The following is a 70,630-nucleotide window of genomic DNA, read 5'->3' as shown; positions in this document are numbered from 1 at the left end:
AGCCCTGTCTCTCCAACCTTCTGGTTCACAAGAAACAAACCATGGCCATGCCACAATAATGCTTATTTTTAAGTTATTAACATCTATGAGTTATTGCATCTGTGAGAAGCAAGAGAACTAGCAGTACCTTGTTTCCAGGAAAGGATGAAGTAACTCACCAGCCCTTAGCAAAGGGCAGCGCTGCTGATCAAACAGCCTTGTTTGTTTAAGGCACTGCCTGTCTATTTTTACGTAGTGATGCTTAGCACCTCTCATCCACAGCAAACTGAGTAGGCTTGGAAAAATCTATGGGCTTACACCATTGTTGTCATCTGTCAAAATACCAAATTCACACAGACAAGATGATGAAGAAAAAGAGTATTAAGGTTGCGTTTTTTCACCCTTCACCATAGGAAAAGCACATAAACTAATGAGAGTGGAAAAGCAACATACACACAGTTCAGCAGGTGTTAATCCACTGTATGAGACAGAACTAATTGTTATTTGCTTTAAAATAAAAACTGCACAGTAGAGTCACTTAGTTTCCAGGCAAATAAAGCATACATGCAGCCTTTCAAACCACAGAGGTTCAGAAAGCAAAGTTATCCTCTCCCAGGATTTCTGATTTTCATTTCCCTATTAAACATGCTAAAAGGACAGCTGAACCTGCCAACATGCTTGAAAGCTAACATACCTACCAGAAAAGTCTTCCAGCTTTTATTCGTGTAACAACTTATCACCATTACCAGCAACAACACTGGTTAATGAACATGCCATTTTGCTTATGAGTGCTTACAGATGATGAAGGCAAGTTAACTTCCTACAGCAGATGCAGACAGCTTGCTCAGCCCTGTGCCTAATGTTTCCTACGGGATTACACAATCAGAAACAACTCTTTTACGATTTGTCTTTTGAAATTAACATCATTGACACTCGCCATTTCTGTAACTTACCAGTTAGCTTTTCTCAGCAAGATCAATTCTTAAGCCCTCAGCTTGAGTTACAAGTTAGTACTGTCTGCAGTCTTGTATTTTGCATGTATTCACTCATTTACCACATTTGCACACACTTGTGCTTCACAGTATTTATATAGTCTCACAGCCAGCACCTCGAGTGTGACATTACGCCTTTACTAGAGGAAGGGCAGATCTCTCAAGATTTAGTCTTTTTGTGTGGCAGCCAGTCACCTGAACCAACTATAAGAAAACTAAAGGCCAACTGCTATCAACAGTCCAGTTCACCTTTATTAACCAAGAGAACAGGTTACTATTTTGTAATATAATTTACTCTCAGAAGTATGAAGATCTGACCGTGGAAAAGAAAACATGTTCTTGTATGCTCGTGCAGAAGCACTGCATGAAATTGAGGAGTAAAACTTTGGGTATCCTGTTTGCTCTGCCACCCTTACCAATACATTAAGAGGTTTCTGTTGTAATGGCTCTTAGTCTTCACAGATGCCCAAGTTTTTAATCTGGTCCCCAAATGGATTTTATTTTAAATCACTGGAGGCACTCCTGCTCCTCCAGTGAAAGTCTAATGACTAGTACTATAGAAGTAAGATCACCACATTTGAATATGTTTTGTCAAAGAAAGAGTGAGGTCTTCACTAAAGCCAGGATTAATAGGAAAAAAGACATAATCTAGAAAGAACAGCAAGAGCCAGATTTAGACATGTAGCAAGTAAACTCTACTAATGGCTCTGACATACAATAGTGACCAGCTGCAGAACACAGATAGCAAAGACGAATAAAAGGTAAAGCAGGAACACTGTTTCTCTACACTGTTGAAAATGAGCTAGGAAATACACACTCAGTGGAAGCTGGAAAGCAGAATCTGCTTCTCTGTTACTCACATAAATCTAAATAAAGAGAAGGGACAGAATTTAGATGTAATCTTCCTTACAACACTATAAATTTAAGCTATGGGAAGTACAAAAATACAAATACAATCAGGTGTCATGGAAGCAAAGTGACAACACCCAGAAAGGAGATCAGATGTCCAGCATATTTAATTATGTGCTAAATGTGTATGTTCTCTGATACATAGTAACTAAAAAGATCAAGAAAACAGTTTGTTCTTAAGGGTGAATTATCAATCAGGGTTCAAAAAGAAAAAACAATACCTAACTGCTGACTGTTGAAACTGCAGTTTCCAAAAGCATTCCTTAAAACCAAAGGAATCAGGGTTCCTTAAACCAAACTCATGCCACTTAGCTGCCTTCTCCTCCAATGCCACCACAGAGGACAGACTGCTGAAGGGCAGGTGAGGCCATCATCCCTCACCATACCAAAAAAATCTTCCAGCAACCTGACTGCACTCAAAAACGTGCAGTGGCAATTAAGAGCAAGGCACCACTCTAATCACCAACCTCTGAGAGGGGTGGGCAGCACTCAAGGCAGCTTAGTTTCGTGACCAACCACATAACCCCCATGTTCTCACTTACAGCAAGTCAGGATTGAGTCAAGCACTTTAAACACTAAAGATCTCCTGCAGTGTACTTTGCAACTTTACAGTCTCCAGCCTTCACTATATTTCATAACTTGTGAATATATCCATTACATAATATTTTGTGTTCCTGTATGGAAAATTAAAATGCCATCATAATGAATTGCTTTTTCTCCTGCCTACCCAAGGCAGGTACTCAAGCAGACAAACTCATAAGGCTGATTTTAAAGCCTGTAGCTGTACTAACATTTACTACCTTGGTTTGTCTTTGTCACTCTTCTGGATGCACAGCCTGGCAACATTTCCACATACTGGCAAGGGTTGTGAGCTCAGCTGGGGCCAACTAAAGACAGGTGCCTGTTGCAACACACCTTGTTTCCACCCCCGTGTTTGTACAACCACCACTACAGAGCTTTCTACTTGAGAAACCTATTATGCGAAGATGGGACTTACAGTTATTATAACGGTCTCTTATCTTCTGCCTGTTGGGACGTAAACTTGAACACACATCCCACAAATTGCTGCTTTAACCCCTGCCTATCCAGATAGTTCTACATAAGGAGATGAATAAGCTGCAAAATAAACCTCAGAAAACAAGTCAGGGCTGCTTTTTGTTTGGATTTGGGTTTTTTTGGTTGTTTTTTTTTTGATTTTACAAGCCAGTTCCTGGACTTGTTCATAGTCTGACTATTGTATTAGTAGAACCAAGTGAACAGCCCATCAGGATGCTGCAGCAGAGGCAAACAGCAGGAGCTGCAGTCCCACAGCCAGCCTTGTTCCCAAAGATTTTAGTTATTGTCTCTAGGTTTCATGATGCATTTAAAACTCTCCTGAGTGGAAGTTACTTCCGTATCAACTCTCCCAACCAACTGCGCATCCACTAGTTGTTTTGCTAGCTGCTGTGGACTTAGCCTTTATCTACAGCTCTTCCTTCTCTTTGGCTAGTAAGAGTGGGAAGACTGAAAGCTATGTATAGCTTAAGATGAGATGAGTAGCTGGAAAGTAAAAGGATCCCCCACCTGACAGAGGAAGGGATGTTAAGACCACAGCTTCATTTTATTTGCTAGAAAGTAAAGAAAAAAGCAGTCCAAGAATACAGCACCCAGCAGTGACACTTTCTGCTCTTGGATAAAATACAGCTCTCCCCCAGGTATGGGTATTCAGGGGAGAGGACTATCCAGAACTACTCTACTTAATGAAATGTACATGAGAGGTTGGGACAGACTATTTGGGTCCCAGAGAATCCATGCTGGAGGAGGAAAAAAGCTATTAAAAAACCTTAAGGGAATGTGTGGCTCTGCCCACAAAGCTGACAGCAAGATAAGAGAGGACTTAAGATGAGCAGCCACCTCATCCAGGTTCAGCACAGAAATTCATGCTCAGAAACTATCACTAAAAAATCATTCTGCTAGAGAGTGGCAGGATGAGAGACCTCCCATGTTTTACAGTAGTAAATACAATCCCCAAATGAGGAAAGTTATCCCCAGCAGACAAAAGATTATTCTGCAAGACCCTATGAAACCTCATCTCAAAACACACCGTGCAGCTGGACTAAAGGAAGAGGGGAAAGAGGATGGCCACTGCAGCCCAGAGCCTATTTCCAGATGTGAACCTAAAAACCTGGTTTGTTCAGAAAGGCAAAACAAAGATCAAGGCAGAAATGCTGTTCCTGGGGGAAACCCAGATATGACATTGGCACGTGAGTATAAGCTGGCCATGAATAAGTTAATGCTGAAAGTTATGTGCAGTCTGATTTCAGAAAAGCCAACAGTTGAGAAGCGAAAAAGAAACTAAGCACAAAAGCCAGCCTTTAAGTTGAAGCACAGTACACTTACGAAAAGGACTCTGACGTGTTAGCAGAAGCTCCCCAAGGCCGGCCATCAGCACAGTTCAGATGTTTCATTCAGCTGCCAACACCCTGATGCAGTTCTGGGGCACTCAGTACACCAGTGCTGCACTCCAGAGAGCATAACCCCATCAGCTCCTTCCTGATTCCCATTCAAAGGTCCTTGCTGACAGTGTTTGCATAGCTATGCGCTAACAGGAACTTGCCTTTTACTGTAAGAGGTAGCAGAAGGGGGAATTCCCAAGCCCTTTTTTAGTGTTTGTACCCAGTACAGTCCTTAGTGGAAAAGCTGAGGAGATGAAAATTGATGTAAAAACTAAGTTTTCAAGCAGGATTTACCCTGCACTGGAACCAAGAGACAACTTTGGAGCTGCTGGTGATAAGGAGAACAAATCCCACCCAGCTCCTCTCCTCCTGCCCTCAGGGAGGGCCTGCAGCCAGCAAGCAAGTAAGACACTCACCTGGGGCAAGGATGCAAACCCGGGGTACTTCTGTACACCCATGTTTGCAGGGATAGGAACCCGGGGTACCTCCCTACACCCATGTTTGCCGCTGGGACCCTGAGACAGGGCAGGGATCTCCCCAACCTCCTCCTTTCTCTTTACCTCACTTCCTCAAGTTTCATTCCCACCTTTGAAAAACCTCACCTGATAAACCCATCATCAGAATGGGACCTTTACCCAGGAAATTCAAGCCACCTCTGTCTGCTAATAGAAGTAAACGTTCCCACCCCTTCTGAACACAGCCAAGCTCGGCTGGGGACGGAGGAAGGTATGATCAACAAGTTTCTATGGCAGAGCTTTAAAAGTTTACACCAGAAAAGGGAAAGCAAAAGCACTTGCTCTGTCCACAGAAGTTTATGACAGAACATGAACTTTAACAGTACAGAGTTTTAAATAAATAAACTGGGGGAAGGAGGGAAGAGAGAGATCCCAAGGTACAGGTGTTTTTGGCACATACTGCTGATGATTTACTGCCAAGGGGCATCAGAGGGAAGGTACGGTGGCAGGGCAGTAGCAAAGGCCATTTTAAGAAATAAAATCGGAACCAGGGCTGGTGCCAAAGGCTCCAGCCCCGCCACCCCCGGCCCGGCGCCCTCCCCGGAGTGACAGCCGCCCTCCCGCCCCGGGGCAGCCGCTCCCTACCCGAGATGGTTTCCTGGTAGCCTTTGGTGAAGAACTGCATGGCGGTGGCCGCCCTCCAGGGTGTCTTCAGCAGCCCCTGCCGCTCGGGATCCTCACCCAGAGAGCGCAGGATGGTGGTGTAGGCGGCCGCCAGGCTGGGCAGGCTCAGCTCGTTGTCCTCCTCGCTGCGGGGCCGCTCGCCCCACCAGCCCTCCCCGCTACCACCGCCGCCGCCGGGGGGGACGCGCGGCTTCTCGGCGCCCACCGACGGGGAGGCGGAGGGCGGCGGTGGCCTCTCCTGCCGCGCGTACCCGTTACAGCTCCGAGCCGCCTCCATGGGTCCCGGTCGGGCCCGGCCGGCCCGACGCCGAGCGGGCAGCGCGCTGTGGCGGAGCCCGCCGCCGCCCTCAGCGCCGCCGCCGCCCTCAGCGCCGCTGCCGGAGCCGCGCGCAGCCGGAGCCCGCCGCTGCCTCAGCACTGCCGCTCCAGCTCGCCGCCGCCTCAGCCGCCCGCTTTATACCGCCCGCGCCGCCGCCATTGGCCGTCGCCGCCGCTACGTCACCCGCGGTGTGGCGAGCCAGCCAGTCTCAGCCCGCCGCGGCGATGGCGGGTCCCGTCCGTCCCCGTCTGCCCCTCGTCCGCTCGGGCCGCCGGAGCTTGGCCTGTTCCCGGCGGGGTGAGGCCGGGGCATCCCGCTCGGGAGCTCCCCGGTGCTGCTGGAACGCTGCCATAACCGTGCCGGGGTGCTTCGGGTTACCGGCAGCAGGACGGAAAGATCCCACGCGTGGATTTATCCTCCTCCACGACGATCCCAGATGCTTCATAGAGTCACGGATGGTTTGGGTTGGAAGGGACCTTAAAGATCATCCACTTCCAACCCCTTGCCCTAGGCAGAGACACCTCCCACCAGCCCAGGTTGCTCCAAACCCCGTCCAGCCTGGCCTTGAACCCCTCCAGGGATGGGGCAGCCACAGCTTCTCTGGGCAACCTGGGCCAGGGGCTCACCACCCTCACAGCCAAGAATTTCTTCCTTGTATTTAATCTAAATCTCCCCTCTTTCACTTTAAAACCGCTACTCCTCATCCTGTCACTTCACAGAGTCACAGAATCCCAGACTAGCAGGGGCTGGAAGGGACCTCTGGAGATCATCTCGTCCAACCCCCTGTCAGAGCAGGGCCACCCAGAGCAGGTGGGACAGGAACTGTCCAGGCGGGTTTGGAACGTCTCCAGAGCAGGAGACTCCACAGCCTCTCTGGGCAGCCTCTTCTAGTGCTCTGGCATCCTCAAAGGAAAGAAGTTTTTCCTCATGTTGAGATGGAATTTCCAGTGTTCCAGTCTGTGCCCGTTGCCCCTTGTCCTGTCGCTGGGCACCAAGAAGAGTCTGGCGCCATCCTCTTGCCACCCGCCCTTTAGATATTGATAAGCATCAATGAGATCGATTGGACCAGAACTGCACCAAAAACCTTGGTCCCTTCAAACCTACGAGCTCTGCAGACACCTTCCTGCTGGTGGGCTCATGTGCCCCGATGTTTTCATTCCCAGCTGTGGCTCTGGAAATGCGCCCAAGACTAAATATTTTGGGAGTTCTGCAGGGACCTGGCTAGGATATTGCCCCTGCCACTGGTCTCAGCATCCTCCAAACACGCACTTTTGGCGCAAATGTGGGAGTCAGACCGCAGCTCATTTTTGCCAACAGCCCTTTCTGCCCCAGCCCCGCGTAGGGTTCAGATGCTGGTGAACAAATAAATGTCGGAGTGGATGGTTTAGAAGAGAGGTCCCCTCCGGCCGAAGCTATTCTGGGATTTTATGAGTTAGAAACTGAGTCTCAAGGTTCAGCTGAGCATAGGGTGTACGCTCCATCACCCACCACCCCAACCATGAGCATGGTAACAAATATTTTCTGGATTGCCACCGAAATGAATGGCCCAGATGCTAAGGGACGCAGCAAAGTCCTCTCTTGTCACACCCAATCTGTCTGTAAGGCAGCAGGGACAAATTGTACCCCCTCGAGCCGAGGAAATGGTAAATTGCCAGGGGGAGATAAGGAGAGGAAGGAGCTGTGGGAGGGATGGGGCGCGGAGCATGACTCACTGGCTTTCCTCCCTCTCCTCCTGGCACAAGAACTGCATTTAACCAAGACAAGACAGTTAAAAAAAAAAAAAAGGGTGGGGGAAAAGAAATAAAAATCAAGCCGGCAGCAGTAACACGCTGCACATCCATCATTCGGTTTCCGATCACAGGTTTTACTAGAAAGGACCCAGGATGACTCAGGTGAAATCAAGGGGCTGGCGCTGGCCTCCAGCCAGGCTTTACTGCGGTTTTATTGCCCCAGGCTCCAACTTGGAACACAAACTGCTGCACGAGAGGATTTGAAGCCCTGAACTCCATACCCGCTCCTCCCCAGCTGGGTACCTCACACCATTTCCCCACCCTCTGAGGATGCCCAAATCCTCCGTATAAGCTAGGTGGGTTCCCTTACTAGAAACGTGCAAAAATTGTTTGTGAAACTCGGCAGAACGACTGCCGCTTTCACTTAGATCCAGACCAAGCTGACACGGTTCAAAGGGTTGGGTAGCATTTCTGAGGAGCTATGAACCACTGAGACATAATAATCCGTATGAAAATGGGGTTAGTAAAGGGCATTGAAGTATCTTGGCACTCCCTGGTCTTTCCTACCTTTATTTTATCAGAAAAGAAGAAGATAAGTTCCCCCTGGGTGTGGCAACAATCTCCGTATGTTTGTTATTTTTAAGGCCGGCCCTGGCGCAAGTGAGAAAAGGTGGTTTTGAGGCTCAAGGCGCCAGGAAAGCCCAGAGACCCAAGCTCTGTGGGGTGATTAAAGTGGTTCCCAGAGAGCTTTAGAACAAGACACAGTTTCCCCTCCTGGCTCCTGGGGTGTGGGAGCAATCTCTGGACATATAGGAATTTTGGAGGCCAGCCCCGGGGCAAGTGAGAAAGGGTGGTTTTGAGGCTGAAGGCGCCTGGAAAGCCTGGAGCCCCAAGGTGTTTGGGGCCATGCAAACGGTTCCCAGAGAGCTTTAGAACAAGCCATATTTTTCCCTCCTGGCTCTTTGGTCATGGGAGCAATCTCTGGACATATGGAAATTTTTAGGCCGGCCATGGGGTGAATGAGAAAAAGTTTTTTTTAGGCTGAAGACACCAGGAAAGCCCGCAGCCCCAAGTTCTGTGAGGCGATGCAGGTGGTTCCCAGAGAGCTTTAGAAAGAGCCAGTTTTTCCTCCTGTCTCCTTGGGTGTGGGAGCAATCTCCAGACGTTTGCTAATTTTGGTGCAGAGATGAGCTTCCGGGCAGGTAAGTCTGCTCCGGGGAAGCGATCTGAAGCCAAAAGGGACGGCAAAAAGCCCTGTCTGGGGCTTCTTATAAGCCGGGAAAAGCCATGTGCCTGCGCTGGGGGCTGACAGCTTGTAGGGGGGGGCCTACTGAGCTCGTGTGGGCAGACCCATCACCACCCACCGTCTATCAGACTATAAGAAGCCTCCGTGAGGGCAGCAAGTTGCTGCCCACAGGGCAAGCCAACCTATTGCAGGTGCCCCGTGTGGGGTGCCGCAGCTGTTTGCAGCTCGTTGGGCTGTTTCAGCTGCTGTTTGCAGCTCCTTGGGCAGGACACCAGGTGCTGCACCTCACTCAAGGAGTGATTGTTGCTACTCGGAGGAGAAAGACTCTGTTCCCAGCACCCACCTTAATGGATATTGGTATCCAGGCCAGAGGCTGTGAGCAATGCCACAGCCTTTCACTGGCAGCAGGTGGCAATGCTGACCACGGCTGTGTGCGGTGTGAGCAGTTTGATGACCTTCTCAGCCGGGTGGCACAGCTCCAAGGTGAAGTGATGGAGCTCAGAGAAGAGGTGAGTAGGTTGAGGAACATCAGAGAGAGTGAGAGGGAAATTGACCATTTCCACAAACTGCTCTCTACAAAAACAGAATGGCAGGTAACTCTTAGTGGACCAGAGGATTCCGTATCCTTTCACCAGCAAGCCCCGCAGCCGTCCCATAGTAACCCGCATGAGCTGGGTCAATGGGAGCAGGCATCTGTCCGATGGAACAAAAGAAAGAAACAGAGCAAGCAGGTTCCTTTAAGAAGTGCACCACCTATAGTGCCCTTGCAGAACAGGAATGGGGCTCTGCAGGAGGAACTGGTTGCAAGCAAGGAATAGGGCTCTCGAAGGCCAGAAGAGCCACCAAGGCCAACTCGTCTCAGGCTGGCCATCAAAACTGACCCTGAAAAGAAAAATCGAAGGGTCATTGTTGCAGGTGACTCCCTGCTGAGGGGAGCAGAGGGCCCGATATGCAGACCGAACCCGCTTCATAGAGAGGTCTGCTGTCTCCCTGGTGGCTGGGTAAAGGACACCATAGGTAAAGCCCCCACCCTTGTGAGCCCTTCAGATTATTACCCACTTCTGGTCTTTCAGGTGGGAAGTGATGAGGTAGCAATGAGAGGCTCACAATCATTTGAAAAAGATTTCAGGGCCTTAGGGCAACTGGTAAAGGGATGAGGAGCTCAGGTTGTGTTCTCCTCCATCCCTCTGACATCAGCGATGGATGAGGAAATATATAGGAGGAGTCAACAGGTCAATTCATGGCTCCGGGACTGGTGTTGTAGACAGGGCTTTGGGTTTTATGATCATGGCTTGGTATATGAGGCACCAGAGCTGTCAGTAGCTAATGGGATGCACTTATCCCAGAGGGGGAAAAGGATTCTGGGGCAGGAGTTGGTAGGCCTCATTGATAGGGCTTTAAACTAGATTTGAAGGGGAAAGGGGTCGATTTCATGCTTGCCTGTGACAAACAGTGGGGCAACACATCAGGGGCAGAGGGACGGAGTCCTAGTAAGGGCTCTCAACTTGTTGCCCTAAGGCAAGCTGGAGACGATGCACCGGGACACCCCAAGGGAATCAAGGGGGATCCGCGCAAGAGGGTGACATGGCCAGCCCAGCTGAAGTGCCTCTATGCAAATGCACGCAGCTTGGGCAATAACCAGGATGAATTAAGGGCCACTGTGCTGCTGGAAAGCCATGACATAGTGGCCATTACTGAAACTTGGTGGGATCATTCCCATGACTGGAATGTAGGGATAGATGGGTACAAGCTCTTTAGGAAGGACAGGCAGAGTAGGAGTGGAGGAGGTGTTGCCCTCTACGTCAGTGACCAGCTAGAATCGACGGAGCTCCACGTGGGGAAGGATGAGGAGCTGGTTGATAGTGTATGGGTTAAGATTAAAGGGAAGACAGGGGAAGGTGATGTTACAGTAGGGGTCTGCTACAGGCCACCTGACCAGCAGAGCCAAGCAGATGAAGCCCTCCATAGGCAGATAGAAGTGGCTTCACGTTCACAGGCCCTGGTTCTCGTGGGGGATTTCGACCACCCTGACATCTGCTGGAGGGACAACACAGCAAGGCACCAGCAATCCAGGATGTTCCTGGAATGCATCGATGACAACTTTCTCCTCCAAATGGTAGAGGAACCAACAGGAAACGGTGCAATGCTGGACCTTGTTCTCACCAATAGGGAAGGGCTGGTGACCATCGTGAGGCTCAGGGATAACCTTGTCTGCAGTGGCTACGAAGCGATAGAATTTAAGATCCTCAGGGCAACTAGGAGGATATATTCCAAGCTTATGACCCTGGATTTTAGGCAGGCAGACTTTGATCACTTCAGGGATCTGCTGGCCAAAGTGCTGTGGGACAAAGCTCTAGAGGGAAGGGGGGCCCAGGACAGTATTCAAGGATCACCTTCTCCGTGTCCAGGAGCAAACTACACCGACAAAGAGGAAGGCAGGAAAGAATGCTGGGAGACCTGCCTGGATGAACAGGGAGCTCCTGGACACACTGTCACACAAAAAGAAACTTTATAAGGAGTGGAAGAAAGGACAGCTAGAATGGGGGGCATATAAGGAAGCTGTCCGAACAGCAAGAGACCTGGTGAGAAAAGCTAAAGCTCAGTTAGAATTAAATCTAGCCAAGGAGATCAAGTGAAACAGCAAAAATTTCTATAGGTACGTTAATGGTAAGAAGACGACTAGGGAAGGTGTGTGCCCCCTCAGAAAGGAAACGGGGGAGCTGGTGAGAAGTGATATGGAGAAGGCCAAGGTTTTCACGGAATCACGGAATCTTCAGAGTTGGAAGGGACCTCTAGAGATCATCTAGTCCAACTCCCCTGCTAGAGCAGGATTGCCTAAAGCACATCCCTCAGGGCTGCATCTAGGCGGGTCTTGAAAATCTCCAGAGAAGGGGACTCCACAACCTCCCTGGGCAGCCTGTTCCAGTGCTCTGTCACCCTCACTGTAAAGAAGTTTTTCCGTGTATTTGAACGGAACTTCCTATGTTCTAGCTTGTGCCCATTGCCCCTTGTCCTGTCACTGGGAACCATTGAAAAGAGCCTGGCTCCGTCCTCCTTAAACCCACCCTTTAGATACTTGTAAACATTAATCAGGTCCCCCCTCAACCTTCTCTTCTCCAGGCTAAAGAGTCCCAGCTCTTTCAGCCTTTCCTCATAAGGGAGGTGCTCCAGTCCCATAATCATCTTGGTTGCCCTACGCTGGACTTGCTCCAGTAGTTCCCTGTCCCTCTTGAACTGGGGAGCCCAAAACTGGACACAGTACTCCAGTTGTGGCCTCACCAGTGCAGAGTAGAGGGGGAGAATGACCTCCTTCGACCTACTGGCCACAGTCTTCCCTATGCAGCCCAGGATGCCATTGGCCTTCTTGGCGACAAGGGCACACTGCTGGCTCATGGATAATTTGCTGTCTACCAGGATCCCCAGGTCCTTCTCCTCAGAGCTGCTTCCCAGCATGTCTGCCCCTAGCCTATACTGGTGTTTGGCATTCTTCCTTCCCAGGTGCAGGACCCTACACTTGCTTTTGTTGAACCTCATTAGGTTCTTCTCTGCCCAGCTCTCCAGCCTGTCCAGGTCACGCTGGATGGCAGCGCGGCCCTCTGGAGTGTCGGCCACCCCTCCCAGCTTGGTATCATCAGCAAACTTGCTGAGGATACACTCTGTCCCCTCATCTAGGTCATTAATGAGTATATTGAACAAAATTGGTCCAAGTATTGACCCCTGAGGGACACCACTGGTTACAGGCCTCCAACTGGACTCTGTGCCGCTGATCACAACCCTCTGAGTTCTATCACTCAGCCAGCTCTCGATCCACCTCACTGTCACCTCGTCTAGCCCGTACTTCCTCAGCTTCCTAATGAGGATGTTATGGGAGACAGTGTCAAAAGCCTTGCTAAGGTCAAGGTAGATGACATCTACGGCTCTCCCCTCATCCATCCAACCCGTTATAACATCATAGAAAGCTATCAGATTGGTCAGGCATGATTTGCCCTTGGTAAATCCATGCTGACCACTTCCAATAACTTCCTGTTCCTCTACATGTTTGGAGACGACATCCAGAATGAGTTGCTCCATTACCTTCCCAGGGACAGAGGTGAGACTAACCGGCCTGTAGTTCCCTGGGTCCTCCTTCTTGCCTTTTTTGAAGATTGGAGTGATGTCAGCCTTCCTCCAGTCCTCAGGCACCTCTCCTGTTCCCCATGACCTTGCAAAGACAATGGAGAGTGGTCTAGCGATAACATCTGCCAGCTCTCTCAGCACTCGCGGGTGCATCCCGTCAGGGCCCATGGATTTATGAATGTCCAGCTTGGCCAAGTGGTCTCTGACCCGGTCCTCCTCAACTAAGGGAAAATCTTCCTCTCTCCCGACCTTCCCCCTTGCCTCCAGGGTATGGGATTCGTGAGGGACGGCTTTATCAGTGAAGACCGAAGAAAAGAAGGCATTCAGTAACTCTGCCTTCTCTGTGTCTTCCACCACTAGGGCACCCGTCTCATTCATCAGTGGACCTATATTTTCCCTAGTCTTCCTTTTTCTGTTGATATACTGGAAAAATCTCTTCTTGTTGTCTTTAACTGCAGTGGCCAAGCTGAGTTCCGATTGAGCTTTGGCCCTTCTAATCTTCCCCCTGCATAGCTTTGTTATATCTTGATAATCCTCATAAGTTGCTAAGCCCCTTTTCCAGAGAATGTAAGCCTTCCTTTTTTTCCTGAGGTCCAGCCAGAGCTCTCTATTTAGCCAGGCTGGCCTTCTTCCCCGTCGGCTCGTCTTTCGGGACATGGGGATGGCCTTCTCCTGTGCTTCTAAGAGCACCTGCTTGAAGTATGACCAGCCTTCCTGGGCACCTTTGCTCTTCAAAACTGCCTCCCAAGGGACACTCTCAACCATTCTCCTAAACAGGTTAAGGTCTGCCCTTCGGAAATCCAAGGTGGCAGTTCTGCTGGCTCCCCGCCTCGCTTCACCAAGAATTGAAAACTCTATCATTTCATGGTCACTCTGCCCAAGACGACCTCCAACCTTTACATCCCCCACAAGACCTTCTCTGTTAACAAACAGTAGGTCCAGTAGGGCACTTCCCCTAGTAGGTTCCTTCACCAGCTGTGTTAGGAAGTTGTGTTCCACACACTCCAGGAACCTCCGGGACTCTTCCCTCTCTGCTGTGTAGTATTCCCAGCGGACATCTGGGAAGTTGAAATCCCCCACAAGAACAAGGGCAGATGATCGCGAGACCTCTGCCAGACGCTTATAGAATACTTCATCGGTTTCTACATCCTGATTAGGGGGTCTATAACAAACTCCCATCACGATATCTGCCTTGTTGGCCTTCCCCTTGATTTTTATCCATACACACTCAACACTGTCATTCACACTGTTGAGTTCTAGACATTCAAAACCGCCCCTAACATAGAGGGCCACCCCACCACCTCTCTTCCCTTGCCTATCTCTTCTGAAAAGCTGGTAGCCATCAATTACAGCACTCCACTTGTGTGTGTCTTCCCACCACGTTTCCGTGATGGCAACCACATCATAGTTTCCCTGCTGCATGATGGCCTCCAGCTCGTCCTGCTTATTCCCCATGCTGTGTGCATTAGTGTAGATGCACTTCAGTTGGGTTAACTGTCCTGCCACTTTCTTGGGGGGACAGGCCCTGATTTGCACCTGATCATTCTCGGACACTACTGTAGTTACCAAATTATCACTACTCCTTGTGCCTATGCTGCCACACAATTCACTATCCCCCACCATCGCTGAGACAGGCTGCAAGACCTGTTGTTGTTGTTTTCAACAACTTCTTTTCCTCAGTCTTCACTGGCAAGGGCTCCAGCCATACTCCCGGAGTCACAGAAGACAATGGCAGGGGGTGGACAGAACTGCCCATTGCAAGTGAAGATCGGGTTCGTGACCATCTGATGAACCTGAAAGTGAACAAGTCCATGGGACCTGATGGGATACACCCACGGGTACTGAAGGAACTGGCGGATGAGGTTGATAAACTGCTCTCTATTATATTCCAAAAGTCATGGCAGTCTGGTGAAGTCCCCACTAAGTGGAAAAGGGGAAACGTAATCCCCATTTTCAAAAAGGGAAAGAAGGAGGAACCAGGGAACTATAGGCCAGTCAGTCTCACCTCCATGCCTGGTAAGATTATGGAGCAGATCCTCCTGGAGGCACTGCCAAGGCAGAAGAATAATGAAAAGGCAATTGGGTACAATCAACACGTCTTTACCAAGGGCAAATTGTGCCTGACAAACCTGGTGGCCTTCTATGAGAAGGTCACAACATCAATAGACAAGGGGAGAGCAACTGACGTCATTTACCTGGACCTGAGCAAAGCCTTTGACACTGTCCTGCATGACATCCTGGTCTCCAAGCTGATAAAATATGGGTTTGATGGACTGACAATTCAGTGGATAAAGAACTGGCTTGACGGCCGTGCCCAAAGAGTGGCTGTCAGTGGGTCCATGTCCAAGTGGAGGCCAATGACAAGTGGAGTCCCTCAAGGATCAGTACTGGGACCGGTCTTGTTTAACACCTTCGTCAGTGACATGGACAGTGGCATAGAGTGCACCCTCAGCAAGTTTGCTGCCGACACCAAGCTGTGTGGGGAGGCTGACATGCTGGAGGGATGGGATGCCATCGAGAGGGACCATGACAGGCCGGAGAGGTGGGCCCATGCCAACCTCATGAAGTTCAACCAGGCCAAGTGCAAGGCCCTCCATCTGGGTCAGGGCAATCCCAAGCTGGGATTGCCAGGCTGGGCAGCGACTGGCTTGAAAGCAGCACTGAAGAAAAGGACTTGGGGGTGCTGGTGGACGAGAGGCTCCACATGAGCCATCAGTGTGCACTAGCAGCCCAGAAAGCCAATCGTATCCTGGGCTGCATCAGGAGAAGCATGGCCAGCAGGTCAAGGGAGGTGATTCTCCCCCTCTACTCCACTCTTGTGAGACCCCACCTGGAGTACTGCATCCAATTCTGGAGCCATTACTACAAGAGAGATATGGACGTGCTGGAACATATCCAGAGAAGGGCCACAAGGATGATCTGAGGGCTGATCTCCTATCATAGGGCATGGTCTCCTGTGAGGACAGAGTGAGAGACTTGGGGTTGTTCAGTCTGGAGAAAAGAAGGCTCCGAGGAGACCTTATAGTGTCCTACCAGTATCTTAAGGGGGCCTACAAGAAAGCTGGTGAGGGACTTTTTAGGATGTCGGGTAATGGTAGGACTAGAGGTAATGGATTAAAACTAGAGATGGGTTGATTCAGACTGGACGTTAGGAAGAAGTTCTTCACTATGAGGGTGGTGAGACACTGGAACGGGTTACCCAGAGAGGTGGTGGAAGCCCCATCCCTGGAAGTTTTTAAGGCCAGGCTGGATGGGGCTCTGAGCAAGCTGATCTAGTGGGAGATGTCCTTGCTCATGGCAGGGGTCTTGGAACTCTATGATCTCTAAGGTTCCTTCAAACCCTAACAACTCAATGATTCAATGATTCTATGATTTTTAGAGGCCGGCTCTGGGGTGAGTGGGAAAGGGTGGTTTTGAGTCTGAAGGCACCAGGAAAGCCCGCAGCCCCATGGTCTGTGGGGCCATGCAAGTGGTTCCCAAAGAACTTTAGAACAAGCCACAGTTTTCCCTCCTGGCTCTTTGGGCGTGGGAGCAATCTCTTGACATAAGGAAAATTTGGAGGATTCTGCTGCGCCAAGTGAGAAATGGTGGTTTTGAGGCTGAAGGCGCCTGGAAAGCCCTCAGCCCCAAGGTGTGTGGGGCCATGCAAGCGGTTCCCAGAGAGCTGTAGAATAACCCACAGTTTTCCCTGCTGGCTCTTTGGGCGTGGGAGCAATCTCTGGACATCTGGAATTTTTTGAGGCGAAACACGGGGAAGTGAGAAAGAGTGGTTTTGAGGCTGAAGGTGCATGGAAAGGCTGGAGCCCCAAGGTCTGTGGGGCTATGAAAGCGGTTCCCAGAGAGCTTTAGAACAAGCCACAGTTTTGCCTCCTGGCTCTTTGGGCGTGGGAGCAATCTCTAGACTTACAGAAACTTTTGAGGCCAACCCAGGTCGTCGTGAGGAAGGGTGGTTTACAGTCTGAAGGTGCCAGGAAAGCCTGGAGCCCGAAGGTGTGTGGGGCCATGCAAGCAGTTCCCAGAGAGCTCTAGAACAAGCCACAGATTTCCCTCCTGACTCTTTGGGTGTGGGAGCAATCTCTGCACATATAGAAATTTCTGAAGCTGGGGAAGCGCCAAATGAGAAAGGGTGGTTTTGAGGGTAAAGGCGCCAGGCAATCCTGGAGCCCCAAGGTGTGTGGGGCCATGCAAGCGGTTCCCAGAGAGCTCTAGAACAAGTTACAGTTTTCCCTCCTGGCGCTTAGGGCATGGCAGCAGTCTTCGGACAAATGGAAATTTTGGAGGATTGTGCTCCGCCTGGTGAGAAAAGGTTCTTTTGAGGCTAAAGGTGCCAGGAAACCCACAGCCCAAAGGTGTGTGGGGCCATGCAAGCGGTTCCCAGAGAGCTCTAGAACGAGCCTCCGTTTTCCCTGCTGGCTCTTTGAGTGTGGAAGGAATCTCTGGACATATGGAAATTTTTGACGCCGAGCCTGGGGGAAGTGAGAAAGAATGGTTTCGAGTGGGAAGGCGCCAGGAAAGGCTGGAACCCCAAGGTGTCTGGGGCCATGCAAGCAGTTCCCAGAGAGCTGTAGAACATGATACAGTTTTCCCTCCTGGCTCTATGGGTGTGGAGGAATCTCTGGACATATAGAAATTTTTGAGGCTGGGGCTGCACCAAATGAGAAAGGGAGGTTTTGATTCTGAAGGCGCCAGGAAAGCCCGCAGCCCCAAGGTCTGTGGGGCCATGCAAGCGGTTCCCAGAGAGCTGTAGATCCAGCCACAGTTTTCCCTCTTGGCTCCTTAGATGTGGGAGCAATCTCCGGACATATAGAAATTTTGGAGGATTGTGCTGCGTCAAGTGAGAAAAGGTGATTTTGAAGGCAGAAGGCGCCAGGCAATCCTGGAGCCCCAAGGTGTGGGGGGCCATGCAAGCGGTTCCCAGAGAGCTGTAGATCAAGCCACAGTTTTCCCTCTTGGCTCCTTAGATGTGGGAGCAATCTCCGGACATATAGAAATTTTGGAGGATTGTGCTGCGTCAAGTGAGAAAAGGTGATTTTGAAGGCAGAAGGCGCCAGGCAATCCTGGAGCCCCAAGGTGTGGGGGGCCATGCAAGCAGTTCCCAGAGAGCTGTAGAACAAGCTATAGTTTTCCCTCCTGGCTCTATGGGCATTGGAGTAATCTCCAGATATATGGAAATTCTTAAGGCTGGATATGGGGCTAGTGAGTAAGGATTGTTTAGAGGCTGAAGGTGCCAGGAAAGCCTGGAGCCCCAAGGTATGTGGGGCCATGCAAGTGGTTCCCAGAGAGCTTTAAAACAAGCCACAGTTTTCCCTCCTGGCTCTTTGATTGTGAAAAGGGTTAATTTTTCCTGGTATTCCATGCCATGTGAGCCATGCCCACCCCGAGATTCCGGGGGAGGGGGCAGGAAGTCATCCTTCAAGAGCGGGCTGGGGCGTCCTGGGTCTGGTCGGGGAGCGGCGAGGAGCGGCGGTTCTGTAATCATGTTTGTATATGCCTCTATCCGTGTTATTGTTGTTTTTTTCTTGTTCCCTTTGCTGTTCTGTTAAACTGCCTTTGTCTCAACCCAAGAGTCTTGCCTTTTTCTTCTGATTCTTCCTGTATCGGGAAGGCCCGAGCGAGCGGCACATGGTTCTTTGTTGCCGTCTGAGGCTAAACCACGACAGTCCTTTTTGGCGCCCAACGTGGGGCTCGAAGGGTTGAGATAACGACAGAATCCAACTAGAGCTTGGAAAAACGAATTTTTTTATATGCATTTATTTTATTAGGTAAATAGTCGCTGGTCATCATGTTGCTTGGTTTGTTCTCATGGCTGTGTTATGTGAATTCCTATATGGTTTATGTACTCCCTGCAATGCTGTTTATCGGCTCTGGAAGAGGGATGAGGATTATCATTCTGCTGTCCTGTGCGATATCTGTTTATGATATGATAACATCACTGTTCAGACAGCTATCTTGGGGTGTTTATGTGGTTTTGCTGTCCTGTCCGTACCTTGGGCACCATCTCTCAGAATTTATTAATAATTACACCCAGTCTGTGGGGGAAACAGGGGGGGACACTTTCCCCAGCTCTTTCGCCTCCCTTTTCTCCTTCAGGTCAGGTATGACAGCTTTTGAGAATTTTGAATATCCTTGGGATACTCAAACCAGCCGGGTCCTATTGTTATGTCTGCTGAATGTGTTCCAGGTCCTGTTTAAGGTTAAACAGCTATTTAAGACTACTACCCGGATATCTGCTCCGAGGCTGGATAGTCAGGGGTGGCACGGCATGTGGGAGAACATGGGCAGGTACGTAGAGAACTTCTCACCTCCAATGGTCTGGGAATTCACCCCTGAACAATTACAGGACCCTGATAAAGTGCTAGAATATTTGAAGGGAAAATGCTGTGGCTATTCTAGAGAGGCACAACTCACCGCACTGTGCTTGGGCCCTGGCCAGTATCTGTCAGGCACTGCTCAGTATTATGCAGCACCCTCAGGGGGAAGAGATGGAAACCAGACCAGCAGCCACTGCGGCTACTCCAACCCCTGTGGCAGCCACTGCCGCTGAACCAGGGAACCAACCCGTGCCAGTATCAGTTGCCCCCATACAGAAGAAGTAGTACAGGAAGAAATCAGTTCGCTTAGTAAGAGATGATAATGAACGAGGGTCATCACGAGAGCAGGAGGAAGAGGCAGAACCAGAGATAATTACTCGATCCCTATCCTTGAGTGAGCTGCGGGATATGCGAGAAAATTTTAGCCGACTTTCAGGCGAGCACATTGTCACCTGGCTGCTCCGGTGCTGGGATAACGGAGCCAGTAGCCTGGAATTAGAGGGTAGGGAAGCCAGGCAGCTGGGATCCCTGTCTAGGGAAGGCGGCATTGACAAGGCAATTGGGAAGAAGACCCAAGCCCTCAGCCTCTGGAAATGACTCCTGTCAGGCGTGAGGGAGAGGTACCCCTTCAGTGAGGATGTTGTATGTCAACCAAGCAAGTGGACTACCATGAAAAGAGGTATCCAGTACCTGAGAGAATTAGCCATGCAGGAGATGATTTATTATGACTTTGACAATGCAGACTTACCCACAGAACCTGATGAGGTGCAGTGCACAAGGCCCATGTGGCGGAAGTTTGTACGGAGCGCACCATCGTCATATGCCAACTCCCTGGCAGTAATGGAATGGAAAGGTGAAGAGGGACCAACGGTGGATGAGGTGGCTGGCCGGCTCCGGCGATATGAAGAAAGTCTCTCTTCCCCCCTTGTCTCAGCTGTGGAGAAACTGTCACGGAAGGTCCAGCAACTTGAAGAGAATATATCCTACTCCCCACCTGTACAGGCCAGCATCTCAGCTATTAGAAGCAGGCATTTCCCCACTCAAGAGAGAGAGTACAGAGGGTACACACCACGAGGCACCCTGTGGTTCTACCTGTGTGACCACGGAGAGGACATGAGGAAGTGGGATGGACAACCTACTTCGATCCTGTGAACACGGGTACAGGAGTTGCAAGGAAGGACAACCACAAAAGGGCATCCCTCCAGGAAAAGTGCCGCCCCAGTTTCCAGTGGGCAGTTCCCCAGACAGAGCAGAAGGCCTGATCTTGCTTCTGATCCTCTTGAAGGAACTTCCAAGTCATTTCTGCAAGAAGTGAGTAATGGATACTATGACCAGTATTAGAGGGGCCCTGCCTCTGGCCAGGTGGAGGAAAGGGACAACCGGGTTTATTGGACGGTGTGGATTTGATGGCCTGGCACATCAGACCCACAGGAGTATAAGGCTCTAGTGGACACGGGTGCACAGTGTACTTTAATACCATCAAGCTATAGAGGGGCAGAACCCATTTGTATTTCTGGGGTGACAGGGGGATCCCAAGAGTTGACTGTACTGGAGGCGGAAGTGAGCCTAACTGGGAATGAGTGGCAAAAGCATCCCGTTGTGACTGGCCCAGAGGCTCCATGCATCCTTGGCATAGATTACCTCAGGAGAGGGTATTTTAAGGACCCAAAAGGGTACCGCTGGGCCTTTGGCATAGCTGCCTTGGAGACGGAGGAAGTTAAACAGTTGTCTACCTTGCCTGGTCTCTCAGAGGACTCTTCTGTTGTGGGATTGTTGAGGGTTGAAGAACAGCAGGTGCCAATTGCTACCACAACGGTGCATCGGCAGCAATATCGCACTAACCGAGACTCTCTGATTCCCATCCATAACCTGATCCATAAACTAGAGGTTCAAGGAGTGATCAGCAAGACTCGCTCGCCCTTTAATAGTCCCATACGGCCGGTGCAAAAATTTAATGGAGAGTGGAGGCTAACTGTAGACTACCGTGGCCTGAATGAAGTCACACCGCCACTGAGCGCTGCCGTGCAGGACATGCTAGAACTCCAGTACGAACTGGAGTCCAAGGCAGCCAAGTGGTATGCCACGATTGATATAGCGAATGCATTCTTCTCAATCCTTTTGGCAGCAGAGTGCAGGCCACAGTTTGCTTTCACTTGGAGGGGCGTCCAATACACCTGGAATCGACTGCCCCAGGGGTGGAAACACAGCCCCACCATTTGCCATGGACTGGTCCAGACTGCACTGGAATAGGGTGAAGCTCCAGAACATCTGCAATACATTGATGACATAATTGTGTGGGGAAACACAGCAGAAGAAGTTTTTGAGAAAGGGAATAAAATAGTCTGAATCCTTCTGAAAGCTGGTTTTGGCATAAAACGAAGTAAGGTCAAGGGACCTGCGCAGGAGATCCAGTTTTTAGGAATAAAATGGCAAGATGGACGCCGTCAGATTCCAATGGATGTGATCAACAAAATAGCAGCTATGTCTCCACCAACCAGTAAAAAGGAAACACAAGCTTTCTTAGGCATTGTGGGTTTTTGGAGAATGCATATCCCAGATTACAGTCAAATTGTAAGCCCTCTGTATCAAGTAACCTGGAAGAAGAATGACTTTAAATGGGGTCCTGAGCAACGACAACCTTTTGAACAAATCAAACAGGAAATAGTCCATGCAGTGGCCCTGGGGCCAGTCCGGGCAGGACAAGATGTTAAAAATGTGCTCTACACCGCAGCCGGGGAGAACGGCCCTACCTGGAGCCTCTGGCAGAAAGCACCAGGGGAGACCCGAGGTCAACCCCTAGGGTTTTGGAGTCGGGGATACAGAGGATCCGAAGCCCGCTACACTCCAACAGAAAAAGAGATATTGTCAGCATATGAAGGGGTTCAAGCTGCTTCGGAAGTGGCTGGTACAGAAGCACAGCTCCTCTTAGCACCTCGACTGCCAGTGCTTGGATGGATGTTCAAAGAAAGGGTCCCCACCACACATCATGCAACTGATGCTACATGGAGTAAGTGGATTGCACTGATCATGCAGCGAACTCGAATGGGAAACCCCAGTCACCCAGGAATTCTGGAAGTGATCGTGAACTGGCCAGAAGGCAAGGATTTCAGAATGTCACCAGAGCAGGAGGTGACGCATGCAGAAGAGGCCCCACCATATAATACACTGCCAGAAAATGAGAAGAAATATGCCCTGTTCACTGATGGGTCCTGCTGGATTGTGGGAAAGCATCGAAAGTGGAAGGCTGCTGTGTGGAGTCCTACAGGACAAGTTGCAGAAGCCAGTGAAGGACAAGGTGAATCGAGCCAGTTTGCAGAGGTGAAAGCCATTCAGCTGGCTTTGGACATTGCTGAGCGAGAAAAATGGCCAGTACTTTATTTCTACAATGACTCATGGATGGTGGCAAATGCTCTGTGTGGGTGGTTACAGCAGTGGAAGCAGGGAAATTGGCAGCGCAGAGGCAAACCCATCTGGGCTGCTGAACTATGGCAAGATATTGCTGCCTGGATAGAGAATCTGGTTGTGAAAGTACGCCACGTAGATGCCCATGTACCAAAGAATCAGGCCATGGAGGAACATCAGAACAACCAGCAGGTGGATCGGGCTGCTAGGATTGAAGTGGCTCAGGTGGATCTGGACTGGCAACATAAGGGTGAACTATTCATAGCTCGGTGGGCCCATGACTCCTCAGGCCATCAAGGAAGAGATGCGACATATAGATGGGCTCGTGACCGAGGGGTGGACTTGATCATGGACACTATTGCACAGGTCATCCATGAATGTGAGACATGCGCTGCAATCAAGCAAGCCAAGCGTTTGAAGCCTCTTTGGTATGGAGGGCGATGGCTGAAATATAAATATGGGGAGGCCTGGCAGATTGATTATATCACACTGCCACAAACCCGTCAAGGCAAGCGCTATGTGCTCACAATGGTGGAAGAAAACACCGGATGGCTGGAAACATACCCTGTGCCCCATGCCACTGCCCGGAACACTATCCTGGGCCTTGAAAAGCAAGTCCTGTGGTGACATGGTACCCCAGAGAGAATCGAGTCAGACAACGGGACTCATTTCCGAAACAGCCTCATAGACACCTGGGCCAAAGAGCATGGTATCGAGTGGGTGTATCACATCCCCTATCACGCATCAGCCTCTGGGAAGATAGAATGATACAATGGATTGTTAAAAACTACACTGAGAGTAATGGGTGGTGGGACTTTAAAACATTGGGATACACATTTAGCAAAAGCTACCTGGCTAGTTAACACCAGGGGATCTACCAATCAGGCTGGCCCTGCCCAATCAAAACTTCCACGTACCATAGAAGGGGATAAAGTCCCCGTAGTGCACATGAAGAATATGCTAGGGAAGACAGTCTGGGTTAGTCCTGCCTCAGGCAAAGGCAAACCCATCCGTGGGATTGCTTTTGCCCAAGGACTTGGGTGCACTTGGTGGGTGATGCGGAAGGATGGGGAAGTCTGATGTGTACCTCATGGGGATCTGATTTTGGGTGAGAATAGCCAATGAATCAAATTGTGTGTTGTTAATTACTAAGTAACACTGTCACTGTATGTCCTCATTGCTATCAGTTGTACTACGAGTAAGGCACAGGGATGATGGGATAAGAACTGATCTCAGCAGGTGGCGCCCAGCAACTTCCTCAAGATCTACATCTTCAGCCCACGGACTGTGTGCATGAGCCACACTGGGTGCACCAGTCACAAGCTCCGAAAAACACAGCATGCAACAGACCAGCACCACCCAGCATCTCACCTGCCCTGAGAGACTGTTCTAACAGATGGAGCCCAAAGCAACGGATTACAAGAACTCAACGGACACTTTGGAGGGAAGGCCCATAAACTAAGGGCATTATATCTGCATGAATATATATGTAAATATATACATGACAGGGGAAAGTGGTGGCAATTCATTGGAACCTGTAAGATCTGGGCATGGCATAGATGGTATGGAATAAGGGGTGGATAATGTCCTGGTTCCGGCGGGGATAGGGTTAATTTTTCCTGGTATCCCATGCCATGTGAGCCATGCCCACCCTGAGCTGCTGGGGGAGGGGGCAGGAAGTCGTTGCTTGGAGCCGGCTGGGGCGTCCCGTCCCGGGTCTGGTCGGGGAGCGGCGGTTCCGTAATCGTGTTTGTATATTCCTCTATCCGTGTTATTGTTGTTGTTTGCTTGTTCCCTTTGCTGTTCTGTTAAACTGCCTTTGTCTCAACCCAAGAGTCTTGCCTTTTTCTTCTGATTCTTCCTGTATCGGGAAGGCCCAATCGAGCGGCACATGGTTCTTTGTTGCCGTCTGAGGCTAGACCACGACAGTGTGGCAGCAATCTCTGGACGTATAGAAATTTTTGAGGCTGGGGCTGCGCCACATGAGCAAGGGCGGTTTGGATTCTGAAGGCACCAGTAAAGCCTGGAGCCCCAAGGTGTGTGGGGCCACGCAAGCAGTTCCCGGAGAGCTTTAGAACAAGCCACAGTTTTCCCTGCTGGATCATTTGACGTGGGAGCAATCTCCAGACATATGGAAATTTGGGAGGACTGTGCTGCACCAAGTGAGAAAAGGTGGTTTTGAGTCTGAAGGCTCCAGGAAAGGCTGGAGCCCCAAGGTGTGTGGCGCCATGCAAGCAGTTCCCAGAGACCTTTGGAACAAGCCACAGTTTTCTGTGTCGGCTCTTTGGGCGTGGGAGCAAACTCCAGACCTATGGAAGTTTTGGAGTCTGGCGCTATGCCTAGTGGGAAACGTTGGTTTTGAGGCTGAAGGTGCCAGGAAAGCCAGGAGTTCCAAGGTCTGTGTGGCCATGCAAGCTCTTCCCAGAGAGCTTTAGAACAAGCCACAGTTTTCCCTGCTCGCTCTTTGGGCGTGGGAGCAATCTCTGGACATATAGAAATGTTTGAGGCTGGGGCTGTGCCAAATGTGAAAGAGCGGTTTTGATTCTGAAGGCGCCAGGAAAGCCTGGAGCCCAAGGTGTGTGAGGCCATGGAAGCAGTTCCCAGAGAGCTCTAGAACAAGCCACAGTTTTCCCTCTTGGCTCCTTAGGTGTGGGAGCAATCTCCAGACATATGGAATTTTTGGAGTCTGGCGCTGCATCTAGTGGGAAACGTTGGATCTTGAGGCTGAAGGTGCCAGGAAAGCCGGGAGTTCAAAGGTTTGTGTGGCCATGGAAGCAGTTCCCAGAGAGCTTTAGAACAAGCCACAGTTTTCCCTGCTCGCTCTTTGGGTGTGGGAGCAATCTCTGCACATATAGAAATTTCTGAAGCTGGGGATGCGCCAAATGAGAAAGGGTGGTTTTGAGGGTAAAGGCGTCAGGCAATCCTGGAGCCCAAAGGTGTGTGGGGCCATGCAAGCGGTTCCCTGAGAGGTCTAGAACAAGCCACAGTTTTCCCTGCCAGCTCTTTGGGCGTGGGAGCAATCTCCAGACATATGTAAATTTTGTAGTCCGGTACTGCGCCAATTGGGAAAGGATGGTTTTGAGACTGAAGGCGCCAGAAAAGGCTGGATCCCCAAGGTGTGTGGGGCCATGCAAGCGGTTCCCAGAGAGCTGTAGAACACGATACAGTTTTCCCTCCTGGCTCTATGGGTGTGGAGGAATCTCTGGACATCTAGAAATTTTTGAGGCTGGGGCTGCATCAAATAAGAAAGGGAGGTTTTGATTCTGAAGGCGCCAGGAAAGCCTGGAGCCCCAAGGTGTGCGGGGCCATGCAAGCGGTTGCCAGAGAGCTGTAGAACAAGCCACAGTTTTCCCTCTTGGCTCCTTAGGTGTGGGAGGAATCTCTGGACACATGGAAATTTGGGAGGATTGTGCTGCGCCAAGTGAGAAAAAGTGATTTTGAAGGCTGAAGGAGCCAGGCAATCCTGGAGCCCCAAGGTGTCGGGGGCCATGCAAGCAGTTCCCAGAGTGCTGTAGAACAAGGTACAGTTTTCCCTCCTGGCTCTATGGGCATTGGAGCAATCTCCGGATATATGGAAATTCTTAAGGCTGGATATGGGGCTAGTGAGTAAGGATTGTTTAGAGGCTAAAGGTGCCAGGAAAGCCTGGAGCCCCAAGGTATGTGGGGCCATGCAAGCGGTTCCAGAAGAGCTTTAGAACAAGTCACAGTTTGTCCTCCTGGCTCTTTGGGCGTGGGAGCAATCTCCGGACATATGGAAATTTTGGAGTCTGGGGATGTTCCAGCTGGGATATGTTGGTTTGAAGGCTGAAGGTGGAAGGAAAACCTGGAGTCCCAAGGTGTGTGGAGCCATGCAAGCGCTTCCCAGAGAACTCTTGAAGGAGCCACAGTTTTCCCTCCTGGCTCTTTGGGCATGGGAGCAATCTCCGGACATATGGAATATTTTGAGGCCGGGGCTGCGACAAGTGGGAAAGGGTGATTTAGAGGTGAATGCACCAGGAAAGCCAGCAGCCCCAAGGTCTGTGGGGCCATGCAAGCGCTTCCCAGAGAACTCTTTAAGGAGCTACAGTTTTCCATCCTGGTTCTTTGGGTGTGGGAGCAATCTCTATACATATGGAAATTTTTGAGGATTGTCCAGCGTCATTTGAGAAAGGGTTTTTTTGAGGCTGAAGATGCCAGGAAAGCCTGGAGCCCGAAGGTCTGTGGAGCGATGCAAGCAGTTCCCAGAGAGCTTTAGAACAAGCCACAATTTTCCCTCCTGGCTCTTTGGGTGTTGGAGCAATCTCCAGACATATGGAAATTTTTGAGGCTGGGGCTGCACCAAGGAGAAAAGGTGGTTTTGAGGGTGAAGGTGCCAGGAAAGCCTGCAGCCGCAAGGTCTGTGGGGCCATGAAAGCGGTTCACAGAGAGCTTTAGAAGAAGCCACAGTTTTCCCTTCTGGCTCTTTGGGTGAGGGAGCAACCTCTGGACAGATGGATATTTTTGAGATTGGTGCTGAGGTGTGTGAGAAAGGGTGGTTTTGAGGCTGAAGGTGCCAGGAAAGCCTAGAGACCCTAACTGTGTGGGGCTATTCAAGTGGTTCCCAGAGAATTCTAGAACAAGGCACAGGTTTCCCTCCTGGCTCTCTGGGTGTGGGAGGAATCTCTAGACATATGGAAATTTTTGAGGATTGTGCTGCGGTGTGTGAGAAAGGGTGGTGTTGAGGCTGAATGTGCCAGGAATGCCTGGAGCCCCAAGGTCTGTGGGGACATGCAAGCGGTTCCCAAAGAGCTTTAGAACAAGCCAGTTTTCCCTCCTGGCTCTTTGGGCGTGGGAGCAATATCCAGACTTATGGATATTTTTGAGATTGGTTCTCAAGTTCCCAGAGAATTGGTGCTGCGGTGTGTGAGAAAGGGTGGTTTTGAGGCTCAATGTGCCAGGAAAGCCTGGAGCCCCAAGGTCTGTGGTAACATGCAAGTGGTTCCTAACGAGCTTTAGAACAAGCCACAGTTTTCGCTCCTGGCTCTTTGTGTGTGGGAGCAATCTTTAGATTTTTGGGAATTTTTGAGGCTGGTGTTGCGCCTAGTGGGAAAGGATGGTTTTGAGGCTGAAGGCGCCAGGAAAGGCCACAGCCGCAAGGTCTGTGGGGCAGTGCAAGCGGTTCCCAGAGAGCTCTAGAACAAGCCACAGTTTTCCCTGCCAGCTCTTTTGGTGTGGGAGCAATCTCCAGACATATGTAAATTTTGTAGTCCGGTACTGCGCCAATTGGGAAAGGATGGTTTTGAGACTGAAGGCACCAGAAAAGGCTGGATCCCCAAGGTGTGTGGGGCCATGCAAGCAGTTCCCAGAGAGCTTTAGAACAAGTCACACTTTGTCCTCCTGGCTCTTTGGGCGTGGGAGCAATCTCCGGACATATGGAAATTTTGGAGTCTGGGGATGTTCCAGCTGGGATACATTGGTTTGAAGGCTGAAGGTGGAAGGAAAGCCTGGAGCCCCAAGGTGTGTGGAGCCATGCAAGCGCTTCCCAGAGAACTCTTGAAGGAGCCACAGTTTTCCCTCCTAGCTCTTTGGGCGTGGGAGCAATCTCCAGACATATGTAAATTTTGTAGTCCGGTACTGCGCCTAGTGGGAAAGGATGGTTTTGAGGCTGAAGGCGCCAGGAAAGGCCACAGCCACAAGGTCTGTGGGGCAGTGCAAGCGGTTCCCAGAGAGCTCTAGAACAAGCCACAGTTTTCCCTCCTGGCTCTTTGGGCGTGCAAGCGATCTCCAGACATATGGAAATTTTAGAGACTGGCGCTGCGCGAAGTGGGAAAAGGTGGTTTTGAGGCTGAAGGCACCAGGAAAGTCTGGAGTCCTAAGTTTTGTGGGGCCATGCAAGCGGTTCCCAAAGAGCTTTAGAACTAAACACAGTTTTCTCTCCTGGCTCTTTTTGTGTGGCAGCAATCTCCAGAGATATGGAAATTTTGGATTGTGGTGATGCACCAGATGGGAAGTGTTGTTTTTGAGGCTGAAGGTTCCAGGAAAGCCTGGAGTCCCAAGGTATGTGGAGCCATGGAAGCGATTCCCAGAGACCTCTAGAACAAGCCACAATTTTCCCTCCTGGCTCTTTGGGCATGGGAGCAACCTCTGGTATATCGAAATTTTTGAGACTGAGGCTGCAGCATCTGAGAAAGCCTGGTTTTGAGCCTAAAGGCGCCAGGAAAGCCTGGAGTTCCATCGCCTCTGGGACCACGCACGCGGTTCCCAATGAGCTTTAGAACAAGTGACAGTTTTCCTTCCTGGCTCCTTGGGTGTAGGAGCATTTTCCGGACATTTGGAAAATTTTGAGGCCGGCCCTGGGGGATGTGAGAAAGGGTGTTTTTGAGGCTGAAGGCGCCAGGAAAGCCTGCAGCCCCAAAGTGTTTGGGGCCATGCAAGTGGTTCCCAGAGAGATTTAGAACAAGCCACAGTTTTCCCTGCTGGCTCTTTGGGCGTGGGAGCAGTCTCTGGGGACATGGAAATTTTGGAGGAATATCCACTGGAAGATGGCAAAGGAAATGAATGTAAAAAACACCAGAAGAGAAGAAAAGGGGACGAGAATAAAGGATTTCCCAATGCTGAGTTTGGGACAAAACTCAAACACAAGAAGAAAAAAATCGAAGAAGAGCAAAGAGAAGGATGACTAAAAAGTGAAATCTGTCACTCCATGGAACGACAGATAATGAAAAAAAGACTGAATTCTTAAGTCATCTGTATCAAATTTTCTTAAAATGTGAACGAATTCAAGTGTTGCAAGTAACGGCATGAAGGCGACTGTGCTGCCCTTGAAATATTGCAGCTGGATCTTTACATTGGAGCTTTATAGAAGTGAACATTTTGTTCAGAATTGTGAGTTGTGACAATGCAACGTGAAAGGTTTTGCTGGGGCATCTTAGTTTTAACCACCGTTCATTACTTTGGGTGGAGTTTCAGGTACTGTGAACATCTTCATGGTTGAGTATGTTTTTTAATTGCCTGCCAGAAGCAGCTGTTACAACCGATTATGAAATATCAGCAGAATGATTTGCAGAATACGCAGAGCCCTGATACGTCACTTTTTGATTACAATAAAATGTTTTCAGTAAACCGTCCAACGTGGTGAGATTTCCAGTGACAGTGGGAGATTAGCCGAGAAAAGACTAGCGACAGAAAAACGCCAGCAGTAAAAGCTTGCTGGTAGCTTACATGTGTGCAAAATAACACAGCAACGCATTTGGTTTTGAAAAGACTGGTAGGACTTTAAATCTTTTGAACGGATGCAACGTGGGGAGGTATTGCTGAGAGGTGCACGTTTTTCACGTGCCAAGTGGACTTGGTTTTATATTGTAAAAGGTAGCATATGGCCCCAAACATACAGCCAGTATTAACAGCTGGGACTGACTGTTTTAAAATACTGTTACGTGTGAAGCTGTCACATTTCAACATTGTTCTAGTTTGTTTAGAAAGCTGTTGTCATTTGCCAGCAAACATTTACACACATGCTTTAAGATGCCCTGTAATCTGTATTTCCTCTCATAACTCTGCTGATCCCCAGGATGCTTGTGTTTTTGAAACAGAACCTTCAGTAGTAGCATTTTCACATGGTGGTGCCATGACACAGACCTAACCCTTCCATTAATAGTGGGGTTCAGCAGATGAGTTTGGCAGAAGAAGAAAGCCCACTAGAAAGTCAGGCTTCTGCTTTAAACTGCTTTGAACAGTGACAATCTAGAAGGCATAAATTTAATTAGCGGGATCTTTTTAAGACAGACGTAATTTAAAAAAAAAAAAAAAAAAAAAAAAGAAGTGGCAGTGGTGGGTGTTGCTCCACTGCCAGAAAGCCAGCACGGTAGGAAATACTTCTCGTTGTGCATTAAGGGCATAACATCACGGTAACGGTTGCATTCAGTAGGGAAAGCCCTTGACTGTTTGGCTGTTGGGATTTGCCCCAAAGGAGTTCTGTTTGGAAGTACGATAAATTAAAGCAGCATTTTAGGGCTTCCCATTCGCAGAGACTATTTTGTTCAAAAAGTGTCATAGTTTATAGGTACTGTTACTGGGGTATTTAGGACTATACAGGAATAGTGAATAGTAAATAGTAAATAGTACTAGGGATAATCCATCTTGCTTTGCAGTGGGGGTGACTATCACATTTTAAATATTGGGTTAGAGACTGGGCATCCTCTACTTCTCAGGGTTAAAACAAGAACAAACCAGAATTAGTCCTGGATTTCAGTTCCTGTAGTTTGTGCCTTCTCGTGTCAAGGCGTTCCTGGTGGATTTCAGGTGTTTTCTGCACAAGGCAAAGCAGGCTTTCCAGTTCAGCGACTCAAATTTTGACTTCCCAGAATCAAAAAGCACCGGTCCATCCTAGTTGTTCAGCGTGCTCACCCGGCATTTCCTATGTGTGCTCCAGGGAACTCGTATCACCAAAGCCAACTCCAGATGTGTGAGAATTTCAGGCAGCTCCGGCTCTCCCTTTGCATGGTCTGTGCTCGTGATGATGAGGCCACTGAAAACCGAAGACTTCTTTCTCACCAGTCCCTGTGAACATCCTTTGGCCTAATGAGAGACTGAAAATTTAGGACTCGGTGAAATGGGATTCTTATAAGAGTTGGAATGTGTGAAGTATGCCTTATTATCAAGGTTCAGAATACTTAGTAATTGCATGGAAGTAAAATTTTGGACGTTTCTTTATGGAATAGCTCCATAAAACCAGGCAGAATCCCCTATTGTTATATCACCTTGTGCCGAAAAAGCTGTAGTCGAAGCCTGTCAAGCTCAGTTAAACTCTCCTCTCTTTTCAGAGCACTGTAGCAGCATTCCAGGTGATTTTTCAGTCTCCTGTGAATTTAGTTTACTCTGCATGTGGAGTTTCTTATGATTACTTTTTTCCAGGCTTTCTGAGCTGCAGAACACCTGGAATGCAGCTATGCTCCGGCCTGAGTAGTTAATTTTTACTACATGCGTGTTTAGAAGTCTCCCGACTGAATTTCTGAAGTTCTTAGGCAGTGCCGACAGTAGTGTGAAGGGAGGTATGCGAACAGGACGCTCTGGGTGAGGGTAAATGCTGGAACACGTCTGACTCCAGGCGGTGAAATACAGTTCAGGTGGTGAAACCGCAGTGAAGGAAAGCACGCTTACAGAGCAAAATCAGTTTGGACTGTTGTTCAGACATAAGAAACAGATGTTGACTCAGTGACTAAATTTAGTATGTTCCTTCTGGAACAATACTGCTTGGTCATCTGCTAGAGGTTAAGTGTGGTCCGTTCCATGGAAATGATCACAGATCCCACGGTCTCTCTTCAGAAAACCCTTGGACCAAGATACCTCATCTCCCCTCTTCAGGTGAGGCGGAACGGGTCTGAGCGGTTTGAACACACCGACACGTGGCAACTCTTCAGCTGGAAAAGCTCAGGCAGAGACGTAGGTGGTTGGAAAATCTAAGTGGAAATGACCAAACAGAAAGCTCCCCCAGAGTGGGTGACAGACTCGGCAGTTATCATCCACAGCTCTGAAAAAAAGAACTGTGTGAAGAAGACAAAGGCATAAGGCACAGGATAATGTCGTGCATGGCTAGAGGTAAAATCAAGAAACCTAGGACACGAAATGATTTTTAGTTAGAGCCCCTAATAACTGTTTTGCATTTTAAAAGTAAAGGCCAGGAAGGAAAAGCTTATATCTATTGCTTAACGAGAGAGAAGAAATAACGGTTGGAACAGTAGCGGCAAATACATTTTTCCTTAGTCTTTACCAGAAAAGGTTGATTGTAACCAGCTTCAGGGAAATTTAGGTCAGTAAAATACCAGGATCATGGGCCAGAGAAAAGAGTATGTTAAACAATGTTTCGGATAAAACAACTGCTTGGGTAGTCAGGGTACGAGCCAAAGGGCCTTTTACAAGCCGAGGGATGGCGTTACACCTCTGCCGACTGAAGAGTAAACCTTGTACCTACCTTCAAAGGGGAAAAGAGCTGGATTGTGTTTACATATTTGTTGTAATATCACTCCAAATTTGGCTGACTATTTTATAGTGTATAAACACACAGGAGATAAGAGGAGGAGGAACAGTCATGCTCAAACTGAAGAACAAGAGTCAGACCTGGGCCTGTCTCTACAAACTCTGGCTGTGAGAGCACGGTGTGGAAACCTGAGCGCTGCCGCAGATGAGAACAACGTGTGTTTACACGTTTGTTGGAGTCCTCTGCACAAGAAGGCCATGGACCTCTTGGAACGGGTCCAGAGGAGGGCCATGAAGATGCTCAGAGGGCTGGAGCCCCTCTGCTGTGAGGACCGGCTGAGAGAGCCGGGGTTGTTCTGCCTGGAGAAGAGAAGGCACCAGGAGACCTTAGAGCTGCCTTCCAGTCCCTAAAGGGGGCCTACAGGAAAGGTGGGGAGGGACCCTTGATCACGGGGTGGAGCCATAGGACAACAAGAGCCATCAGTGAACAGAGCATCCTGTTTCTCCTTATCAGAGAGTTCGTTATATGGTGGGGCTTCCTCAGCACGAGACACCACCTCCTCTGGTGGCATTCCAGAGTCTTTGCCTTCAGGCCAGTTTGTCATCACTTCTACAATTCTTGGACAATTTGGGTTTCCTATTCCAGCTCACTGCGTGATTAAGGCAACCCACTTACTCCAGGTAGCATCGGGAGCATGATGAGTAGAAGGAACTTTGCCTTTGAACATCCAGCCCAGCACTGGCCATGGGGGCACCAGGAGGAGCTGTGCTCGGGTACCAATTACCTCTGAAGCAGCTCCAACTCCTTCACATGCTGCCAGAATTTCTTTCTCAGCTGGAGTATAGTTGGCCTTGGAGCCTTTGTATCCTCAACCTCAGAATCCTAGGGGTCGACCTCGAGTCTCCCCTGGTGCCTTCTGCCAGAGGCTCCAGGTAGGTCCATTGTCCCCGGCTGCAGTGGAGAGCACATTTTTAATGTCCCGTCCTGTTCCGACTGCTCTAAGAGCTGCTGCATGCACAGTCTCTTGTTTAATTTGCTTAAAGGCCTGCCGTGGCTCAGGACCCCGCCTAAAATCCTTTTTCTTTCCAGTCCCTTCATAGAGAGGTTTCACAATCTGCTTATAACCTGGAATGTGCATGCTACAGAAACCCACAACACCTGCAACGGCTTGTGTTTCCTTTTTGTTAGGAGGTGGCGACATAGCTGTTCTTTTGTTAATCGCATCCATTGGGGTCTGGCGACGAGCATCTTGCCACTTGAGTCCCAAGAACTGGATGTCTCCTGCAGGTCCCTTGACCTTACCTCGTTTCATGGCAAAACCCACTTTCAGAAGGGTCTTGGTTATTTTCTGACCTTTCTTGAAACCTTCTTCTGCTGCATTACCCCACACAATCATATCATCAATGTATTGCATGTGTCCTGGAGCCCCAGCCTTCTCCAGTGCAGTCTGGACCAGCCCATGGCAAATAGCAGGGCTGTCTTTCCACCCCTGGGGCAGTCCATACTGGATGCCTCTGCAGGCGAAAGCAAACTGTGGCCTGCACCCTGCTGCTGAAGGAAGAGAGAAAAATGCATTAGCAGGGTCAATTGGAGCATACCATTTGGCTGCCTTTGACTCCAGTTGATGTTGCACTTCTAGCAGGTCTGGCACAGCAGCAGTCAGTGGTGGTGTGGCTTCCTTTGGGCCATGGTAATCTACTGTTAATCTCCCGTCTCCATCAGACTTCCACACTGGCCATATTGGGCTGTTAAAGGGTGAGCGAGTCTTGCTGAGCACTCCTTGGGTCTCCATCTGACGAACCAGGTTCTGGATGGGAATCAGGGAGTCTCGGTCGGTGCAGTACTGTCGTCAATGATCTGTGGCAGTAGCAATTGGCACCTGCTGTTCTTTAACCTTCAGCAGTCCCACCACAGAAGGGTCAGCGGAAAGGCCAGGTAAGGCAGACAGCTGTGTATTGTCCTCAGTCTCTCCAGCTGCTGTACCAAAAGCCCACCAATACCCTTTCAGGTCTTTGAAATACCCTCTCTTGAGGCAGCCTATGCCAAGGATGCACGGAGCAACAGGGCCAGTCACAACGGGATGCGGCTCCCCTTTATTCCCTGTTAGGCTCACTTCAGCCTCCAGTGCAGTCAGTTCTCGAGACCCGCCTGTCCCACCAGAAATAGTGACAGATTTTGCCCCTTTATGATTCGAAGGCAACAGGGTACACTGCGCACTGCACTATTAGCAGAGGAGTTCCTATGCGGACCGGAGAACCGCTTACCAAGGAGTGGAGCAGCCACCCTCCTGGAAGAATTCTCTCTTTGCTCTGCTTTGCCTTGCAACTCAAGCTTTCGTGCTCGTGGTACCGGGGTAGATTTTCTACCCCATTTACTCCTGTGCTCTCCATAGTCGCAGCGGCAAAGCCACAGGAAATCCCAGAGCGGGTCCTGTTTCTCTTGAATGGGTTTCGTGGGAGGGTGTTATTTCTGAATGGCCGAGAGTGGGATGGTTCAGAGGAAGAGTGGGATTCTTTCTCCAGCCTGGACAGTTAAAAAAACAGTTTGTAATTTTTCTTAGCTGTTACCTCGTTTTGCTTGGCTGTTGTCTTGGTCGTTTCCTCGATTTTCTCAGTCATTTTTTCCACACCTGCAACAGGAAGGGGACAAGAGGGACTGCCTTCATATTGTCGTACCCTGCTAGCCACTTCATTTACATTTGGTGCATAAGGAAAAAAGGTAGAAAAACTGGCAGGGTCCTCCTCAGCCAGGGGCCATAGACGCAGCCCCAAGCCATTGATGCAGCCCCAAGCCATTGATGCAGCCCCAAGCCATTGATGCCTCGCCTTTTCCACAGAGCGTGGGAGCTGGGAGGGAACACCCCATTGGTCAGTTTGGGTCACCTGACCTGCCCAGGCCTTCCCGCAGCTGCCAGCCCTGCCCAGGGGAAACAGGCCAGTCACTGCTCCTGCTGGCCCCAGCAGGCAGTGCGGGCAAGAGGCTCTCCCTGAGCAGAGAGCTGGCTCTGCTGCGCCCCAGCCCGGGGCTGGTGGTTGCTTGCGTGCAGTCCTGAGGCACAGCTCCCTGTTGGAGTGGCCTCCCCAGCCCATCTGCCGGCTCCCCGGGCACATGAGGGTGCAGCCCAGCAGGGCCCGGCAGGGACTTGGGCATCTGCACTTTGCTGAAGTGTTGCCTGAGCTCCTCCTCTGCCCGCTGAGCCCAGCAGATCCTCTCGCCCCAGGGGAAGCTCTTCTCTGCTCGGGCCTTTTCCCCGGGTGTGTGGGGCCTGGCACGTCTGGAGGCTGGTCTGGCTGGGACCCTCATGGCCCAGGGGGACTGGCAGAACCTAGAGTAGCCTCAAGCGCTGGCACAGGCGAGTGAAGGCCAGGAGGGTTGTAAAAGGGTGCCAAACACGTCCTGACCCGTGAGCGTCTCATGAGCTTAACGATGAGAATTCTTCCCAGCAGCTCGTGCGGGGCTCTGTTTTGCAGCTGTGCTGAAAAGAGCCCGGAGGGCCCCGGGATGCGCTAGTTCTTGCAGTGCTTGCGCGGCACCGAGGGCTGTTCTGCTCCTCAGACTGCAAGCCAGCGAGTGTGCTGGGGGTGCCCAAGAGGCTGGGAGGGGACAGAGCGGGGACATCTGAGGCCAACCGCCCAAAGGCATATCCCACACCCTACCACAGCGTGCTCAGCAATGAAACTGGGTGGGGGTGGGGAGCGAAGGTTGGCGGGGTCTGCCCTTGCTCGGGGCCTGGCTGGGCATCGCTGGCTTGCTGGTCGGCAATGGCTTTCTTTTGCATCCCTTGTTTTCCTTGGGCTTTCTTTTCCGCTCTCCTTGTTTCTAAGCCACCACTTTTCTCCCTTTCCCCCTTCCGATGCTCCCCCTGCACCCCACTGCGCAGGAGCGAGGGAGCGGCTGTGTGGTGCTGAGCTGCCGGCCAGGCTTCAGCCACACCAGCCTGTGAGCAAAATTGTGCCCTCCCGAGGGGGAGAGGGCTCCCCCTTCCTCCTCCATCACGCCGCGGGCATCCCCTCTGTCCCACTGGCACGCACCAGAGCCTCAGCATTTGGCCCACGTTCCTCCTCGTCAAACCTGGAAATGGCCACTCAAAGGATTTTGCTGTGTCTAACGAGAAAAGATCACCTTTAACACTGGAGTGACATTTCCCTGCGCTTCCTTGCTTCAGCTGCTTAGAAGGGCATCCTCCATCCCACTTGTGTCTGGACAGCAGAAATTTGGTTGCCAAAAATGTTTGCTCAGAAAAGGAGCTGCTGCCTGCAGAGAAATCAACGTGACCGATGGAAAAGAGGAGACGTCTGCACCCTCAAAGAGGAGGTTGGCCCTGCGGCCCCCTGCCTTCGCCAGCGGCCATTTCCCTCTCCTGCTCTTCTGCACCAAAAGGGATCCGACTCCGGGCACCCAGCAGTGACTTGGTTTACTGAAAGTTTAAAGCAATAAATGAGCCTTGGATGTATCTGAATATGAACATCTCTGAATCCTTTCTGAAAGGAGACCTGCTGCCGATTGTGACACGTTTGTAAATGAGAAAAGAACTGGTGTGCGAAAGCAATCCACCTTCCCCATGTACCAGCGTTCTTAATATATGTAGTATTAGTGACACTTCAGAGCTTCAAATGGGAAAGCAACCCTTGCAGCTCCAAGGCAAGGGATGAACGTGCAATTTTTCATTTCTTGATCATTTACCAGATTGCCGCCCTTGCTGATTTTCTACTGCAACATTTCTTTTCAAATCATTGTACGCGCCACTGTTCCTGGTTACATCAAAAGAAACCTGCACCATTTTAACACATATGCTGGCCTGTCTCGTCCAAAAAGAAGTTGAATTTTACCCTGTTGGGGAAAATTGGAAACACGAGGATTGGAACCCCTCCCAAACTCCACCAAGGGCACCCAATGCCCTCCAAAGCCTCCCTTGAACCATCTAATGGCCCCCAAGAGCCTCCTAAGTCCCACCCACAGGACCCAAAAAACCCTCAATATCCCCCCAGGGAACCCCAAATACCCATGGGAACCCCACCAAGTTGCATAGACCTGTACATGTCTTCATATGTGGTCCTATCTGCTAGAATTGTGTCTTTTCTAGAGACTGCCAGTGGAGTTGCATTTTTTCTTGTTGTATGGGGTTGAAAATGCATATACTACATGGGCAGACGATTAGGATTCTGTTGCAGTTCATGTATTTATAACAAAACTTCCAATCCTGCTGTATTCGTGGCATTTTTACTGGCATTAGTGGAAGGAGGCGGTTGGTATTTTCAGGGTCCATTCAGCTTTCTGGCTGGCTTTGCAAAACTGACATAAGCATGTGCACTGAGGAGATGTGGGCCTTGAACCTGGTAGCGTTGCTGCTTCAAACCGCTAGCTCTTGAGAGAGCTGCTGTTAAACACAAGTGTTTTTCAGGTACCAAGCTTCCAAGGTGAGGCTGGCAAGCATTTTTCTTTTCTAGCTACGGTAGATGCTCATGGCAATAATGCCTTACAGTGAGCAATATACGCTGCTACTTGTTTTGAAAGCTTGCTTTCTCTGTCTATTTTCCAGTTTCCCAAATGCCTCTTACCCCCTCTTTGCTTTCTTTTAAAAGCTTGGAGTCTTTTAGAGACGGTGCCTAGAGCTGTGTACATCTTTTATTTCCTCTCCTGTGTGGAAGTCCACAGAGCCCAGGGACCCTACGGCTCTGCCCCACGGCAACATGGACCGTGGGGACCCAGACCTCGGCCCCACAGAGGGGCTGTGGAGGGGCTCACGGCCGGTCCCGGTCCCCCCCACGTCTGTGATGTCATTATGGGGCACGTTCCAGATCCACCGGACAGGCAGGGGTTCTACTATGATGTTGGAGGGAGGGCAAGGACCAAGTGCTGTGAGCACCCCAGAGAGAAGCATCTCCCACTGCCCCAGGCTTCGAGGTGGGCGATAGCTTGGCTTGCACCGCATACTCCTCCTCACCCAGGGAGAGGAAGATGAGTGCAGTGGCTTGCCCCGCCTTCCATGGGCTTTGCCCAGAAGGGAAGCTGGGCGATGGGATCATCAGCGTGGACGGCATTGAATTCATTGCTTACAAGATGATCCTCTCCAGCTGCAGTCCGTACTTCAGGTGAGTGCTTGAAGGAGGAGGGGATGGGGCCAAACAGTATTTCCTGCTCTGTGCCACACTGTGCCTTCGTGTATCTCCAGCGCTTCCCTCGGCCCTCAAACTTTCCTCCAGCAGTTCCCCCTAGTCCTGGTACCTCGTCGGACACCAACATTCATCCACAAGCTGGGATCGAACAGCAGCGCTGGAAGTGGTGTCTGGCGAAGCCCCAGATACGGTGCAGGGCTGGGAGCGTGGCCAGCCTGGCTGGCCTGGTTTGCCTTCCCCACACACCGTTACTCTCTGGTGTTCTTGTTGAAGCAAGGTGCCCACTTGCCCTGTGGCTCCTTATTAAAACAACCGGCTAGTAAAAGATTCCTTCATAAAACTCCCTGGCCTCCCAGCATGGCTACTGCTAGTGCCCAAATTGGTGGCCGGGGAAGGAGGCACAGGGGATAATGGGGTCAGGGTGTCACACAGCAAGGCCGCTTTCTTCCCCAGCGCTGCTTTGTTTTTTTCAGGGCTTTGTTCTCCAGCAACTGGAGCAATGCCGAGAGGAAGGTCTATAAGATCCCCGGCACTTCCTCTGAAATGATGAGGCTCCTTATGGAATATGCCTACACCGGGACAGTGCGGGTCACGGATGACAACGTTGAAAGTTTGCTCATCGCAGCAGACCAGTTCAATGTCCTGGACATCGTCAGGCTGTGCTGCGAGTTCTTAAAATCCCAGCTGTGCTTGGAAAATTGTGTCGGCATCTGGAGATTCACAGGCTACTACTACTGTCCTGACCTGCGAGAAGCAGCCCATGAGTTCATCCTGCATCACTTTGAGGAGGTGAGCAGGGTGTCCACAGAGTTTGTGGCGCTCTCCTTCAATGACCTGGAACGCCTGCTGGAGAAGGATGAGCTCCCTGTGAAAGAAGAGGCCGTGTTCGAGGCCGTTCTGAAATGGGTTGCTCATGACCTGCAGAACAGGAGGCAGCACGTTGTAGTCTTGCTGGGCAAGGAAGGGTGGAAGTGTGGACAGAAGGGATTTTTTTTCTCTAAATAAACTCAGCGTTACTGACAGTTAAGACTTTGCTTAAAAATTTTGAACTCATACGTGCGCAGTGGTATGAATTTGTAGTCCATGTTCCCTGTACTTACACGTCCCTCATGCAAATCTGCAAGTGCCATTTCTATCAGTTTCACAGGAACTAGATTTTCATCAGTGTCCCAGAAGGTCTTATTGACCAGCTCTTTGAAGAGCTGGAAGTTTGCTTTCCTGAAATTCAGGGTCCTGACTTTACTCTTCCCCACATGCCCAGACCCCTCGGGACTGTGCACTCCACCAGCGCCTGACCACCGCAGCCCAGGCTGCCTCCAATCTTGATGTCACCCATTAGCTCATTTGCGTTGGTGCCCTTCAGGTCCAGTATGGCCGCTCCTCTGGTGGGGCTGTCTGTTACCTGGCTCAAGAAGTTATCTTCAAGGCACTCGGTTCTGGCAGTCTCCTGGATTGCCTACAGCTCGCCATGCTGCTTTTCCAGCAGCTGTCGGGGAAGTGGCTCAATATCTGTGATCAATTAATAAGCTTTATTGTCCTCAGTTGTTTCAACTTGATGAATCTTTTTCCTCTAGAACACCAATTCATCCCCGCTTTTTGCGGGCGCTTGATTTTCCATCTCTAAATGCCTTTTGTATGGGTGGCACGGTTATTTTAGAAATTCTGAACTTTGGAAGTCCACTTGCACACCTACCCTGACAGTGGTGTCTGTGGATGCCGTAATGCATCATGGTGTGTTCCTTTATGACTAAAAGTTACCACAGGGTAAGGCAAGGTAGCCTTGCGTTAAGTTGCCATGGCAGAGCTTAACAACCAATCTTACAGAGTTTTAGTAGCAAGAAAAGAAACTGTCTGGAGCTTGATGGTACCCCAAAACCTCCCTGCCTCCCTCCCTCCCTGCCGGCGTGCTGCCTGCTCCCTGCCCAGGCTCTGCAGGCAGGGCAGAGGCCATTCCCAGCACGGCATGGCCATGCTGGGGAACCTCTCCTGCCCGCCAACGGCACACGGCACCACCGCTCACCCAAAAGTGGCAACGCAGGAGCCAGTGGGCCAGGCGAAGATGAGGGCGGTGCTGTCCTCATTGCTGCCAAGTCTTTTTCTGCAGTGGTTTAAAACAGTTTACCTTGGGTTAAAAGCAATGTAAAGGGTAACAAGGGACGATGTCCACTGCTGCCATGTGCCCAGCCCTGAGAGCTGAACCCCAGCTAGACCGCTCTGGCCAGCCCAGACAAAGCGTTCCTCCCAGACGTCCTGGTATTTTTTAGCCATCTCTTCTCAGAGAGTTTGTCTTCAGTGCATCAGGCTGGTTTACCCCTGGAGAGCTGCAACCGTCTGCAAGCAAGTTTGTCATTAGAGAATTTGCTGTAGGTAAAATAAAGGGGAAGGATGCCTGGAGAAAAGCAGAGATGCCCTCACTGGAGAGCTGACTTTCACTGTGGAAAGGTCATCCATTCCCTCTTAATGGTCATGCCTCAGTTACCTGACTGTGTTAGTTTGAGTTTAGGTGGTTGTTAAAGATGGGATTATGAGACGTAAATGTATGCATGCATGCTGTTCCAACCACTTTTCCTTGACACTGTGACTTGATATTGCAGGCATCATGAGATGGTTTGCGCTCTAATGGGTAGAGAGCTCCGTTAACAAAAATACAGTTAATACACAGCCTTCATGTTAGCCTTTTTCGGCTCATTTATGATTGTCTTTAGGCCATTTGATTCTCTGAAAAAGATTCCAAAATATCCATTGCCTTTTCAGCTGACACAGGAACCTTCTATATATCAGGTCTCTAAGAAGGAAGAACGACGCCAAGGTAATTATTTCATTCTATAGTTACCCAGCCATACCAAGCCTGTCTCTGTAAATTTCAGCAGACATCGGCTGAAGGGTCAGTACTGAAGGGACATAAACCATTAAGGCCAGTAATCCACCCCTTCAGAAAGGACAGGTGAGCAGCACTTGTGGTGCTAAAGGGTTGGGCTACGGTTTACGACTCAGAAGTTTTAGCTGTTTCATGATGGGCTTACTGTAGGTTTTCTGTATGTTATTTAAGACTGGTGGTCAAAAAAATAAGAGCATGTGTGGTCTCTAGAGAGCGAAAATCACAGCAATTACACGACCGGGCCGCGCCGGGAGCAGAGGCTACAGCCCCTGACACAACATGGCCGCCGGGAGCCCTGTGCCGGGACTACAGCTCCCAGCGTGCCCCGGGGCGCCCCTTCCTGCCCTCTGACCCCCGCAGGAACCAGAGCCGCCTCCCCGGGGCTGCCCCGGCCCAAGGCCCCGGTGGAGCCGGGAGGAGGAGGAGGGCAGAGAGGGAGAGAGCAGCAGAGAGGGGTGGGAAGGGCCAGAGGGACAACGGGGAGAGCAGGGGGGAGCTGGGCAGGGAGCGGAGGGAGGAGAAATGCTGATGAGGGGCAGGGGGAGAGCGGGAAAGAGATGGAGGGCAGGGGCCAGGGTCAGGACGAGGAGGCGGAGAAGGACAGAAGAGCGACGGCCTCCAGGGCTGAGGTGGGGGAAGAGCAAAAGGGGACGGGGAGTGGGATGGAGGCCCAGAGGGAAGAGGGAAGGCCCAGGCAGACAGGCAGGAAAGGGGACGGGCTGCAGGACAGCAAGGAAGATGAGGCCAGGCAGGTGGACAGAGCGATAGAAAAGAGAGAAGGGCAGGGAGTGGGGGAGAGAGATGTAGAGAAAGACAAAAATAGCAAAGAGAAAACCAGGCTGCATGGCAGGGAGGGAGGGATGAAAAACATAAGATCAGGGAGCCGGCCAGAGAAAGACAGAGAAAGGAAAAAATAGTGATGGGCTAGAGACAGGGCGGGAGGAATTAAAAGATGGGTGTAATAAGTAACTAAAGGTGATTTGCTGATCGAACAAGTTAAGCAAGAGGAACGAACCCATTGTGGCAGTCTTGAGAACTCCCTGTTTAACCAGAAGAGACATGTCCACAATGTTATCTTGCTACACCAACATGGGAACTCCTGTTTGACAAAAAGCTTAACCACAATGTTATCAGAATGTATTGTTTTAAGCTGATTCTGTGACCAACATTTTATCTAAACTACCTCAAGCAAGAAGCTACAGAGGGGCGTACCGAAGATGTCGAAACCGACCTCCGTGAAGATAAAAAGAGCTGCTCAGCTTGCTTGAATTTGCGAGCCTTTGGTGGAGCTGCGACTCCCCGGCCGCCCAGCGCTGCTTTTGCCTTCCTACCTCAATAAATATTTATTGAATCTAAGTTGGACTCGATTTATTTTAAATTCAACTATAACATGGGGGCAGGGAGCCAGGCAGAGAGCGATGAGGAGGGACCACAAATAGCAACTACGGGCAACTGACTCCATTTCTTGAGCACCCCCCAGCAGCGGCATTACCAGGCGCCTCAAGGAATGCGCTGCCTGCAAAAGCCCTTCCCTGGGCTCAGTCCTGCTGCCTAATATTGGTGATGAACGTCGCCCTGCAGAGTGGCCGGGACTGTGGGGAAAAAGCCCAGCTCGGGGCGGGGGGGGGAATCGGCCAGCTGGTTTTTTGTCTGTTTGCTTGTTGGTTTTGCGTTTGTTTGCTTCTTGGTTTTGCTTTTTAAAATAATACCATTTAAGCTCTAAATACAACCTGTAAGGAGAAAGGACCCAGGCGTACTAGGTTGGGCACATTTAGAGCCCAAAGCCGTCCAACAGCCACACAAACCACCGCTGGCTCCCGCTGCGCACACTGCACCGCCTGCTCGCAGGTACAGGCAGCCGCCCTGGGTCTTGAGTGCTCCTCCGGAGCGGCACCGCCAGGCAGCTCAAAAAATCCCACTGCCTGCAAAAACTAGAGCACAGCTTAATTCTGGGCAATTTTCCCTCTTTTCAAGCCTGCTGGTTAAAGAGTCATCTGTTGAGGCATGGCTCAGGACCAGGCCAGGGCCAATGGCGCTGCTTTCTGCACCCCGTGGCGGGGATGGGCAGAAGGAGATGTTCCTAGATCAGATCGTGGGACGAGGTACATGCGCAGGGTGTCAGGGTCCAGGGTTTCCCAGTGCCTCCGTGAGAGATCTTGCTGCCAGCAAGCACCTCACCATAACGCCGAGGCCGTATCCACCCCCTGGAGCTGGGTACAGCTGCCCTGAGGGGTCTCACAGGGAGGACAGGGTCATCTGACATCTGACAAAGAAATGATGAGCTGAAGCCCGGTGGCCATGGCTGGCCAGTTCAAAGTCTCCGAGGGCCTCAACCTTTCTCCCCGGGAGTGTTTAACCCAGGTTTTACTGTTATGTACAGGATCCGGGTGTGTTGGCCCTGGCTTCCTGGGGTTATGTTATTTTTATGTTATCTTGTGTTCCGCATGGTCTTTTTTTGTGGAGAGTCCTCTTTTTCAGCTTGTTTACCATTTTAAGGTTTAGATGGGGGTCTTTGTTTTGTGTACAATGTTTTATCTGTTTGGGGTTTTTTTGCTGTTTTGGTGGATTGTATTGTGTTTTCTATCTTGAAACCATCATTTCTGGTCCAATATGTCTCCTGCAGGTGGGGCAGTGCCACTTCTGGTGCAGTCCGACTCGTTTCTGACTTCTAGCCCATAAGTAATGACTGCCAGAGGACTATGCGTACTTCTAAATTTCCATGGACTTCCAAATTCAGGGTCATTTCTCCTGCCTTGAGGAAGAGCCATGGGAAGATGCCAGCCACATGGAAGGACCAGGCTTTCTGGGTTTTGCTTTTGAGTTAGAAACCTGCAAAGAGGCTGCTGTCGTTAAGTTTAGTGACATTTTGTAACTCAACTGGGTATTGTGTGACTTGAAACATTGCTGGCAAATCATAGAGTCATAGAATGGGTAGAGTCAGAAGGGACTTTAAAGATCATCTAGTCCCAACCTCCCTGCTATGGGCAGGGACACCTCCCACTAGACCAGGCTGCTCAAAGCCCTGTCCAGCCTGGCCTTGAACAATTCCAGGGATGGGGCATCCACAAGTTCTCTGGGCAGCCTGTGCCAGCGGCACACCGCCCTCGGCAAAAAGAATGTCTTCTTAATATCTTTTCTAAATCTACCCTCTTTCAGTTTAAAACTGTTCCCCTCGTCCTGTTGCTCCACTCCCTGACCAAGAGTCCCTCTCCACCTTTTCTGTAGGCCCCCTTTAGGTAGTACTGGAAGGCCGCTATAAGGTCTCCCCAGAGTCTTCTCTTCTCCAGTGTGAACAACGCCAAGTCTCTCAGCCTGTCCTCACAGCAGAGGGGCTTGAGCCCTCTGGTCATTTTTGTGGTCTCCTCTGCACTCACTCCAACAGTTCCATGTCCTTTGCATGTTTGGGGCCCCAGAGCTGGAGGCAGTACTTCAGGTGGGTTCTCACGAGGGCAGAGTAGAGGGACAGAATCATGTCACTCGACCTGCTGGCCATGCTTCTTTTGATGCAGCCGAGGATATGGTTGGCTTTCTGGGCTGCAAGTGCACATTGCCAGCTCACGTTGAGCTTCTCACCCACCAACACCCCCAAGTCCTTCTCCTCAGGGCTGCTCTCAAACCATTCTCCTCCCAGTCTGTATTTTTGCTTGGGATTGCCTCAGCCCATGTGTAGGGCCTTGAACTTGGCCCAATTGAACTTCTCCAGCCTGTCCGGGTCCCTCTGGATGGCTCCAGCGTGTCGACCGTGCCACACAGCTTGGTGTCGTCGGCAAACTTGCTGAGGGTGAATTCAATCCCAACATCCATGTCACCAACAAAGATGTTAAATAGAACACCATTCATCACTGCTCACCACTTGGTCATCAAGCTGTTGGCCAAATCTCTCTGAGTGCAGCCATCCGTCCAATTCCTTAGCCACCGAGTGGTCCATCTGTCAAAGCCATGTCTCTCCAATTTAGAGACAAGGATGTCATGTGGGACAGTGTCAGATACCTTGCCCGAGTCCAGTCAGATGATGTCAGCTGCTCTTCCCTTATCCACCAACACTGTAACCCCGTTGTAGAAGGCCACCAAATTTGTCAGGCACCGTGTGCCCTTAGTGAAGCCATGTTGGCTGTCGCTGATCACAGAATCACAGAATCACAGAATCACAGAATGGTTCGAGTTGGAAGGGACCCTAAAGATCATCTAGTTCCAACCCCCCTGCCATGGGCAGGGACACGTCCCACTAGACCAGGCTGCCCAAAGTCTCACCCAGCCTTGAACACTTCCAGGGACGGGGCATCGACAGCTTCCCTGGGCAACCTCTTCCAGTGCCTCACCACCCTTACAGTAAAGAATTTCTTCCTGATATCCAATCTAAATCGACCCTCTTCCTGTTTGAAACCGTTGCCCCATGTCCTATCATTGCACTCCCTATATTCCATGTGCCTCACCAGAGTTTCCAGGAAGATCTGCTGCGTGATCCTGCCGGGCACCGAGGTGAGACTGCCCAGCCTGTCTGTGGAGGAAAACCAATTGCCTTTAGGCATAGGAACAAATCTATGGAAGGTTCCAGGCGTAAGACTCCCCTTTTCATCTGTACGGCCCTAAGAGCTCTATTGGCATTTCCAGTGCCCAGCCCCTGGAGAGCGTGTGAGCTTGTGAATAGGTTTGCTCTCCAGGCATAGCCAGGGATCTCCTTTCAGACTAGTGACAAACCCGTCTTGGTGGAAGGCTGGTATCCTTCCCTTCCTCAGTGAAATTTCAAAAGTAACATAGATGCCCGTCCCTGTACCGATGAGACTTCACCGGGACAGGTTCCCAGGAGAGTGTTTCTGGCAGAGGATGGGCTTTTAGTGCATATCCAACAGTGGGGCTTTTTTCCTCTGCTGCTGTGGTTTGGACTGTGGCGATGGGCGAGTTGTGGAATGAATACGTATAATCCACCACAGGCTTACGGGCAAGGCTACCATATTAAAACCTGGGCTTCCAAATGACCATTAACAGGAAAAATAGACACCAAGAGCAAAATTAATGATGTCATTTATACAGAGGACAGCACTGAAATCAAAAGGATTTCCTGACTCCGGAAACCCAAAAGGCATTTAAAGATGTAAAGCAAGCAGTCGTGGAAGCTCCCTCCTTAGCCCTGCCAGACCACAAGAAGGCTTTTATATTTATATGAACAGAAAGGAATAGCCAGTTGGGCCAGAAGCGCCTGCAAGCCATAGCATATTACTCAACAGAACTCGACCTGGTCATTCAAGGCACGAACTCCTGCGCTAGGGCTGTTGCAGCAGCAGCTTTGATGGTTGAGAAAGCAAGAAAGGTTGTCCTGGGGCACCTCCTAACGCTGATGGTTCATTCCTGACTTCTTAGTCCTCCTCTCCAGACAGAGTTCACGCCACTGTGGGTGTGCCGCGGTTGGGAAGTACATTGGCTTGTGGCCATAAACCGGGTGGTCATTGGCCCCTTTGGCTGACCTTTCGGTAGCTGCCCCAAGGAACACTCAGCCCCCCTGAGATGTCCCCTGCCTTCGCTGGCCCTGCGGTGCGGGCAGCCGGGCGCCACACTGCAGAGCCGGCTGCATCTCCCCCAGGCTGTCTTGGCTCGTCTGGCTGCCCGGAGGAGGGGATAGCGGGGGTGGCAGCCTGGGGGTGACAGGAGGGACCCCGCCGACCTGGGGGGTGACAGGACAGTGGCCGGTGACAGGCCAGGGGACACCAGGGACACCAGCAGCCAGGGGCAGTGACAGCCCTTTTGTCACAATGCGCTGGGTCCCCTGAGGCGTGGGGGTGGGGCGGTGGGCCGTTGCCCAGTGGCCGTAGTGACTGGCCAGGCCTGGCAACACTGTGTGGGAGAGAGGGAGCAGGGACAGAGCTCGGCTCAGCCCGCACCGCTTTCCCCGGCCCCTCGGCGGGCCCTTCTCTGCGCTGCCACCAGCCCAACCCAGCACAGAGGCCGCCACACTTGGTACCGCTGTGGACGCCGTGGCCCCTGGACCACCTGGCCACAACCATGTCGTGCATCCACTACAAGTTCGCTGCCAAGCTGGCGTATGACAGGGTCATCTTCAGCGGCCTGAACATCTGCCTGCGGGACCTCAAGCGCCAGATCATGGCCCGCGAGAAGCTGAAGGCGGCCACCAGCGACTTGCAGATCAGCAACGCCCAGACTGGAGCAGGTGCGTGGGGCGCAGCGCGGGGCCTCGGGGACCCCCCGTGGTGGCCGCGGCCTGCGGGAGCCATGCTGGGCTCTCTGCGGGTCGCCCCAGGTGGCCCGAGTCCAGCCGGGGCCCATGTCGTGGGCGTGGGGAGCACCAGGAGGGATGCGGGGCGGGGATGAAGCGGGGCGGGAAGCCATGATGAGATTCGGCCGCCATCGGGAGCTGTGACTTGTGCTGGGGGCCTCGCAGAGTAGGTAGAGGTACATTTTGGGAGTCCCGGATTTTTCTCGTAGTGTTGACTAAAACTGCGAAGAGCTTTTGAAAAAGGTTTAATTTGCTTGAAGGGCTTTGCTGCAGAAGGGTCTCTGAATTTGCCTTCAGTTGCTAATGAACTTCTAGCCTGACGAATGCCAGCAGGCTGAATGGCTGCCTGGCTGATGTCCCTTCTGTAACGGCTGGGTCTGTGTAAAGCAGAGCATTAAACCCAGAACGTTCGACGGCAATAAACTGTGATGGGCCCAGTTGTTGTCACCGGGAGAAAAAATGTTTTGAAATAGGCCAAACACGGAGATCCTGTTATGGCAGTTGAGAAACCGAAAGGAAAGTTTTAGGTGAAACATTGATGCTCATAAATATATTAGCCCCTGAAGTATTACTGTAATATACGTCATAGCATTTTTACAAAGTGTGTTTCTTTGTTTCCATGCGTAATCACAACTCAGTGAAGAAGTATGTGCTTCTTGAAAAGTCCTCTTAGTATGTTGAGACGATAACAGCGCGCTGTTACATATAGGATTTTGCATTTATAGCTGCAAAAGGATCCTCTGGAGTGCTGTGTAATTACAAATTAATATGCGTTCTTACAAATTGGCTGATTTTTTTTCTGTGTTTATGTTGTTCCAGAGTACACAGATGACAACGCCCTGATTGCTAAGAACTCGTCGGTAATTGTGAGAAGAATCCCTGTTGGAGGAGTTAAAGCTGCCGGCAAAACATCTGCCATGTGAGTGTCCATAAAGCATTGAATTCTTGGCTAGGGGTTTCAACGTGTGAACTTTTTTAATGGCTATTAGTTTACGGAGGCATTCTGCTTGTATCTCTCTCGTTAAAGCTGCAGTAAATGTTTGTCGTCGTGGGGCAGATGTTACCATATCTGTCCCGAAGTAGGCTGACATTTTTAGGCCTGCTGGGAGATGGGGTTCCAACTCCATCAACGGTAACTTTTAAGAGGATTCTCCTGGGTTTGTCCTTGGGGTTGGCTCTTCTGAGACCCAAGTTGTAGATCCTGTTTCCTCTCCGTGGAGAGCTCCCTTATTATATGCGTTTGCTTTTATTGCTTTTATAGGAATGACAGATAGCCATTGTAGTGTAAACTCATAATTTGTTTCCATCTCAGAGGAGATGCCTTCAGGCACTCCCTAGTAATTCTGGACACGGCAGCCTTGTGCTTATAAACGTGGCCTTGCTTTGGGGGTGAATGTATGTATTGAAATATGTGTGCTTAGTGCTACCTTGTCAATGCATCCTCCGCTTCTGGCTGGATGGCACCCTCCCCGGGTATTGTCATGCTGCCCCAAAATGAGAGGGTAGATGCTGCTGGCATCAAAGATCAAACAAACACCCGTACGTGGGGATAAGGACAGACCAGCACTGCTGTGCTAATGTTGACAATTAACCAGGCAGGTGAGCTTTCTGTTCCTTCAGCTGGAAACATGGCAGAAACCACTGGTAGAGGGGCTGATGTTTGGGAATGATGAAAGTACGCTGCAATGGTGGAGAGGCCTTTCAAACATGCGTTACTTGCCTTGTAGTATGTTCTTCAAGGTAAATGGATGAAGAAACCACTGTATGGCCAAAGAAACGTGACTTTGGAGGGTTTTATTAGTTGCACTGAGTGCACCAAGAGAGAACAGTTTATGTATGCAAATGAATTTCCATATTCACTAGATTATTTAGAACATAATGTTATGATGTTCAGGTTTTGTGATCTGTTTTCACTGCTTTATGTTTGCTACGAGTGCTTTATTTAAAGTTCTGATCACCTTTATTTCTTTTTCTAGAGGCGGAACTGAGCCACTGAGTGGAACATCAAAAACGGTATGTAAAAACACAATCTCACCCTTTTTTCAACACCCTTAATTCTAAACAAGACATTCTAAGCAAATCCTAAACAAATAGCCTTGTGTTAATTCTGCAAACATTAACTTCATGTATTTTCCAGTAAAACACAGTATATATTGCAAATACAGTGTATCTTATTCAGCGTAGTAAAGACTGAGTAATGCCATCGCTTGCGCAGTTCGAATGTGAATATTGGTATTTGTGCCTCAAATGCATTGTATTTCATATTGAACATGCCAGGCTATTTCCTGTATGACTTTGTGTTGAACAGGTGATATATGATGGTTTTTAGATCATGCTGGTTCAAGGTTTGCACACTGATGTGCTACGTCTGTCTGTAGCTAGCCAATATGTATGTTTGTATGGGGGTGTGTGGGGTTTTTGTTTGTTGCAACAAAAAATGTTTAGAGCGTATTTTTTTCCCTTTTCCCATTGTATCACTTAGCTTTTGTTTTTAAGTACTTTTTTGCCTAATGCTTTTTGAAAATGTTTTCAAAAGCCACTGAGAAACCATTATTGCTGAACTTGGTACTGTTTCTTGCTTTTGACTCGGGGGCTCAACAAATACCGATCCCAACACATCCCATACGTTTTGAGGACAGTTCCGATGCCTTTTCATGTCCTTAAATACTTGGGTATTTGTTCCTAAAAACTGTACAATTGAAGTGATACTGTTTGAGCCAAGGCAGAGAGCATCGCCTGTCCCAGCAGGGCTGGGTGCTCTGTAGGAGGTGCCTTGGATCAAATGCCACCAGAAGTACACGTTCCAGCCCTGCCCGTAGACTGCAGTGACCCCTTGGTGTCACTGGGACCTGTTGATTGCTTTTCAGAATTGTAGCTGTGTTTCCTCTGGGGTTTTGCCTTTGGGCTTCTCTTGTGGCTGCTCATCTACTAACCCGTAAGAGCTGTTGTATGGTGAGATGGTAAGGAACGGAGGATGGTGAAGGGTCGGTGGCTCAAAGGCCCAGAAGGCGCTGCCTGGAGCCTGGGCTAGCACTTGTAGATGAGGACAGGCTGGGTTTTTCCTTGGCATGTCGGTACATCCAGACTTCTTTGGAAGGACGTGCTGCACTTGCCCCAGCGTCCCAAAGACAGTCTGCAATGCTCTGGGCAAACCCACTTGTTAAATGAGGGCATGGTTAGGAAGAACCGCTTAAGACAGGGAGGAAGTCTAATGTGTTGGGATTATTAACTTTGGGGGGCATGTATGTATTGAGCTGCCCGCCCTGTAAGGGGGCTTGTTCCCGTCCCCACTGCGCTCCTGTTGCCATGGCCCGTGTTCCAGCTGCAACTGCCGGTGCCTGGTGACGGGCACAACACAGCACTGCTCCCCTGCTCCCCACGCAGCCCTTTGCCCCTGCTCCTGACCCCTCAAACAACACACCCAGCCCTTCCTGGGGCCCAAAACCTCTCTGTGTGTGCTGACATTTAGGAGGCATCATGAAAGCCCTAAAGGAGAGGACACTTGTGCTGCCAGAGGTAGGGCCCCACTCCAGGGAGGTGGGCACCCCCACTGCCCGGGCAGGCTGGAGCAGGCACCGTGGGGATGGAGTGGGGTGGGCACCCTGCTCTGGGGAGCTCGGGGGGCCGGGAGCTTGGCTTGCCCTCTCCCCCCACCCCTGCAAGGCCAGGGGCTGGGAGAAGCCTTTCTGGGCTGCTCATGCTCTGCTGGGATCGGGCCTCCCTGCACCGGGGGACACATCCGCCGGGGAGCCCAGGGTCCCCTGGGCTGGTGCTGGAGGGATGCTCGCTGGGAGCAGCTGGGTGCTGCCCGGAGCCTGAGCTGGTGCCTCCGCTGCCCCTTTCCAGGCTGGAGCCCTGGGAGATGATCCCTGCCTGCGGAGCAGCACTGAGCCCAAAGGCTGCCTGCAAAGAGGAGGGAGCTTCTGGGTGCCCAGGCAGGCACGGGGCTGGGGTCTGGGTCTGGGGGGCTGGGGTCTGTGCCCAGGGTCCCCCTGCGGGGCAGGGAGCAGGGCCGCTCACCCCTGCCCGCTCTGGTGCATTTGTGCATAGCGTGGTGCATTTGTGGGTAAAATCCCTGTCACTTTTCTTAACTTCTGCCTGCAGTACCTTTTTGGATCCGGGTGTTTTCAGGGTTGGATGCTGCTTTCATTTCCCAAAGGTTAAGCCTTTCTTTAGTATACCACCACTTTGAATTTACATTGGGAAAAGGGGCAGCATTTTTCTTGAGGTTTGAAAACGCTGTCAGTCTGCTGCTAAAATCTAGATCAGTAACCCAGGGAAATACTTGACTGGTAGTGGTCTAGGTCTGGATTTGGCACTTGGCTTGAATACGGTGTGAAACTGTGTGTTTCAAAATAGTCCTTGTAGTATAAAACTTACTGTGTGATGGTTTTAGTTTTTCATCGTTATTTGAAGTAGAACTGCTTTTTCTTCACTCGAGTGGTGTGAGGCATTACACTAACCCTGGATCACTGGATCCGATCACTCGAGTTGGAGTTACTTTAACTGACCCGGTGACCCCAGCACTTAATGTAGTGCATTTATGTAAGCCACATTTGTAGTATTTGATCTAATTCCGATGGGTTTTTATTTCTTGAAAAGCATTATTTTTCTTGTTGTTTGCTAGCATGTGTATAAACAGGAATCACATGTTCATAAATAAAGTTACCATTCTTTTCGCCTCGTGTGTTCCCTGCCATGTCTGCATTATATTTCTAAGTAGCATCTTACCACCAGCTAACAGAGGTGTCTCAAAAAAGCCCCCAAAAAACCAAAGGAGGGAGGGCAGAAGCCTCGCATCGCTCTTTACGTGACCTCTCTCTCACTGTAAATCAGCGCAGCCTCAGGTGCTTCTAGTGTTGGAGACACAATTAGCTTTAGTCTGGAATCTACCTCAGGTCTTGGTCAAAAGTGTGGGGATTTTGTTTTGTTTTGTTTGAAATACACATGTTTCTGGATGTATTTCAAAGCAGAACCTGGATCTTAGCGTGGTAGGAATAAATCACTGGAAAGCTTGCCAATTGTTGCTGTAGAGTAAAGCAGCAAACTTAACATTAGTTAAGATTGTTTTAAACAGGATGCACAAAAGCTTATTCTTTGGCTATTGCTTCATCACCTTGCTCTTACGTTAGCTGTCATTCCACGCTTGCAAATGTGTGCTGCTCTCCTGCTGTTACTACAGCCAAAGCACGGAAGGGGATCCTTTTAGTGTGGCTGTGTCAGTGACTGCAAGGATCTCTGTCGTAGTAAACCCCTTCATTTCAGGAATTTGAGCAGCTTATTCTTTTTCTAGACAAGGTGATGGGTTCTTTTTATTGGCTGATGTTTTGGATTGCTGTTTTTGTTTGGGCTTTGTGGGGTATGGCGAGCTTGGCATTTTTAACCTTCTTGAGCGGAGGGGCAGAGTTCATGTTCCAGGGCCGATGTGCAGGTGCTTTATTTTGACAGGCAGCTACACTCTGTTCCTAGAAGCATAACCATGTGCCTGTATCAATGATGGGAAATTAACCATTAGTTTACAAACTACGCTGAAGATAAGTTTTCCGCAGTGATGGGTCCTTCTCAAATAAATAGTTTTTTAAAAACCTTTTCAGCTGAAAATTGACAGCCGCCTTACCCCTTCGACTTTCAAGCAGTTGTGAGCATTTGACAAGGGTCCCTCTCTGAGGTATTCGGGAGCAAGCAGTTCATCTCAAGCCAGTTCGATTCATTTAGTTTCTTCTCATTAACCACACGGGCACTCCTAAGCTCTCATAGTTTTGGACTTTGTTTTGGACAAAGACAAATTACACCGGGTTTGAAACGCCTCTTTCAGTGACGCCCAGAGGATATAGTGTTACTCTCAGACTAGAGTAGAGGTGAACTATCGCTGTGTTTTGACTGTGGAACTTGAATATGTGTTTCGTGTTTTGTGAACAGATTGATGACTCTCCTGCACCTCTTTCTCTGGCCCAGCTTGTGAAGGTAAATATATGTATATATATATAATCTTGTCAAATACTTACCCCTACTCCCTCCCCAAAGAAATCGTTTGCTTTGTATTTTTAACTCTTATGCTGTGGTCTATAGCTGGATAGCTGTTGTAATGTGAACAAAACCTTAATTTAATTTTTAATAACTTAAAGTATTTATTTTAACTTTACAATGCGTGTGTATTTTGATACTATCCTGTAAAGAGCAGTTCCCAGCTTGGGCAGAGAGAAGGGGAGTACCTTATCAGCCTCAACGTAACGTTGCAGGATTACTCATCTTCAAGAGACAAAAAAGAAGCCCTTCAGACGCTGTTTACCATTTTTCATACATCTCGTTAATTTTGTGTGGGAAACGAAAACATTTTTTACAGAAGAATGGAATTGGCTGCAAGGTGTGGACATTTCAGGGGGCTTTGCCACAGCCAAAATAGAAGCGTTTCTGTAACGCGGACACTTGCATGGCTATTTCTGAATTGCCGGTCATTACAGTTACAGATCCATTCTTTGAGAGCTGCACAACTTCATAAATTGTAGTGCACCTACAGTGAGCAACACAACCTAATTTGTTTGCACGCAGACTGTGTAAATTCTGAAAAAGCGCCTAATCATTTATTGGAATCTACCAATGTGTATGTGTGGCGTATTAGCAGATGTGACCTCTGAAACTGTTGTAATACCGTGTTTTGCTCTGGAACTGCTTGCATTTTTTGCTCAACAATGCGTAACTTTGTCTGGGAAAGCCCTAGCAATTGCACCTTGTGAAAAGGCGTAGTGCTAGCCAATTAAAACACTAGTCTTTAAAGTTACAAAGATTATAATAAAGGCGGGAGTTCATTTCCAAGAAAGAGGAATCTTTTCCCGCTGGGAGCTTCTTCCCTCTCTCACTGCAGTGTGAGACACGTTTCCTAATGTGTACATTTGTGGGGGGGAATAAAGAAAAACAGAAAGAGTTTGGAAGGTATCCACCAAAAGACAGTGGTCTCCATCAGTGCTGTCCCTAAACGTGTCCTGTCTGTGAAGTTCTGGAACCTCACGTGAAGTTTTACTCTAAAATGTGAAAAACTGTCCAAGTGGGGTACGCTTTTAGGCTTTTGAGAGAATTTAAGTATTTCAGAAAAATACAGCAGCTCAAACCTGTTACTTTCTCTGACCTCTTTAGTGCAGACTGGCTTAGCATGGAGGCAATGTGTTATCAGGCTTCTGGTTTGTGATTACGACGTATTAAATGCTGTATTTCAATTTTGGTCTATTCCTAGTAATGTTTTGTGGGTTTTGGACGTGCTTTGTAAACCGTTTGGGTTCCAACAAATGAGTGAAGCGTCTGTAAAGTTTTCTGTAAATGTTAATGGAAATGATTTCAGAGGTGTCCCTCTGGATTATGTTACTGTTGAGAAAACACTATGTCTAAGAAACAACCATTTAATAAAATGTAGAAACTAGTTTGTTGCTTTTGTGAATGAATGCATATAAAGCCAAAGCCATGAGGGGCTGATCTGAAGGATGGGTACCTGAAGGTCCAAATCATTGACAGTCACTCCCTTAGACCCGGCTTGTAACTGGGCTTGTGTGTAATAAAAGCGTTTTAAGAAATGCTGCTTAAAGAAATCCAGCGGGCTTCCATAATTTGAAGATCTAGCGGTGCACAAGGCTTATATGACAATTTGTATGTTAAAAGGACACAGTCAACTGGAAAAAACCTGCAGGTTTTCCTTACTGTAGTTAAATCACTTAATATGAAGAAGTTAGTAGGGGGAGTCCAAACACGTGGTTTGGACTGCCGAGAGCACATGATGGCCAAACTTCTACTGCAAAGAGTCTGTTGTCTTGCTGAGGGATTATAAAAAGCTTGATTCCTTTTAACACTTCTGTGTCTGAAGCTGAATTTCAGCAAGCAGAAAGAGCTTCCCCGACTCTTGAGTTGAGTGTCCTTTTAACGCTGCAGAGCGTAAATACTGATAGTTGCATACATCTTTCTCCAGTAAACGTACAGTGGCTATCTCCTCCTTCCAGTAGTCTGGAGCTTAAAAATCAGTTGAAGAGTACTGGGTAGCGTCATTTTTTCTACACATGGCTTCAGTCCGCTTGGAAGAAAACTGGATTGGTTACACGAGTCTTGATGTGAAGTGCAAACAGAGCCTAAGGTTTTGAGTGCCCAAGAAGTTAACGGGCACATAAACGTCATGTGATGGCGTAAGGAGTGCCCAGAACACCTTCAGGACAACAGTATTTTCTATAAGCAGCTGTTTTCATGCAGCCCCAGCTAGCGTTGTGCTGCTCTTTACAGGATGGGGTGAGTGGTCTCATCTCTGGCTGCGTGGGCGCAAATGTGTTTCTAATGCGTGTGTCAAATGCTTACCTCTTAAACAGACCGACAATCTGGCTGCAGCCAATGCTTCCGAAGAAGACAAAATAAAAGCTATGATGATGCAGTCTTGCCGTGAATACAATCCAATCAAGTAAGTGTCGATAACGTCAAATCTGTTCTTTGAAGATTGTGGACAAATTGTAGAGATGTTTGTTTTAACAAGAGAGACACATGCATACCTTTTTCTCCTTTTCTCAAAAACCCTTTAGTTACATGACCAAACCCTGGGATACGCCTCCACCATCCTATATATGCTTTCGTTGCGGAAAACCTGGCCACTACATAAAGAACTGCCCAACGAATGGGGTAAGAGTGCAGGGGACTTCTGGTGTTACTTCGCTTTTCCTTTTTCACGTGGCAATTACATAACAAATACAAGAACATTCAGATTAGGCATTGTTTCTCGTGGGGTGAAATCCAGAGGTTATAGGGCAATGTTGCAAACCCCTTCAAAATTCAAGGGAAACCTGGAATTTAAAAGGTAAAATGTTCTTTTTTCTTGGTCGTAGCTATTAAATATGTCCATAGATCTTTCTCTGTGAACTGTCATGCGTATTTTTATGTATTTCAATACTATTAAAAATCTTTCTGGTTTTAACGCTTTTTAATGACAGTTCACAGTGTTTAGAATTCCGTATAAAAGGAAGATGTTTCTCTTGACCCCACCTATTGAATATTTGCGTGTTTTAATGACACAAGTCTCTGGTTGAGTATTCATGCCATCTAACTTTAGTCGCCGAATGCATATGCAACCTTCGTACATATCGATGGTGAACTAAGTTTCTCCAGTGACTGGTTCAGAGCCCTGAATGGGGCTCTCCCTCTGCATTGCGCTGTGGAGGAGGAGTGGGTTTGTGCCTCTCCTCTGAGTGGATGGTGAGCTAAGCCATATGTAATCCTTGCGGAAGCTGAAGTTTAGCAAAAGAATGTCCACGGAGTTCAAAATGCTGCTCAAGTCCTTGAAACATCCTGGCTATATTTCTGTAGGAAAATAAGTATTTTTGGTCGAGTAACCCTTAGGCTAGGTAGAAGGAGAGAATTAAGGGCTTTTGCTGCTTAAATTAATCATCAAAGTGTCATTTTAAGTGTGGGTCTTAAGATGAGCTATGTCTGCATTCCTTTTCTTAACAGGACAAAAATGTTGAGCCTGTTGCCAGAATTAAGAAAAGCACGGGCATTCCAAGGAGTTTCATGATGGAGGTGAAAGATCCCAATACAAAGGGTGCTATGCTGACAAAGAGCGGAACATATGCAATACCAATTATTAATGCGTAAGTATGGAACTAATTGGGCTGACCAAAAGGTGAAGGAGAGAAACCATGCGTGAATGTCTGAGTGGCAATGCAGCCAAGTTGGCCGGCATCTGTAACCACGGGGGAGGAAGCATTGTCATTGTATGTTAACCTCAAAATCCGTGATGCTTTCTCGTATTAAAATAGGGCGGTCCTACTGTTCATGCCCCGGGAACTCCAGAGCTTGGAAAAGTTTTCCTGTACCCATTGTTAAATTTTTCCTTCCTCACCCGGCCCTCCAGGGAAGCTTATGCTAGCGGAAAGAAGGAGAAGCCTCCCTTCTTACCAGCGGAGCCGTCCTCCTCCTCCTCCTCCTCCGAAGACCCTGTTCCAGATGAGTTGTTATGTCTCATTTGTAAAGAGATAATGACTGATGCGGCCGTTATTCCCTGCTGTGGAAACAGTTATTGTGATGAATGTAAGTGTTACTCCCCGGTTCGTTCACTCCAAACACCACATCTGATTTTCTGAAAGCAGAAACAGGAGATGACAAAATGTCTTTGTTACCAGTTCTATTCCATACTTGAGTGTCCACTGAATAGGAAAGGACTCTTCTCGTATAAAGGAAAAAAAAAGGCAGAAAGCTTTTTTCCTTTTTTACGTATCTTGTTAAATCCTCTTTACATGCGGAAGGACAAGCATTAGAAGAGTGCACAGCTGCGCAGGTGATTACAGTATTAGATATTGAATGCATTTAGTTTTTCTCACAGCCCTTTCCCTCACACAAAATGGTATAGCCAACTCTGGTCGGCTCAGTATAGCCAACCTTACTGTGGTCTGCCACAAACCAATAGTTAGGCATTTAATCCACATTCTTCTCCACGGGAGAGCTGGTTAAAACCTTTGCAACTCAGTCCTTCTGATGTTCTTTTGAGGTGCGTTTTATTCATTAACCTGGAGGGTGGTGACTTCTCACTGTACTAGAGAGTGGAAAAAAGGACAGTCAAAACATCCAGACGCAGCCGTCTTCAAATGTTACGTTAGTGAAATATCAAAACCGCACAGTTATTTGCTGCATCCTAGAAATGATTTCCATGGTTGAACATCTATAGCTTCATGCTCTCAATTCAAGACCATATTCACTCATTAATCATATATCTCTTTTTATGATTGATTGGAGCCTCCAAAATTTCCTTTTGTTGGCTAAACCTACTTTGATGATTCTAATTACGCACAGGCATTAGAACAACATTGCTGGAGTCTGAGGAACACACATGCCCAACGTGTCATCAGACAGACGTTTCCCCTGATGCTTTAATTGCCAACATGTTCCTACGCAAGGTAACAGGATGACTTTTACGTAAACTGTAAGACAAGTCTATTTGTAAAAAGCCAAAAGGGAAGAAAATATTAGTTTACATCTCCTCAAAACCTGCTAAATTAAATCGGCTACATTTACTTTTCAAATCCATTATCTGTTGCTGGAGAAGCTGACAACTCTTTAGAGACAGTGGGGCAAATTCAGGTCGCGCTTTTGTTTAACGTGATTGCCTTACTGTCAAATTCGGTGTTAACACTGAAGTATTTTAGATACAGGTACTCTGAGTGACCAGTTGTTACTCTCAGTGTTTAAGGCGATGTGTGCATGTATTTGTGTGTTGATTCATTTTAGGATTGACAGCATTTACAGGACTACACAAGTAATTTTACTCTGTGGAGGCTTTTGTTCATGTATCTACTGAAGTTTCATATTACCTTGTGGTAAATGTTTTTCTGCCTCTAGGCTGTGAACAGCTTCAGCAATGGAAGTGGCTACACAAAAGGGCTCCACCAGACGATTCAGCAGCAGCAGCAGCCGCCACCACCTCCACCAGCACTCATGACTATGACTGTTGCACCTCCTGGACCTTTGCAGTAAGTAAATCTGTAGATCAACATGAACATAAAAGACACCAGGATGCCAAAGTTAGATTCTTCTCCTTGAGCTGCGCTGACAGCCATTTATGTCTCATTAGTGACAGTTTCAGATAACTGCGGAAGTTCTGTTTAGTGAAAGTCCTCACTTTGAAAGAGGACACTTTGAAAAGTCGGAAGTGTGCCTCCTGCAAGAATGTTCTCAGAAGTATTGCTTGTTTGGGTCCCGTATCAGTCATTCCGTACAGGCTTAGCCTGAGAGAGGAACGCTTTTTCCCCAGGAGCCCTTTCATTTGAAGGGGCTAGCAATTCCTAAAGAAACCATTTTGTTATGGCAAACCTTCTTGAGTGGGTTAATTTCTCTTTAGTACCGAGGAAATAATATTTCCATGAAAAGTGTAAAAGCACAATCCTGGGTAAAATAGGCCAGGTGTTTTCACAGTACTTCTTTCTACAGTATTTCTATAATCAATATTACGATAAGTCAGAGTCATCCTCAGTAATACACAGCATAGTCAGTGACGCGTACAGATTGGATAATAAACACTGAAACACTGTAAATGTGAAATATTTACAGACATGACAGTAGCCCTTCAAAAGACTGTTTGAACAATAAAAATTTGGGTTTTTTTTTTGTAGCAATGCTGATAGTGTTATACCTCCTGCTGCTCTGGTGACTGCTGCTGAACCTTCTGCATCTCCCTGGCTGTCGGTCAGCAGTTTGTTGAAAGAGAAGGTAAGTTGTATTTCAACATATGCAGTGATTCTTGCATTTAGTAGAGCTTCTTTTCCAACCGTCTGCATTTACTCACAAGGCCTGTCAGGTTCCTGTACGAAGACAACCAGCATTACCAAGTCTTCCGGGCCCCCAAGGACAATCAGTGCCCACAACTGGTAAGTAACTATAACTTCAGAAATTCTGTAAAGAAATGGCCTTCAGATACACTGAATGGGATTTTTCTCTTTGTCCTCTCCCGACTCCAAAAGGTCGTCATCCAACGAGAGCCAGTACACCTCGCTCAGCAGGTGGCAGACCAGGCTGGGAACTGTAAGTATTCCACAGCAATTCAATCTATTACTGCTTGTAACGAGGCCATAACACGTACCTTATACAACAGCTGATTTACAATGAAGAAAGAATGCACAGATAGCTGTGGAGAATACAAGTGGTAATTATTGTTTAAACGGCTTAATTTGAATTGGCTTTGACGGAGGGAGTCTGTGCTTGCGGTGAGATTATTTAACATAAAACCCCGGTACATGATTGAAAAGAGGACTCTGAGAAACGACGTTTTTTTGAGGACACTATAGTTACATATAAAAATGAAACAGAATCAAAGGATCGGATGGAAAGCCACCCTTTTGATTGCTGGCTGAACAGAGCTGAAAAAATTGATTTCCTGATAGCAACCAGACTCCAACATTCTCTTTTTTTTTTTTTTGGCAACTTAGTTGATACTGATTGAGCACATGATTGGAAAAGTCAGTGCTGTTAGTTTCTGACAATTTTGAATTTCTTCAATATAGTCATCTCCAACAGCCAAGCTGCTTTCTCTCAGAGGGAGAGAGAGGAGCCTGCCTTATCTATTGTCGCAGTGTCAAGCTCGTCCTTCCTTTTGGTATAAATTTGTTCTAGGTAGATTGTAAGGGTGCATTGTGTTTCTAAAATCTTAAGATAAATAAATAACAGAAACCAGGATCCATCCCACAGATTGTCTGAAATCTGAAATTCAGTAAGGAAGAAAATAACAGTTCAGGGACAAGAACAGGCCAAATATGTCATCAACAACGTGGGAAGCATTAAGCGTATCAAGGAGTGGCAGAGGAGCGGTGGGCACTCGGCACACGGGAGATGGGAGTCTCTTTTCAGCATGGGCAGCCTCCATGCACAGTTGCAAAGCTGAGTATGAGGAGAGAAGACTGAGGGACGTGCCGGGGATGAGGATGTGGAGGGCAAGTGTGAAGACCAAGAAATGAGTGTCATCTCAAATGAACAGAAAGCAGGGAGAAAAATGCTCGCCACCACGCTCCCGCTTTGTTCTCTTTCCTCTTTAAAATCAGGGCAGAGTCCGTAAGGGAGAAGCAGATTGTGTAGAAGAATGAGGAGGAGTTCCACTCCATCCTTCTGTCATTGGATGGACTGGATGATTCAAGGGATTAGCAGCGATGGGGGTTTCATATGTAGGGTACTAGCTCACATACGGCAGAGGCTACAGCAGACGGATCGTTAGAATTGGGCAGCAGTTGTTAAGGAGCAGGTGTGTCTCTTCCTAAAGGGGAGGAATGATGCTAATGAACATATGCAGAATAATGTGAAATGGTTCTTTAAAAACTAATAAAAGCAAAACTTGTGAAGAAAAAGCTCAGGGTAGCTCATGTCTTCTGTCCCCAAAAATCACATGGGCAGGAGTCTGAACAGCTCTGTTAGTAACGCTGCCAGTAGCTTTCCTAGAGTAATGGCAATGGGTTGTAGTACTAGAGGCTGAGTTCAGAAGCCGTCACTATCCTTGGTTAGAGCTATGATGTGGAAAATTTTGCTAGGCCATGTGGCTAGAAGTGTCCTGTATGTAGAATTGCTGTACAATCCGTATTTTGCTGTATTTTGCATCCTGTACAAATTGCCAAATCAGTAGTGAAGTTAAATGGACTGAGCGGGCATTTTAAAATGGAGCTTTACTGTCTTCAGGCTGAATCGTGTCTTCTTGATGTTTGATAGTGCACTGTAGCCATTAAGACTTGCTCTTTTTGCGTCTTACTGCACCAAAAAGGGTTTGCACTGCATGTCGTGCCTGAGTAGTGAAACACGTGTGCCTTTGCGGACCAGCAGAAGCCAGTATAGGCCACCTTCAGTCAATCAAGAGCTGTGGCAGTTCATGTGACAGAAATGGTGGATATAAACTTACCCTTCCTCTATGCTTTTACACTATCAAAGCAGCAGGTGTTCTCTCTTGTAAGCAGAAACTTTTACATGTTATCACGTCCTCCAATTTGCAGTAGCGTTATGTCAGCAGCTGAAAGCAGCTTTGACATAAGCATATGGAGAGGGGAAAAACCCCCAAACAACTAATTTTGGGAGGAGAAAAATCAACCAGGAGAGTGACTGTTTTGAATTAACTTCATTTATGGTTTTTGTGTTGTTTTTTTTTCTAAGGTCCAAGTCTCCCTATAGTGCTTCATTTTACTCTAGAAGTTCGTGTACCCACTCCAAGTCAAGATCAGGTTCTTCCCGCTCTGGCTCCTACTCTCGATCATTTAGGCGTTCCCCTTCTCGTTCCTTCTCGCGATCACCACCCTATCCAAGAAGAGGCAAAGGGAAGAGTCGTAACTATCACTCTAGGTCAAGGTCTCCAGCGTTTCGAGGCCAGTCTCCCACTAAACGGACTATACCTCGAGGGGATGGAGAAAGGCAGTACTTTAAGAGATACCGAGAAGTTCCCCCGTATGATATGAAAGCTTACCATGGCAGATCTGTTGACCTCAGAGGTCGCTTTGAAAAGGAGAGATACAGAGAATGGGAACGGAACTATAGAGAATGGTACGAAAAGTTTTACAAGGGCTTTGCTGCTGGCGCTCAACCTCGACCAGCAGTAAATAGAGAGAGCATTTCTCCAGATAGGTCTGGTCCACCTGGGACCAGACGAGAGAATTTGCCATATGCTCGGGGACGCAGGGAAGACTCTCCTGGTGGGCAAAGCCACAGAAGTCATAATAGAGATGGACGTGACCCTGAAAAACCTTCTGGAAGAGAGCGCCACGGCATGAAAGATCCACCACAATCAAATGAGAAGGACATGGAATATCCGCTGGAAGATGGCAAAGGAAATGAATGTAAAAAACACCAGAAGAGAAGAAAAGGGGATGAGAATAAAGGATTTCCCAATGCTGAGTTTGGGACAAAACTCAAACACAAGAAGAAAAAAATCGAAGAAGAGCAAAGAGAAGGATGACTAAAAAGTGAAATCTGTCACTCCATGGAACGACAGATAATGAAAAAAAGACTGAATTCTTAAGTCATCTGTATCAAATTTTCTTAAAATGTGAACGAATTCAAGTGTTGCAAGTAACGGCATGAAGGCGACTGTGCTGCCCTTGAAATATTGCAGCTGGATCTTTACATTGGAGCTTTATAGAAGTGAACATTTTGTTCAGAATTGTGAGTTGTGACAATGCAACGTGAAAGGTTTTGCTGGGGCATCTTAGTTTTAACCACCGTTCATTACTTTGGGTGGAGTTTCAGGTACTGTGAACATCTTCATGGTTGAGTATGTTTTTTAATTGCCTGCCAGAAGCAGCTGTTACAACCGATTATGAAATATCAGCAGAATGATTTGCAGAATACGCAGAGCCCTGATACGTCACTTTTTGATTACAATAAAATGTTTTCAGTAAACCGTCCAACGTGGTGAGATTTCCAGTGACAGTGGGAGATTAGCCGAGAAAAGACTAGCGACAGAAAAACGCCAGCAGTAAAAGCTTGCTGGTAGCTTACATGTGTGCAAAATAACACAGCAACGCATTTGGTTTTGAAAAGACTGGTAGGACTTTAAATCTTTTGAACGGATGCAACGTGGGGAGGTATTGCTGAGAGGTGCACGTTTTTCACGTGCCAAGTGGACTTGGTTTTATATTGTAAAAGGTAGCATATGGCCCCAAACATACAGCCAGTATTAACAGCTGGGACTGACTGTTTTAAAATACTGTTACGTGTGAAGCTGTCACATTTCAACATTGTTCTAGTTTGTTTAGAAAGCTGTTGTCATTTGCCAGCAAACATTTACACACATGCTTTAAGATGCCCTGTAATCTGTATTTCCTCTCATAACTCTGCTGATCCCCAGGATGCTTGTGTTTTTGAAACAGAACCTTCAGTAGTAGCATTTTCACATGGTGGTGCCATGACACAGACCTAACCCTTCCATTAATAGTGGGGTTCAGCAGATGAGTTTGGCAGAAGAAGAAAGCCCACTAGAAAGTCAGGCTTCTGCTTTAAACTGCTTTGAACAGTGACAATCTAGAAGGCATACATTTAATTAGCGGGATCTTTTTAAGACAGACGTAATTTAAAAAAAAAAAAAAAAAAAAAAAGAAGTGGCAGTGGTGGGTGTTGCTCCACTGCCAGAAAGCCAGCACGGTAGGAAATACTTCTCGTTGTGCATTAAGGGCATAACATCACGGTAACGGTTGCATTCAGTAGGGAAAGCCCTTGACTGTTTGGCTGTTGGGATTTGCCCCAAAGGAGTTCTGTTTGGAAGTACGATAAATTAAAGCAGCATTTTAGGGCTTCCCATTCGCAGAGACTATTTTGTTCAAAAAGTGTCATAGTTTATAGGTACTGTTACTGGGGTATTTAGGACTATACAGGAATAGTGAATAGTAAATAGTAAATAGTACTAGGGATAATCCATCTTGCTTTGCAGTGGGGGTGACTATCACATTTTAAATATTGGGTTAGAGACTGGGCATCCTCTACTTCTCAGGGTTAAAACAAGAACAAACCAGAATTAGTCCTGGATTTCAGTTCCTGTAGTTTGTGCCTTCTCGTGTCAAGGCGTTCCTGGTGGATTTCAGGTGTTTTCTGCACAAGGCAAAGCAGGCTTTCCAGTTCAGCGACTCAAATTTTGACTTCCCAGAATCAAAAAGCACCGGTCCATCCTAGTTGTTCAGCGTGCTCACCCGGCATTTCCTATGTGTGCTCCAGGGAACTCGTATCACCAAAGCCAACTCCAGATGTGTGAGAATTTCAGGCAGCTCCGACTCTCCCTTTGCATGGTCTGTGCTCGTGATGATGAGGCCACTGAAAACCGAAGACTTCTTTCTCACCAGTCCCTGTGAACATCCTTTGGCCTAATGAGAGACTGAAAATTTAGGACTCGGTGAAATGGGATTCTTATAAGAGTTGGAATGTGTGAAGTATGCCTTATTATCAAGGTTCAGAATACTTAGTAATTGCATGGAAGTAAAATTTTGGACGTTTCTTTATGGAATAGCTCCATAAAACCAGGCAGAATCCCCTATTGTTATATCACCTTGTGCCGAAAAAGCTGTAGTCGAAGCCTGTCAAGCTCAGTTAAACTCTCCTCTCTTTTCAGAGCACTGTAGCAGCATTCCAGGTGATTTTTCAGTCTCCTGTGAATTTAGTTTACTCTGCATGTGGAGTTTCTTATGATTACTTTTTTCCAGGCTTTCTGAGCTGCAGAACACCTGGAATGCAGCTATGCTCCGGCCTGAGTAGTTAATTTTTACTACATGCGTGTTTAGAAGTCTCCCGACCGAATTTCTGAAGTTCTTAGGCAGTGCCGACAGTAGTGTGAAGGGAGGTATGCGAACAGGACGCTCTGGGTGAGGGTAAATGCTGGAACACGTCTGACTCCAGGCGGTGAAATACAGTTCAGGTGGTGAAACCGCAGTGAAGGAAAGCACGCTTACAGAGCAAAATCAGTTTGGACTGTTGTTCAGACATAAGAAACAGATGTTGACTCAGTGACTAAATTTAGTATGTTCCTTCTGGAACAATACTGCTTGGTCATCTGCTAGAGGTTAAGTGTGGTCCGTTCCATGGAAATGATCACAGATCCCACGGTCTCTCTTCAGAAAACCCTTGGACCAAGATACCTCATCTCCCCTCTTCAGGTGAGGCGGAACGGGTCTGAGCGGTTTGAACACACCGACACGTGGCAACTCTTCAGCTGGAAAAGCTCAGGCAGAGACGTAGGTGGTTGGAAAATCTAAGTGGAAATGACCAAACAGAAAGCTCCCCCAGAGTGGGTGACAGACTCGGCAGTTATCATCCACAGCTCTGAAAAAAAGAACTGTGTGAAGAAGACAAAGGCATAAGGCACAGGATAATGTCGTGCATGGCTAGAGGTAAAATCAAGAAACCTAGGACACGAAATGATTTTTAGTTAGAGCCCCTAATAACTGTTTTGCATTTTAAAAGTAAAGGCCAGGAAGGAAAAGCTTATATCTATTGCTTAACGAGAGAGAAGAAATAACGGTTGGAACAGTAGCGGCAAATACATTTTTCCTTAGTCTTTACCAGAAAAGGTTGATTGTAACCAGCTTCAGGGAAATTTAGGTCAGTAAAATACCAGGATCATGGGCCAGAGAAAAGAGTATGTTAAACAATGTTTCGGATAAAACAACTGCTTGGGTAGTCAGGGTACGAGCCAAAGGGCCTTTTACAAGCCGAGGGATGGCGTTACACCTCTGCCGACTGAAGAGTAAACCTTGTACCTACCTTCAAAGGGGAAAAGAGCTGGATTGTGTTTACATATTTGTTGTAATATCACTCCAAATTTGGCTGACTATTTTATAGTGTATAAACACACAGGAGATAAGAGGAGGAGGAACAGTCATGCTCAAACTGAAGAACAAGAGTCAGACCTGGGCCTGTCTCTACAAACTCTGGCTGTGAGAGCACGGTGTGGAAACCTGAGCGCTGCCGCAGATGAGAACAACGTGTGTTTACACGTTTGTTGGAGTCCTCTGCACAAGAAGGCCATGGACCTCTTGGAACGGGTCCAGAGGAGGGCCATGAAGATGCTCAGAGGGCTGGAGCCCCTCTGCTGTGAGGACCGGCTGAGAGAGCCGGGGTTGTTCTGCCTGGAGAAGAGAAGGCACCAGGAGACCTTAGAGCTGCCTTCCAGTCCCTAAAGGGGGCCTACAGGAAAGGTGGGGAGGGACCCTTGATCACGGGGTGGAGCCATAGGACAACAAGAGCCATCAGTGAACAGAGCATCCTGTTTCTCCTTATCAGAGAGTTCGTTATATGGTGGGGCTTCCTCAGCACGAGACACCACCTCCTCTGGTGGCATTCCAGAGTCTTTGCCTTCAGGCCAGTTTGTCATCACTTCTACAATTCTTGGACAATTTGGGTTTCCTATTCCAGCTCACTGCGTGATTAAGGCAACCCACTTACTCCAGGTAGCATCGGGAGCATGATGAGTAGAAGGAACTTTGCCTTTGAACATCCAGCCCAGCACTGGCCATGGGGGCACCAGGAGGAGCTGTGCTCGGGTACCAATTACCTCTGAAGCAGCTCCAACTCCTTCACATGCTGCCAGAATTTCTTTCTCAGCTGGAGTATAGTTGGCCTTGGAGCCTTTGTATCCTCAACCTCAGAATCCTAGGGGTCGACCTCGAGTCTCCCCTGGTGCCTTCTGCCAGAGGCTCCAGGTAGGTCCATTGTCCCCGGCTGCAGTGGAGAGCACATTTTTAATGTCCCGTCCTGTTCCGACTGCTCTAAGAGCTGCTGCATGCACAGTCTCTTGTTTAATTTGCTTAAAGGCCTGCCGTGGCTCAGGACCCCGCCTAAAATCCTTTTTCTTTCCAGTCCCTTCATAGAGAGGTTTCACAATCTGCTTATAACCTGGAATGTGCATGCTACAGAAACCCACAACACCTGCAACGGCTTGTGTTTCCTTTTTGTTAGGAGGTGGCGACATAGCTGTTCTTTTGTTAATCGCATCCATTGGGGTCTGGCGACGAGCATCTTGCCACTTGAGTCCCAAGAACTGGATGTCTCCTGCAGGTCCCTTGACCTTACCTCGTTTCATGGCAAAACCCACTTTCAGAAGGGTCTTGGTTATTTTCTGACCTTTCTTGAAACCTTCTTCTGCTGCATTACCCCACACAATCATATCATCAATGTATTGCATGTGTCCTGGAGCCCCAGCCTTCTCCAGTGCAGTCTGGACCAGCCCATGGCAAATAGCAGGGCTGTCTTTCCACCCCTGGGGCAGTCCATACTGGATGCCTCTGCAGGCGAAAGCAAACTGTGGCCTGCACCCTGCTGCTGAAGGAAGAGAGAAAAATGCATTAGCAGGGTCAATTGGAGCATACCATTTGGCTGCCTTTGACTCCAGTTGATGTTGCACTTCTAGCAGGTCTGGCACAGCAGCAGTCAGTGGTGGTGTGGCTTCCTTTGGGCCATGGTAATCTACTGTTAATCTCCCGTCTCCATCAGACTTCCACACTGGCCATATTGGGCTGTTAAAGGGTGAGCGAGTCTTGCTGAGCACTCCTTGGGTCTCCATCTGACGAACCAGGTTCTGGATGGGAATCAGGGAGTCTCGGTCAGTGCAGTACTGTCGTCAATGATCTGTGGCAGTAGCAATTGGCACCTGCTGTTCTTTAACCTTCAGCAGTCCCACCACAGAAGGGTCAGCGGAAAGGCCAGGTAAGGCAGACAGCTGTGTATTGTCCTCAGTCTCTCCAGCTGCTGTACCAAAAGCCCACCAATACCCTTTCAGGTCTTTGAAATACCCTCTCTTGAGGCAGCCTATGCCAAGGATGCACGGAGCAACAGGGCCAGTCACAACGGGATGCGGCTCCCCTTTATTCCCTGTTAGGCTCACTTCAGCCTCCAGTGCAGTCAGTTCTCGAGACCCGCCTGTCCCACCAGAAATAGTGACAGATTTTGCCCCTTTATGATTCGAAGGCAACAGGGTACACTGCGCACTGCACTATTAGCAGAGGAGTTCCTATGCGGACCGGAGAACCGCTTACCAAGGAGTGGAGCAGCCACCCTCCTGGAAGAATTCTCTCTTTGCTCTGCTTTGCCTTGCAACTCAAGCTTTCGTGCTCGTGGTACCGGGGTAGATTTTCTACCCCATTTACTCCTGTGCTCTCCATAGTCGCAGCGGCAAAGCCACAGGAAATCCCAGAGCGGGTCCTGTTTCTCTTGAATGGGTTTCGTGGGAGGGTGTTATTTCTGAATGGCCGAGAGTGGGATGGTTCAGAGGAAGAGTGGGATTCTTTCTCCAGCCTGGACAGTTAAAAAAACAGTTTGTAATTTTTCTTAGCTGTTACCTCGTTTTGCTTGGCTGTTGTCTTGGTCGTTTCCTCGATTTTCTCAGTCATTTTTTCCACACCTGCAACAGGAAGGGGACAAGAGGGACTGCCTTCATATTGTCGTACCCTGCTAGCCACTTCATTTACATTTGGTGCATAAGGAAAAAAGGTAGAAAAACTGGCAGGGTCCTCCTCAGCCAGGGGCCATAGACGCAGCCCCAAGCCATTGATGCAGCCCCAAGCCATTGATGCAGCCCCAAGCCATTGATGCCTCGCCTTTTCCACAGAGCGTGGGAGCTGGGAGGGAACACCCCATTGGTCAGTTTGGGTCACCTGACCTGCCCAGGCCTTCCCGCAGCTGCCAGCCCTGCCCAGGGGAAACAGGCCAGTCACTGCTCCTGCTGGCCCCAGCAGGCAGTGCGGGCAAGAGGCTCTCCCTGAGCAGAGAGCTGGCTCTGCTGCGCCCCAGCCCGGGGCTGGTGGTTGCTTGCGTGCAGTCCTGAGGCACAGCTCCCTGTTGGAGTGGCCTCCCCAGCCCATCTGCCGGCTCCCCGGGCACATGAGGGTGCAGCCCAGCAGGGCCCGGCAGGGACTTGGGCATCTGCACTTTGCTGAAGTGTTGCCTGAGCTCCTCCTCTGCCCGCTGAGCCCAGCAGATCCTCTCGCCCCAGGGGAAGCTCTTCTCTGCTCGGGCCTTTTCCCCGGGTGTGTGGGGCCTGGCACGTCTGGAGGCTGGTCTGGCTGGGACCCTCATGGCCCAGGGGGACTGGCAGAACCTAGAGTAGCCTCAAGCGCTGGCACAGGCGAGTGAAGGCCAGGAGGGTTGTAAAAGGGTGCCAAACACGTCCTGACCCGTGAGCGTCTCATGAGCTTAACGATGAGAATTCTTCCCAGCAGCTCGTGCGGGGCTCTGTTTTGCAGCTGTGCTGAAAAGAGCCCGGAGGGCCCCGGGATGCGCTAGTTCTTGCAGTGCTTGCGCGGCACCGAGGGCTGTTCTGCTCCTCAGACTGCAAGCCAGCGAGTGTGCTGGGGGTGCCCAAGAGGCTGGGAGGGGACAGAGCGGGGACATCTGAGGCCAACCGCCCAAAGGCATATCCCACACCCTACCACAGCGTGCTCAGCAATGAAACTGGGTGGGGGTGGGGAGCGAAGGTTGGCGGGGTCTGCCCTTGCTCGGGGCCTGGCTGGGCATCGCTGGCTTGCTGGTCGGCAATGGCTTTCTTTTGCATCCCTTGTTTTCCTTGGGCTTTCTTTTCCGCTCTCCTTGTTTCTAAGCCACCACTTTTCTCCCTTTCCCCCTTCCGATGCTCCCCCTGCACCCCACTGCGCAGGAGCGAGGGAGCGGCTGTGTGGTGCTGAGCTGCCGGCCAGGCTTCAGCCACACCAGCCTGTGAGCAAAATTGTGCCCTCCCGAGGGGGAGAGGGCTCCCCCTTCCTCCTCCATCACGCCGCGGGCATCCCCTCTGTCCCACTGGCACGCACCAGAGCCTCAGCATTTGGCCCACGTTCCTCCTCGTCAAACCTGGAAATGGCCACTCAAAGGATTTTGCTGTGTCTAACGAGAAAAGATCACCTTTAACACTGGAGTGACATTTCCCTGCGCTTCCTTGCTTCAGCTGC

The 70,630-nt window shown here is 49.1% G+C and overlaps 2 protein-coding genes and 1 pseudogene across 2 annotated transcripts in view; 2 read left to right on the top strand and 1 right to left on the bottom strand.

Annotated features, from left to right (window-relative positions):
* GCH1 (GTP cyclohydrolase 1) overlaps positions 1-5,875 on the bottom strand; it is a 21,977-nt gene extending 16,102 nt beyond the window's left edge. The window contains exon 1 of the mRNA XM_074583509.1: positions 5,416-5,875. Within this exon, the coding sequence (XP_074439610.1) occupies positions 5,416-5,731 (316 nt within the window). The 5' untranslated portion in view covers positions 5,732-5,875. The remainder of the gene's footprint in view (positions 1-5,415) is intronic.
* A 31,085-nt stretch (positions 5,876-36,960) lies between these two features.
* Positions 36,961-46,856, top strand: LOC141743065 (kelch-like protein 10). The gene is made up of 6 exons (XM_074586794.1): positions 36,961-37,024; positions 37,875-37,929; positions 38,461-38,604; positions 39,102-39,599; positions 41,334-41,437; positions 46,675-46,856. The coding sequence occupies exons 1-6, from the start codon at positions 36,961-36,963 to the stop codon at positions 46,854-46,856; spliced, it is 1,047 nt and encodes a 348-aa protein (XP_074442895.1).
* Positions 46,857-47,424: 568 nt separating this feature from the next.
* On the top strand, positions 47,425-63,165 carry LOC141743064 (E3 ubiquitin-protein ligase RBBP6-like; annotated as a pseudogene).
* The last annotated feature ends 7,465 nt before the right edge of the window (positions 63,166-70,630 follow it).

The sequence above is a fragment of the Larus michahellis genome, chromosome 4 (genome assembly GCF_964199755.1).
Source record: "Larus michahellis chromosome 4, bLarMic1.1, whole genome shotgun sequence".
Lineage (NCBI taxonomy): Eukaryota > Metazoa > Chordata > Aves > Charadriiformes > Laridae > Larus > Larus michahellis.
Note: the sequence above shows the minus strand (reverse complement) of the source record. Positions and strands in the feature narration are given on the sequence as shown.

Coding starts and splice junctions, on each gene's coding strand:
- LOC141743065 (XM_074586794.1), top strand. CDS start 36,961: ATGTATCTGAATATGAACATCTCTGAATCCTTTCTGAAAGGAGACCTG. Junction 37,025..37,874: donor CCTGCTGCCGATTGTGACAC/GTTTGTAAATGA, acceptor TCAAACCGCTAG/CTCTTGAGAGAGCTGCTGTT. Junction 37,930..38,460: donor TCAGGTACCAAGCTTCCAAG/GTGAGGCTGGCA, acceptor CTCCTCACCCAG/GGAGAGGAAGATGAGTGCAG.